The sequence below is a fragment of the Artibeus jamaicensis genome, unplaced genomic scaffold, assembly GCF_021234435.1.
Source record: "Artibeus jamaicensis isolate MK-2021 breed Jamaican fruit bat unplaced genomic scaffold, CSHL_Jam_final contig_475, whole genome shotgun sequence".
NCBI classification, from domain to species: Eukaryota; Metazoa; Chordata; class Mammalia; order Chiroptera; family Phyllostomidae; genus Artibeus; species Artibeus jamaicensis.
This window is the reverse complement of record NW_026521852.1, coordinates 5,320,716-5,392,804: the sequence shown is the minus strand read 5'-3', so window position 1 is coordinate 5,392,804 and position 72,089 is coordinate 5,320,716. Positions and strand designations below refer to the sequence as shown.

At 40.1% G+C, this 72,089-nt stretch overlaps 1 protein-coding gene across 1 annotated transcript; it reads right to left on the bottom strand.

Moving 5' to 3' along the window:
- Window positions 1-19,970: 19,970 nt before the first annotated feature.
- Window positions 19,971-69,537, bottom strand: CD48 (CD48 molecule). Its single transcript, XM_037134275.2, has 4 exons — window positions 69,323-69,537; window positions 53,932-54,240; window positions 23,079-23,348; window positions 19,971-21,045 (listed from the first exon to the last, which is right to left on the bottom strand). The coding sequence occupies exons 1-4, from the start codon at window positions 69,402-69,404 to the stop codon at window positions 20,966-20,968; spliced, it is 741 nt and encodes a 246-aa protein (XP_036990170.2). The 5' UTR covers window positions 69,405-69,537; the 3' UTR covers window positions 19,971-20,965.
- Window positions 69,538-72,089: the final 2,552 nt, after the last annotated feature.

Here is a 72,089-nt window from a genome sequence, read left to right as displayed (position 1 = left end):
TGAGATACCACTTTACACCAGTCAGGATGGCTATAATAGACAAAGCAACAAACAACAAATGTTGGAGAGGGTGTGGGGAAAAGGGGACCTTAGTTCACTGTTGGTGGGATTGCAGACTGGTACAACCATTATGGAAAACAGTATGGAATTTTCTCAGAAAAATAAAAATGGACCTGCCTTTTGACCCAGCAATTCCACTGCTAGGATTATATCCCAAGAATCCTAAAACATCAATTTCAAAGAACCTATGCACCACAATGTTCATAGCAGCACAGTTTACAATAGCCAAGAGTTGGAAGCAACCTAGGTGCCCATCAGTAAATGAATGGATCCAAAAATTGTGGTACATATACACCATGGAATTCTATGCAGCAGAGAGAAAGAAGGAGCTACTACCTTTTGCAACAACATGGATGGAACTGGAAAGCATTATGCTGAGTGAAATAGGCCAGGCATTGAAGGACAAATACCATATGATCTCACCTTTGACAGGAAGCTAAAGAATAAAACAAACAAGCAAACAGAATAAAAACAAAGACACAACAAGTGGGCAGCGACCAGAGGGGAGAGGAAAGGGAACTCAAGGGGAAAAAGGGGGAGGGATTTTGAGGAACAAGTATGAAAGACACAGAGATGAGGACTGGGGGGGGGGATGGGAGGGAGGGGGGAGACCGGGCGGGGGGGTACGGAGGGATGGGAGAAATAGATTAAAAAAATGTACTTGAAAAGTAACTAAATAAAATAATTTAAAAAAAATTAAAAAATAAAAAGAAATATTATATTGTATTTAAAAAAAAAGAATTTGAGACACGTGTTCATGAACTAAAGGGGGGAATGGTGGGGGAGGGGTATGCAGGGTGGAGGGAAATGGAGGGGGGGAATAGAACAAATGTAATGGCATAATCAATAAAAAAGTTAAAAAAAAAAGAAAGTCTGTTCAACTGAAGCAATGCCTAAAGGACACATGGACAAAACCAAGAAGGTTGAAAGCAAGGGAAGGAGGTAGATTTGGCTGGGGTGTGGGGGAGTGGTGGGGTATGAATGCAGACAACTGTAATTGAATGACAATAAAATATAAAAAAATAACTGGTAATTGGTGGGTTTGAAACTCAAACCCAAACCTGGCTCCAAAGGTCAATGCTCTTTCTCCTACACCATGAAATCTTCCAAAGGCTTTCACTGTGGCTCCAGCTGTTAGTTATAAGGCTTTAGATGGAAAATTTTTATCCCAGTGCTTTCTGTAGATGCCAACAAGCTTTTTAGCATTGCCATCTTAGCAGGCCCTGCAAAATTCAGTGATCTATAGTTTGAGAGAATCCAAGAGACCCATGTGAACATAAGAGGGTCATAGGTCAATTCCAGTGCTTATCAGCAGACCCCAAAGGAAGGGTATGGCATCTTTCACTCCAGCCTCAACTCTGCTGGTAATTTGTTATGTGGTCTTGAGCATGTCACTTCCCTCTCTTGGCCTTCAACACTGAAAAAAAACTACCAAGAAATGCAAATTTTGCGGATTACCCTGCCAGTGATTTCTCCATATTTTCTTTAATAATCATCTCTATCACATAGGGAATGGAAAGAGGTGATGTATGAGGGAGGAAGATAGTCTTGTCTCTAAGATTTTGAGGCTTTGGAGAAGTAACTATTGGTTTGAAGGAGTTCGTTAGGTAAAGTAGGAAGAGTGGGGAGATTCCAGGAGGTACAAAAGCTTCAGCAGAGGCCCTGGGTGAGTTTGGAGAACTGTGAGTAGTTTATGAAGGTTCCAGCATTTACTGAAAAGGAGGATCCAGACTAGAAATTAGGCAGGAGAAATCCACAAAAGCCAAGTCATGTAGGGATCAGTAGTAGCCTTTAGTCCTTCTAAAGAGCCTATCATATATGTCTTTTATCCACCTTGAATTTATTTTGGTGTATGGTGTAAGTTGGTGTTTGAGTTTCACTTTTTGCACATAGCTGTCCAGTTCTCCCAACACCATTTGTTGAAGAGGCTATTATTAGTCCATTTTATGTTGCTGCCCCATTTATTGAATATTAATTGCCCATAGAGATTTGGGTTTATTTCTGGGCTCTCTGTTCTGTTCCATCGGTCTATGTGCCTGTTTTTATGGCAGCCTGTTATCAGGCTGTTTTGATTACAATGGCCTTGTAATACAGTTTGGCAACAGGTATTGTGATCCGTTCTACTTTGTTCTTCTTTCTCAAAATTGCAGCTGCTATTCAGGGTCATTTATAGTTCCATATAAAGTTTTGAAGTGTTTGTTCTATGTCTGTGAAATATGCCATTGATACTTTAATAGGTATTGCATTGAATCTGTATATTGCTTTGGGTAGTATGGACATTTTGATGATGTTAATTCTTCCAATCCATGAACACGGTATATGTTTGCATTTGTTTGTGTCTTCCTTGATTTCTTTCTTCAGTGTTATGTAGTTTTCTGCATACAGGTCTTTTATGTCCTTGGCTAGGTTTATTCCTAGATATTTTATTTTTCCTTTTGCTATATAGAATGGGATTCATTTTATTTCTGCTTCTGCTATGTCATTGTTGGTATACAAAAATGCCTTTGATTTCTGGATATTGACTTTGTAACCTGCTGTTCTGCCAAATTTATTTATTAGGCTGAGCGGTTTTTGGGTAGAGCCTATATGATTTTCCATGTACACTATCATGTCACCTGCAAACAGTGACAGTTTTGTTGATGCACCAAAATAAATTCAAAGTGGATAAAAGACTTATATATAAGCCGTGACACCATTAAAGTCCTAGAGGAGAACATTGGCAAGAAAATCTCAGATATTTCAAGAAGCAACTTTTTTACTGATATGTCCCCCAAAGCAAAGGACATAAAGGAAAGAATAAACAAATGAGATCTCATCAAAATTAAAAGCTTTTGCATGGCTAAAGAAAACAGTATTAAAATAAAAAGAGATCCACTCTATCCAGCAAAGCTTTAATTTAGAATGGAAGGGCAGATAAAGTGCTTCTCAGATAAGATCAAATTCAAGGAGTTCATCATCAGCAAGCCCTTATTATATGAAATGTTAAAGGGACTTATCTAAGAAAAAGAAGATAGACTTCTGCCACCAAGGAGGCATAGGTGGAGATGCGGTGCCTTCTCACACAACCAAGTTTACAGACAACTAAATATTAGCAACAGAAAACACAGCCAAAACACAGAAAATTGAACTTTTCGGAAGTCTGTTAACAACAAATTCTTCAGCCTGACCAGTAAGGGGTGAAACCAGCAGCTGTTGGAGCGGGGTTGTACAGGAAAACTCAGTCAGATGGACTCAGGTGCTCGGAATCCAGGTTCAGGGTTGGACATAGTGAGAGACCGAGCAAGTGACCTAGCAAGCGACCGTGGGGAAACAGCGAGGGAGCAGGGCTGCAGTTGACCGTGGTGGTGCATTTGTGTGTGGATAGACAAGCGAGGGAGTGGGTGATTGGACCAGGACCCAGCCGGTCCCCGCTGCAAACGGCAGCGGAGGGCGCCACCATTTCCCTGCTCTGACCCCACCTCCACATACAGCGTCATAACCCAGTGACTCTGAGTGGCCCGGCCCTGGTGAACCACCCAAGGCTCTGCTCCTCACCCAGAGGCTCGGAGCAGCAGAGGGGGTCGCCATTACCCCGCTCTGACCACGCCCCCACATACAGTGTCACAAACCAGCCACCTGGGAGTACAAGGCTCTGCGCCTCACACTTAAAGGGTGCGAACAGACCAAACATGGCTCAAGAAGATCTCAAAGCCCCAGAGCCTATAAATCTAAGCGATGATGAAATAGCAAAACTCTCAGATGCACAGTTCAAAACACTGGTCATCAGGATCCTCACAGAACTGGTTGATTATAGCCACAAATTAGACAAACATATGAAGGTGAAACTAATTGAAATGAATGGAATTGCACAGGAAACCAATAGCGATGAAAAAGAAACTGGGACTCAAATCAATGGAGTGGACCAGAAGAAAGCAAATAATGGCCAAACAGAAAAGAGTCAAGAAGCAAGAATTCAAAAAAATGAGGAGAGTCTTAGGAACTTCCAGGGCATCTTTAAACACTCCAACATCCGAATTATAGGGATACCAGAAGGGGTAAAGGCACAGTGAAAAACTTATTTGAACAAATAATAAAGGAGAATTTCCCCAATCTGGCAAAGGAAATGGACTTCCAGGAAATCCAGGAAGCTCAGAGAGTCCCAAAGAAGTTGGACCCAAGAAGGAACACACCAAGGCACATCATCATTACATTAGCCAAGATTAAAAGGAAGGAGAGAATCCTAGAAGCAGCAAGAGCTAAGGGGACAGTCACCTACAAAGGAGTTCCCATCAGACTGTCAGCTGATTTCTCAAAAGAGACCTTACAGGCAAGAAGGGGCTGGAAAGAGGTATTCCAAGTCATGAAATCTAAAGACCTACAACCAAGATTGCTCTATCCAGCAAAACTTTCATTTAGAATGGAAGGACAGATAAAGTGCTTCTCAGATAAGATCAAATTCAAGGAGTTCATCATCACCAAGCCCTTATTATATGAAATGTTAAAGGGACTTACCTAAGAAAAAGAAGTTAAAAAAACATGAACAGTGAAAGGACAGCAAACTCATAGTTATTAACAACCACACCTAAAACAAAAGCAAACTAAAGGACAGCTAGATCAGGAGTGGAACATAGAAATGAAGATCTCAAGGAGGGTTAGCAACAGGGGAGTGGGAGGAGGAGAAGGGGGGAGAAGGTACAGAAAATAAGTAGCATAGACAGTAGATAGAAAATAGATGGGGGGCAATAATAGTATGGGAAATATAGAATCTAAAGAACTTGAGACACGTGGTCATAAACTAAAGGAGGGGTAATGGGGATGGAGAGGTAGGGTGGAGGGGAATGAAGGGGGGAATAGAACAACTGTAATGGCATAATCAGTAAAAAAAGTAAATTAAAAAAAGAAAGAAAAAGAAGATAAAAAAGATGAATGGTGAAAGGATGGCAAACTCACAGTTATTAAGAACCACACCTAAAACAAAAGCAAACTAAGAGGACAGCTAGATTAGCAGCGAACCATAGAAATGAAGATCACATAAAGGGTTAGCAACAGGGGAGTGGGAGAAGGAGAAGAGGGGAGAAGGTACAGAAAATAAGTTTATTAAAATCATTGCCATACATCTTTTCCATTTTATTCATTTTTTGAAGTGATTGATTTCCCCATTTTAATGTTCAATGTAATTAATTACATAAATAAATTTTAGAAGTTAAACCACCTTTGCATTCCTGTGGTAAACTCTATGGTATATCTTATTACATTAATGATTTCAATTTGGTAATATTTTATTTAGAATTTTTATTTGCAAGTGAGGTTGGCCTATAATATAGGGAACTAAAAGAAGATAGACATCATTTGGACAACTGAACTCAGAGGACTGTATCTATGTCATAATAATTTCTATGTGCAAGAATCAACTATAATTTGTAGATGGTTTCTGTTGGGAAGTAGGTAAGTCTATTTGAAGTTACACATGCTAAATCATTTATGATTAGAAATAGAATCAGTTTTTTAAAAATATTTTATTTATTTATCTTTAGAGGGGAAGGGAAGGAGAGAGGGAGAGAAACATCAATGTATGGTTGCCTTTTGTGCGTCCCCTGCTGGGAACTGGCCTGCAGGGAACTGGTCTGCAACCCAGGCATGTGCCCTGACTGGGAATTGAACCGTGATTGTCTGGTTCGCAGGCCCACGCTCAATCCACTGAGCTACACCAGCCAGGGCCCTAGAATCAGTTTAAGAAACCTGGAAAAGAGCACCTTAAACAAGACACATTTTCATTATTGTCTCAGCTAGTTTGATATGGTGATTTCTAAGCTGTCTTTAGAATATGGTGATTCTATCATCTTTAGTTTGTGGCCTTTGTTCTCATGGTCCAAATGGCTACTGATGCTCTACACATTCATTTTTTTTTGTTCCAGGCAGCAAGATAAAGGAAAAAATGGAAAATATCTTCCCATCCATTGCCAGAAATCTTACACAATTTCTGCTTATTAGTAATGGCTAAAACTTAACTGTAAAGGAGTTGAGAAATGCAGCCTTTAAATGAATTGCAACATGTCCAACTAGATATAAAGGTTTGTTAATCTGTGAAAAATAGAAGACAAATATTTATTGAATAAGCAATTAAGAATCTTTGCCACCTAGAGAGTGGTTTAATCATATAAGAGGGACATCTTTGCAGTCAGATGCATGGGATGAAGGTGAATATGTGTGTGTTTGTGTGCACATGTGCTTGGCAGTCAAGGAAGGTAAGGAGAACATCTACCATTGTATGTGCTCATCTCTGAGAACGTTGTCACAACAGACTTTATCCTTTATATTTATTAAAAGCTAAAATACATTTTTTTAATCTGAGGGCTAATTATAGAGGTATGTTTACTTTTAGAAATTTACCATATACACTTTTCAGTACGTATGTAATATTCCAATAAAGAAAGATAATGATGAAAGGTGACCTTGAGAAAAATACTAGATTTTAAGGTTTTTGTCTCAAAATCTTCCCTAGTTTTTTCATTTAGCCACAACACTTTGACCTATTTTCTCTCCCTTATATAAAAATATGTAATTACTTAATAGATAAGTATGTTTATATTTATCTTACTATCATATATAAACCCATAGTAGAAATTTATATAAGTATATACATTTACCAGGATTATTTCTGAGGTCTATGGGTCTGTATCTAAAGCCATGATATCACATTACATTAATTATTTCATATCTAGAAAAATAATTAAATAAAGGCAACTTAATATCTGGACTTATTCAAGGAGATATTTCAAATTTTATAATTTGCTAACTCACCTCTTCATCCTGCAGAAAGTTCACATAGAATCACTTGAAACTTCCTTGGGAATTTTCAAACATCAGTGAGAACAATCTTTCACAACACAAATCTAGCCATACCCCTTCCCTGCTAAAAGTCCATTAACAGCTTGCCAGTGTCCTTAGGATAAAATTCCCAGGATCCTGCATTACATGGTCCCTATGACCAGTGGTCTTGCCTTTTGCTATATTTTCTCTAGCTTTCCCAGACCACTGGTCTCAGTCTAAATCTCAAGAGTGGCAAACTTTTTCTTCTTTTTTAAAATTAAGGTATCCTGAATTCAGTTTTATGTCATTGGTGCTGGTGCAAGGCAGGAGAAGGTGGGAATGTACAGTGTCTCTGTAGGTGCTCACCTAGGGATCTGTCCAATTATATCAACAACTATCTTTGACTTTACTTAGAAATTTATAAAAGGCTGAGCTGATTTTCCTCCTGCCTCACTGGAGTCTCCAGAGCCCACACAAAGGACTAGAGAGGGGTTACTGGTCTGTTTTAGAATAACTCTTGCCTTTCAGTTTTTCTCAGAAAAAGAACCCCCAACTCTACCATGAATGTATATAAAGCTCTTTACTGCATTGTTTAGTAGACCTCAAAAGCCCAGGGAACTTTAGGAGGAAGAGGGGTTCCAGAAATTTGCATATGAAGCAGTGTCACAAGTCTGAAGAACAACTAAAGATGATTTATCTTGATGGGGTGGACCCTAACAATTTGTCTATGAAATCTTGCTATTTTGATGCCAATGTTCAGTTTTTCTCTTGATTCTTCCAGTTACTCCAAAATCCTTCAGTGAAATCGTCCCCCACATTTTTGGTTTGGGGATCTTGCATGCAATCAGATGACACAGGAGACAATTTCTGCCTTTCAATCCTTTCTCATGTTTTGCAAATATAAATGCCCTGGTTCTGCCCTGATGCTTATTTAAATTCTTCTTTGCTCAAAGTTGATTTTGGAGTCAGGAAAGCTAAACTCTAGTCTAAAGGGTGAGAGAGGAAATGGGTCCACTTTATTCTAATTGAATCACCCTACTAGTGAAATTTCCAGCTGAATTTCTCACTAGTTTTTCTAAGACATAAGCAGGCCTCGGTCAATTAGAACAAAACATATTTTTCTCATTGATCTGATCCTGACTCTTATGAAATTACAATCCCAGAATTATTATGCTAAGAATTATTATTATTTGATTCTTTGAGAGATTGTTGTTTTATTTTTCAAGCACCATTCCTCAAGATGCCTTTCTATTTGCCATCTAGAAATGTGACAGTAGCTTTCTTTAGGTACTTTTTTTTCACAGTTCTCCAGCAACCAGGGGTGCTCCCCTCATCCTCCTTTCCTCTTTCTTGAAAGCTTCTCCCCACACTCTCCATTCACATATTGTTTTTCAGTCTCTGATTCCAAAGGGAAGATCCTCAAAACTAGACCTGATGTTCCTAGTTTACATTTGTTTAGTCCTCACTGGCTCTTCTAATGCTATTCTAGCATTTGTCATATTTGATGACACCTGTTGCATTGTTATGATTGAAATTAAGCTATTAATTTTCCTGAGAGCAATATTCCAGACAAGAATATCATCTGCATGAAGGTAAGAACTATGCCTGTCATTCTCAGTGATAAATGTAGAATGTTGTTTAACTTATAGCAGTTGTTTACTAAGTTCATAAAAACAGTTTTTTTTTAATAGTCTAAACTTGGTTGGGAACTAATATTTTGCCCACATTCACATCAAGATTGTGTCAATTCTGCCTTTCATCACTTGAGGAATATTTTAGGAAAATCCCTCAAGTTTCATTTTTATCACTTCTAGTAATTGAACAGTACAGTTTAAAGTAAAACTCCCCTTTAACTTCTTCCTCTCATGTCAGCTCAACCTTGTCTCATGATCCAAAAATCTATACCAAGGAGGAAGGTATGGTCTAATCTTTTTCTCCTCCTGTTTTATGTCATCTAGGTCCAGCTTTTCCAGTGATGTGGGGTATGACAGAGAGGCCAAACTATTAGTCAGTTACCTGGCTGTTTCTGGTTTTCTCTGTTCCTCTAATACCCATCCACTGTGGATACCTTCTCTGACAGACATCTGAATGTCTGTGCTCCACTCATTCCTGGAGTACAGGTGTTAGTGTTTGGAGGGCCACAGTGAGGCTGGTGGGAATGAGAAGCTCTCCAATGAAGAGTGCTGATGTGGGAGATGTTCTTTGGCTTGGCATTTTCTGACCATCCTCTCACTCAGCTCTCACTGATGATGTATCATCCATACTGGCTCCTTGAATCTGCCTACCTGGTGGCTGGGTGGTAAGACAACTGAAGACAAGCTACCATCTGCAGTGTCCTCTGTGGAAACCCCAATATCCCTGCCATGCCAAACACTGAGTGTGCAAACTGCTCCCCATCTCATCCCAAACCAATGTTTCTATCTTCTAGAAGATCGACAATTCTACTGCCCAACTTAGGGAGAGAGACTTCACTTCTTTTGTCTTTCTTGAATCTTTCAAGTGGTGCTTTTGGATCCCCTTTCTTTGGCATTATGGAAAGGAACTTCATTCATGTGGAAGAGAGAAAAACCACAGGTTTCTCCCAGTTCCAACAATTTTGATCATGATAATTTTGTTCCCTCTCTTTAATCTTCTATTTATACAGAATGGGGGTGAAGACTGCTGAAATGATTGCTAGAGAAGCAAAATCCATTTGATCACCTCTTACTTAGCCTAGAGGTTGTTCTATTCCTGACTTATTTATAGCTGTTTTGGAATGTGAAGTCTCTTTGTCTTAGCTCTATAACTTTGAGGCACTGGTAAAAAGTCTCACCAGGAATCCCATTAAAGATATGCGTTGAGAGAATGAATTGATGTTTTCATTATGCTGTCTGCTCTATAGGGAATTTCTGCTCGAGCTGGGCTCCAAGGTGCACATGTCAGTGGGCTTGGAAACAGTTACTGAGGGGACCATCGCTCCTGTTACTTCCAATAAAGAAATAAAGAAACCAACCAAGGCACTGGGCCTATCAGGCTGTGAGACCTTTGTTGGCAGATGGAACATCAGAGGCAGAATAGAACACAGCAAGGGCTCCATAAAAAGCAGGAGTGATGGAAGAAATGTTGAATCAACAGGATGAGGTGGAACAGAGGGAAGGAAAAATAAGAGACAGGAAGATGATAGAAAATGAGGGTGACAAAAATTTGGGAAGAGAAAAGATGGTGGAAAAGAGAGGGGGAAAGACTGAGAGGCTTAGATCAAGGGGAAGAAACTGGTCAAAGAGGCCATGCTATAGCTTGCCCAGCTGGAATACAGGGGCATGGACAGAACAGCTGGTGAAAGAAAACAAGGATTTGTGGTTACCAGCTTGCAACTTGTGTAGATGGCTCTGGGCTAAATCTGTCTCATCTTCCACCATGCAGCCTTCTGAGAGGTAATACAGAAAAGAGAGAAGGAGGTGAGGGGAGAGAAGAGCACACCTCTCAGGTGCAGGGACTGCCACTTTAACAAATGCACTAGCCCAAAGTTACTGCAAGTGGTGGACCTATTATTCCTGGACAAGAAGTGAAAACAAAAGATGGAAACTTTCAAAGAATGTTCTGGTCTCAACAAGAGTTGTGTAGAATAAACACAATCAAGGAATCCACTTTATTTCTCTTATTTTTTATTTTTATTATTTTAATTTTTTTAAATTTTATTTTAACTGTTATTCAAGTACAGTTTTCTGTCTTTTACTCCCATCCCAGCCCACCCACCCAGTCCTCCCCACATCCCTACCATTTCCAACCCACCCTTGTTATTGTCCATGTGTCCTTCATACATGTTCCTGTAAAACCTTCCCCTTTTCCCCTGAAATTTCCTCCCCTCTCCCCATAGTCACTGTCAGCCTGTTCTCTCTTTCAGTGTCTTTGGTTATATTTTGCTTGTTTGTTTGCTTCCTTGTTTAAGTTCCTGTTAAAGGTGAGATCATATGGTATTTGTCTTTCACTGCCTGGCTAATTTCACTCAGCATAATGCTTTCCAGTTCCATCCATGCTGTCTCAAAGAGAAAGAGCTCCTTCTTTCTTTCTGCTGCATAGAATTCCATTGTGTAAATGTACCATAGTTTTTGGATCTGTTCATTTACTGCTGGGCACCTAGGTTGCTTCCAACTCTTGGCTATTGTAAATTGTGCTGCTATGAACATTTGGGGTGCATAGGTTCTTTTGGATTGGTGTTTCAGTGTTCTTAGGATATAATCCTAGTAGAGAAATTGATGGTCAAAAGGCATATTCATTTTTAGTTTTCTTAGAAAATTCCATACTGTTTTTTGTGGTGGTTGTACCAGTCTGCAATCCCACCAACAGTGAACTAGGGTCCCCTCTTCTCCACAACCTCTCCAACACTTGATGTTTGCTGCTTTGATGGCCATTCTGACCAGTGTGAAGTGGTATCTCATTGTGGTTTTAATTTGCATCTCTCTGATAGCTAGCGATACTGAATATCTTTTCATGGGTCTCTAGATCCTCTGTATGTCCTCCTTGAAGAAATGTCTGTTCAAGTTCTTTGCCCATTTTTTAATTGGGTTGCTTGTCTTCTTAGAGTGGAGTTGTGTAAGTTCTTTATATTTTTTGGAGATTAAACACTTTTCTGAGGTATCATTGGCAAATATGTTTTCCCATACAGTTGGATCTCTTTTTATTTTAATACTGTCTTCTTCGGCCATGCAGAAGCTTTTGATTTTAATGAGATCCATTTTTTAAATTATTTTCTTTATGTCCCTTGCTCTAGGGGACATATCAGTAAAAATGTTGCTGCATGAAATATCTGAGATTTTCCTGTCTATGTTCTCATCTAGGACTTTAATAGTGTCACAGCTTATATTTAGGTCTTTTATTCACCTTGAATTTATTTTTGTCTATGGTGTAAGTTGGTACTCAAGTTTCATTTTTTTTAGCACGTAGCTGTCCAGTTCTCCCAATACCATTTGTTGAAGAGGCTATTTTTACTCCATTTTATGTTGCTGTCCCCTTTGTTGAATATTAATTGACTGTGGAGACTTGGGTTTATTTCTGGGCTCTCTATTCTGTTGCACTGGTCCATGTGCTTGTTTTTATGCCAGTACCAGGCTGTTTTGATTACAGTGGCCTTGTAATACAGTTTGGTATCAGGTATTGTGATCCCTCCTACTTTGTTCTTCTTTCTCAAAATTGCAGCTGCTATTCGGGGTCATTTATGGTTCCATAGAAATTTTTGAAGTGTTTGTTCTAGGTCTGTGAAATATGCCATTGGCACTTTAATAGGTATTACATTGAATCTGCAAATTGCTTTAAGTAGTAAGGACATTTTGATGATGTTAATTCTTCCAATCCATGAACACCGTATATTTTTCCATTTGTTTGTGTCTTCCTTGATTTCTTTCTTCAGTGTTGTGTAGTTTTCTGAGTACACGTTTTTTAAATTCATTGGTTAGGTTTATTTCTAGATATTTTATTTTATTTTTTTGCTATATCAAATGAAATTTTATCTTGATTTCTGCTTCTGCTATGTCATTGTTGGTATACAAAAATGCCTTTGATTTTTGGATATTGACTTTGTATCCTGCTGTTTTGCCAAATCCATTTATTAGGTTGAATAGTTTTTTGGTAGAGTTTATAGGATTTCCTATGTACACTATCATATCATCTGCAAACAATGACAGCTTTGTTTCCTCCTTTTCAATTTGTATGCCTTTTATTTCTTCTTCTTTTCAGATTTCTGTGGCTAGGGATTCCAATACTATATTGAATAGAAGTGGCAAAAGTGGACAACCTTGTCTTTTTCCTGATCTTAGTGGAAAAGATTTTAGTTTTTGCTCATGGAGTATGATGTTGGCTGTAGGTCTGTCATATATGGCTTTTATTATGTTGAGGAATGCTCCCTTTATTCCCACTTTGCTGAGTGTTTTTTATCATAAATGGGTGATGTGCGGTATCAATTTTTTTATGCATCTATTGATATGATCATGTGATTTTTGTCTTTGCTTTTGTTTCTGTGATATATTATATTCACTGATTTGCAAATACTGAACCATCCTTGCCTCTCTGGGATGAATCCCACTTGGTCATGGTATATGATCTTTTTAATGTATTGTTGGATGTGATTTGCCAATATTATGTTGAGGATTTTAGCATCTATGTTAATCAGTCATATTGGCCTGAAGTTTTCTTTCTTTGTTGTATCTTTATCTGGTTTTTGGATTAGGATGCTGGTTTCATGAAAAGAGTTTGGGAGTCTTTCATCAGTTTGGATTTTTTTTTTAATAGTCTGTGAAGGATAGGGGTTAGCTCTTCTTTAAATGCTTTGTAGAATTCTCCTGTGAAACCATCTGGTCCAGGGCTTTTGTGTGTTGGGAGTTTTTTTTTTTATTACTGCTTTAATTTCATCTGCTGTTATTGGTCTGTTCAGGTTTTCTGCTTCTTCTTCATTGAGTTTTGGAAGATTATATTTTTCTAGCAATGTGTCCATTTTACCTAGGTTTTCAAATTTCTCGGCACACAGTTCTTCATAGTAATTTCTTACAATCCTTTGTATTTCTGTGGTGTCAGTTGTAATACTTCCTCTTTCATTTCTGATTGTGTTTATTTGGATCCTCTCTATTTTTTTCTTGATGAGCCTGCTTAAAGTCTTATTGATTTTGTTTATCTTTTCAAAGAGCCAGCTCCTGGATGCATTAATCCTTAGAATTTTGCTTTTAGTCTCTATGTCATTTAATTCTGCTCTGATCTTGGTTATTTCCTTTCTTCCACTTGCTCTGCGCTGTCTTTGTTGTCCCTCGAGTTTTTGTAGGTATAGGGTTAGGTTGTTTGTTTGAAATGTTTCTATCTTTTTTAGATAGGCCTGTATTGCTATGAACTTCCCTCTCAGGACTGCCTTCACTGTGTCCCAGAAGTTTTGGGTTGTTGTGAGATCGTTTTCATTTATTTCCAGAAACTTTTTGATTTCTTCCCTGATTTCATTCTTCATCCATTCATTGTTTAATAGCATGCTGTTCAATCTCCATGATTTTGAATGTTTTGGGTCTTTTCTCTTGGGGTTGGTTTCCAGTTTCAGTCTCTTGTGGTCAGAGAAAATGCTCGGGATGATTTCAATTTTCTTAAATTTGTTGAGGCTCATTTTGTGTCCTATCATATGATCTTTGAAAACGTTCCATGTGCATTTGAAAAGAATGTGTATTTAGCTTCTTTGGGGTGAAGGGTTCTATATATATCAGTTAAGTCCATTTCATCTAGGATGTTGTTCAATTCCACAATATCTTTGTTGATTTTTTGTTTGGAAGATCTGTCCATTTTTGACAGTGGGGTGTTAAAATCACCTACTATAATTGTGTTGTTGTCAATATCTTTCTTGAAGTCCTCTAAGATTTTCTTTATATATTTGGGTGCTCCTATGCTGGGTGCATATATATTTACAATGTTAATGCCTTCTTGGTGGATTTTTCTCTTGAGTATTATGAATTGGCCTTCTGGGTCTCTCTTTATGGCCCTTTTTTTAAAGTCTATTTTGTCTGATATGAGAATTGCTACCCTGGTTTTCTTTTCTTGTCCATTTGCTTGGGAAATTTGTTTCCAGCCCTTCACTTTTAGTCTGTGATGGTCTTTTGTTCTGAGGTGGGTCTCCTGTAGGCAGCATATGTGTGGGTCATGTTTTCTTATCCATTCACCTATTCTATGTCTTTTGATTGGGGCATTTAATCTATTTACATTTAAGATTATTATTGATAGGTAGTTTTCATTACCATTTTTCTGTACCTCTCTCTCTCTCTCTCTCTCTCTCTGTTTTCCTTTCTCTCCTTAAAGCAGTCCCTTCAGCATCTCTTGCAGAGCTGGTCTGGTGGAGCTGTATTCTTTTAAACTCCTTTTGTCTGGCAAGCTCCTTATTTGGCCTTCTATCTTGATTGAAAGCCTTGCTAGGTAAAGTAGCCTCAGTTGCAGGCCTCTGGTTCTCATTACTTGGAATATTTCTCACCATTCTCTTTTTGCTTGGAGCATTTCCATCAAGAAGTCAGCTGCTAACCTTATTGGGGCTCCCTTGGATGTTACTGATTGTTTCTCCCTTTCTGTCTTTAAGATTCTCTTTTTGTCTTAGAATTTTTCCATTTTAATGATGATGTGTCTTGAAGAGGGCCTCTTTGGGTTCCTCTTGATTGAGACTCTCTGTGTTTTCTAGATTTGTGTGAGTTTTCCTCTCATCAAATTAGGGAATTTTTCCATCATTACTTCTTCAAATAGGTTTTCTATCCCTTGCTCTTCTTCTTCTCCTTCTGGTATCCCTGTTATACAGATATCATTATGTTTCATATTGTTTTGCATTTCTCTTAATTCCTCTTCATTCTTCCTGAGCCTCTTTTATTTTAATGCATATATTGGGTGTTTTTTCTACTTTATCCTCCAGCTCACTGATCCAATCTTCTGCTTCATCAATCCTGCTTTTGATTTCTTCTACCATGTTTTTCAGTTCAGAAATTATATTCCTCATTTCCTCTTGGCCCTTGTTGATGGTTTCTATTTTCTTTTTCATGTTGATATAGTTTTCAGTGAGTTCATTGTAGTTTCCCTGTAGTTTTTGGTAATTCTCTGTGAGCTCATTGAGCTTCCTTATGACCGTTGCTTTGAACTCGATATCTGATAGTTGGCTGTATTTCATCTAGCATTTTCTGAGGCTTCCTCCTTTTCTTTTATTTGGGGATTATTTCTTTGTCTTCCCATTGTTTGTGAGATAGAGTACCTGTGAGATTCAGTGGTGCAGTCTCCTTGATCTCCCAAGCTTACTCATCTTGGGCTGTCATTTAAGTTGGCTCTGTGTTTGTCTTTGGGTTTTGATTATTGTTTGATCTTTCTTTGGTGGGTCCATCCCACCAGCTGGTTACCTGAGGGTCACCTCTTGTATTTTGTTGTGCTGGTGAAGGCAGGTTGTGTTGAAGCTGATTCTTCCCTGTGTGCAAGGTGTTGAGGATTCTCTCTTGCTCTTGTTCAGATGTTTGTACTGGGTAGTTTCTCCACTATTTAATTATATTTACACATAGGTCCTGGATTGAGATTTGTGTGGTTTCCACTCCCTTCTTCACCTTTTTCTGTTGTTATCTGCTGGTGGTTCCTTTGTGGTTGGGTCTCCTCTTCCAGTGGGTATCCTGGCTTTCACTGCTTCCACCCACTCTCTTTTTGTGTTCAATTGGAGGGGGAAGGCAAAATGGTTTATGATAGCAGGAGAGTATTCTATGATATTTACAGTAGCAGCCAGTAGAGAAGAGATAGGAGATCCTTTGGCTGTGTATAGTGTTAAATGTGACCTTCCACCCAAATAGCCACTTTTAAGAAAGGATGGAAAGAAGATAAGTCTCTTGGGGAGGGAAGGATTGTGAGTTGGATCTAAGAAAGCAGTGAGGTTGTGAGAGGTCAGATTCTAAGATAAGGTGAGAACAAAGAATAGTAAATAGGTGTAGTGTTTGAGAGAACAGAGTTAACCACTACAATAATAGAGTTCAGGAAATCATGAAGTGGGCTAAGATCTGGGAGAGGTGTTGTGAAGTATTTACAATTGTATAGAACAGCTGTTATTTACAATAATAGTAGAGCAACAATCATATGACAGAATCTATGTGATCTGGATAACAAGAAGAGGGCGTATAGGACCTTGAATAACGTGCTAATTGAACACCAGTGAAGTGAGGGACAGTAAATTAGCAATACACTATGAAAGAGAGAAGAGGGGAAACCTGTCAAATGATACAATATAAGCAGCCAAGCAAAAGAAGACTGAACAGAAAAAAGAGGAATACAAAGACACTATTAAAATAAAAGATGTAAGAATAATAAAAAAATAATACCAATATGCAATAACTTGCAGGTTCTTTGTAATAGCAAAGTGAAATTTGTCACAGTGTCTCAGCTCTTGGGATGCCCCCTCTTTGGGTCCAACTTTGGTCTTTTCACAGTTCCAGGTTTTTTTTGTTCACTTTTGGGTATTTTTAAAAGAAAAAAAAAGCAGAATAAGGAAGAAACAAGAGTTAAAACTGGAAAGCAAAGAAGAAGGAATAAAAGAAGGAAGAAGAAAAGAGAGGAAAAAGGAATTGAAAAATAAAAATATTATAAAAGTTTAAAAGTTACTTAAAAAAAGAGAGAAAAGGCTCTGGTTGCTTTCAAACTGGGCAAACTGGTTTTTCTGGTGTTGCTGGCTGCACCAGGCTGAGGGGCCATTTGTATGGCTTTTCTTTCTTCCTGATTTGAACTTGCTCTCCCCAAAGCTAGTCTGGCACCTCTCCCAGGCCCCTTGGGTGTAGGATTCAGGCCTTCCTGAGACAGCTCTTTCCCTGGGGTTACTGCTATTGGCTGGGATATGGGCACATGCATGCTCAGCCAGGTTGCCTAGGTCCTATGGGTTTGGGTGCATACCCTTCCCAGTGCTAAGGGGGTGCACAGGGCCTTCCTTGTGACCTTCTGCTCAACTTCAGGATCTCTGCTCAGCTGAGTGGGGAGGAGGCCAGAGCAATTGCTGCAGGAGAATTCCCCAGTGTCTCTTTTTACTTTTTCTTTTTGAGAAATTCCTCCTACTCAAGCCTGCCACTCTGTACAGTGGTCTGGATTCTTGCACAGCCAATTCTCCAGACACACTGGGGACTATTGGATCAGGGCCCATCACTGTGCAACTCTCCCCAACCTGTGACCACAGACTCCGTGGGTGCTCATAGCCCCTGTGTGTTTGCCACTTAGTCCTTATTCCCCTTTCTGTGACTTCAAGCAACCAGGTCTCTCCCAGTGCTGCTTAAACCTTGTTTGGCCAGGGAGGGAGCAGTTGACCCAGCTCTCTCCCAAGGACACTATGGCAGGCCCTGTGGGTGCCAGGCCTAAGGCTGCAGTTTCCCCACGCTAGTCCCTGGGACCTTATTGTCCCGGATCACTCTCCTTACACTCTGGTTTCTCAATGTCCACTACAATTTTTGGTCTCCTATTTTCATATATGCTAGGGTACTGTTGGTTGTTTGCTCTGTTCCTCCATAGATCAGCTAGGGTTTTCTCCTGTGTGTAGGGGGAAGTGGAATCTGCTCCCTCCTACCTCATCGCCATCTTCCTCCCCGAGGCTGAGTTTTATATTCAGGAAGCCACTCTAAATTGAAACCACAATAAAGAATTTTTGAAAGACTTCCTCTCCCAATAAACATCCCTATTCCTTAGAGGGATGCTGTTAGGTAAAGAACATGACACAGAGCTGGACACATAGATGGGCACTGTGGATGCTGGCTATCATTGAGCAGGTCCCAGTACTGGCCTCAGTTCTCTCAGCATGTCCAGGACTTGGTAAATATGGGTGGGGAATGAATGAACTCATTGATTTGAGGATCCAGGTCTGATTTATGTGTTTCCTTTACTTGGCCCCACACTAGGGCCCAATCCAAGGTTTTTCTTTGTGCAGAGTTACCAATAAAGGCTGAATAATCTCTGTTTCTGTCCTTGTAAACCTTCTATGTGTCACCTGGTGCTACCTGTTAGAATAAGTCGGTCCATGGCAGCATAGCCAATGAGCCTAGGGAACTCAGAAACCTTTAAAGGACCACTGGAAAATTTAACTTGAGAAGGGAATGAGTGTGATATTCAGGAGCTGAACAAGGTAGGAAGTGGAGGAGAGAACCAAGTCCCATGGAGAGGCCTAGAACCACAAAGCTTAATGGTCAGAACAGCATTGTGCCTGGATACATCTTGTGCCTTGCTGCTCAAACAATGATGTCTGAACAGAAGCATCTGCATCTCCTGGTAACTCATTACAACTGCAGAATCTCAGTTCTCATCCCAGACCTACTGGCTTAGATTCTGCATTTTAACAAGACCACCGGGTGATTTCGTGCACTTAAAGAGAAAGTTTGAGAGGCACTGATCTAATCCAAGGCTTTAAGTTTTACCAAAACCCTCTACAGTAGAGCCAGCAGAGGGCAGTGCCATAGGACATCCAGAGCATACTGACCAACTACATTGAAAAACTTGTCCTCGGACTTCATTCAGTTGATGATGAGAACTTCAGGCAAATGTTGGTATATCTTCCTTGCACAAAGACAAATGGCTTGAGTTCATGAAATCATCCCCTTAAGTTTTATGTATAAGAAAACAAATGAGGGGCTTGTCATGGATGTTCAAGATTTTAGTGGGCAAGTGGGAGACCCAGGGGAGCCAAGACATAGATCTAGTTCAAGTCTGAAGGCAGGAGAAACCAAATGTCCCAGCTTGAAGACAGTCAGGCAGGAAGAGTTGCCCCACACTTTCTGGAGGGTGAGGCTTTTTTGTTCTGCTCAAGCCTACAACAGATTGGATGAGGGTAATCTGCTTTATTCAGTCTACTGATTTAAATGTTAACCTCAAAGAGAAATGCCCTCACAGACATACCCAGAATAATGTTTGGCCAAATATTTGGGCATCTCCATGGTCTAGTAAAGTTGACACTTAAAGTTAACCATCACAGTCCAGGAGGAAAATGAAAAGCTTGCACAGCATTTGCCTCTGCCACAGGGACTGGATATGGGGAAGGATAGTTTGGTGTCAAAGGAGCCTACCCTTTAGTGGCCTTCTTTAGTTAAAGGCCTATGGGGAGCCTCAGAGGAGAAAAACCTATGGCAAAAAAAATCCAACTATTATGTCAATGCTGGGCTGGACATAATATAGTGGGAGACTCTGGTGAGAATATTCAGTCAATTTAATGGTTTTATTGGATCACCCAACACAGCTACAACTTAAAGAGTTACACAGCAACAATGATGAAAGAGGGTGGGGAGCTCTGCTACCCAAGAAAGGTTTGGGAGGGATCATTTCATGTGGTAAAGCTGTATACCCAGTTCTGGAGGAGTAAGCCTGATCCCATATTCCCAGGAAACCTGATAATGTTCCTCAGAGGAGCCAGAGAAAGCAAACCACAAGAAAGGAAGCCAGAACTTGGTGAAGGGGAAGTTTGGGAGTGTTGGATCACAAGGAGGTCTATCATAGGTATGGGAGCAAGACTCAGAGACAGCACAAATTAACCTTCAGCCACATAGGAGCTAAAGGCTATGGTCCCAGGCTCTTCCCCTACTTACCTTGATATTCCAAATTTTCCAGGCTGATGGAGTTGGCATTGTCTGACAGATTTGAGGTAATTTCAGGAATCCACTTTGATAATAATATTAAATATTTATTTAATCATTGCATACAACATGGCATAGTATGATCGTGGGTTTTTTTTAGATTTTATTTATTTTTACAGAGAGAGGAAGGGAGGGAGAAAGAGATGGAGAGAAACATCAATGTGTGGTTGCCTTTCACATACTCCCTACTGGGGACCTGGACTGGGAATCGAACGGGCATCCCTTTAGTTCTCAGAACAGCACTCAATCCACTAAGCAACACCAGCCAGGGTTGATCACAATTTTTGATGGAAAAAAGTGCATGTGTATCTATATATCCATGTTGGAAAACAACTAAGGGATATAAAATAAAATGTTAGCCATGATTTTTATTTTTATTTTTATGCTTAGGAGTTTTATTTTTGCCAAGTGATTTATAATATTTTTAATAGTTATTCTAAATTGAGATTTAGAATGGCATGTCATAAAGAAAATCTTTCGTATTTGAGAAAAGAGATTATCCCCACTCAGCATTTGTCTAAATAGCATATTATGGTTACATTATTGATGATTTGTTAATAATTTATTATTTAATCTACAGATGTAAATATACCATTTCAACTCAGTTGTGGAAGATCCGCAAACCTGAAATGTGACATTCAACTTATTTTTTTTCTTTTACTTATTATTTATTTTTAATTGAATTTATTTGGGTGATATTAGTTAATAAAATTATATAGGTTTCAAGTGTACAATTCTATATTATATCATCTGTACATTGTATTGTATGTTCACCACCCCCAGTGAAGTCTATCATTTATCTTCTTTTACACTCTTCTCTCTCCCCTCCCCCATTTTCCTGTGATGATCACCATACATAGCCATGATTTTTAAAAGTTAATTTGAAAATCTTTATGCATGACTTAACACTCTTTCTCTATCCAATAGAACCAGAGCTTCTTCCAGGTTAAGAGCATAGTTGCTGATAGAAGCAAGACCTTTCAAGTCTTCAAATTTCAGGATTGGGAAAACTTGTTTCAGGTCAACAGGAGGCCAAGAACAGTGCATATCATGACCACTAGCCATGCTGAAATCCAAGCTACTCCAGAAGATCGTGCTGAAAAGACAAGAGAACCCCAAATACTTAGGTGTCTTCATTACTACATTGATAAAGGGTGGGGATACGGGAATTGTTATTGGGGCAGGACAGTGTTATCTCCTTGAATCCAGTCCTAGTGTGCCTGAGACATCCTCTTCAATCTCCCCAGATGTAAAGTGTAAAAAATGTAGAATCCCCTTACCTACCACTGGCTCAGGTGAGTTCTCATCATGTAGGTCACTTTGTATGTCTGTGGGCCTGGGAAAGAATAACTCTCCTCCACTGGACATCATTAGGTAGGGCAAAGCTCCAAATGTAAACAGATGATCATAAATGCTATGCACAGCTGACCCTGGGGAGGCAAGGATTTCTTCTCCTTCTTGTTTCTCCACCCCATTAACTACCTACATCAACTAGAAAGGAGATAGAGATGGAAGGGAATAAAAACAGAGGGGGAGAGAAGAGGAGACAGATGGGAAGAGAGGGGAGGAAGTACAAATAGTGGGAAAAAGAATGAGTGATAAAATAGGGAAGGGAGGTTAGGGATGCTTTTGTAGGATAATTTGAACAGCTAAAAAGTGACAAGATAGGCTTAGCCATTTCAAAAATTGATGTATTATTATTTTCATCTTCTCTGCAAATGAGCAGTCCCCTTAATTTTATGAAGGACAGGGACTACATGTCTTTATTTTTCTGGATCTTGGGATATGGTTTTGATATGAAGGTGGTGCTAGAACTGCCCAGTCAACTTGTGGTCTCAAAGTCAGACACCAAACTTCATATTGAGTCTGAGGTGACAGAAAAGAAGAAAATATGAGGCAACTAGAAGAGACATGAGCAGTTAATTGGGAAGAATAAAGAAGAGAATACAAGTTCCACAGTCTACCTGTGTCTGCAGAGGTATAGAAATCAGCACAGGTGGGAGAGTATACTAGATCCAAGAGGACCATGAAAGAGCAGTGTCCTTAAAGGCTATGGTGCCTGACAGGGCTTGACAGGGATCTCAGGTTAATGTTGCCATCACTGGTATGAGTTATTTGAGAAGGATATGTATACCAGAGCTCAAACATGTAACTTCAGGGGTGTGAAGAGTAAGAGACCTGAATGCTGGTTATAATGATCCATATTTACTAATTGAGTCCCCAAACCCTTAGTGTTTCCCAAAGTGATGGGAATGAGCATAATTTAGCTACCACTCACTGAAAACCTGTCAGACACTGTACTGACTCATTTGTATTGTCTCATTCAATCCTTATAACAGCATGAAATAAAAACTATTATTTTGTCAGCTATTTAATAGGACATGACTTAGAGAAACTAAGTAACTTGCTTAGCTAATAAGTGACATTCCTAGAGTTAATCCCAGGTATCTGACTCCAAAGCCTATGAACTTACTACTTGATCTAAGCTACCTTACTATAGGATCTGTGTAGGCTTCATAGAGAGATAGGAGTGATGCTCAAGTGAGTGAGTAGATCCTCCCAGGAGACAGAGAAGTGTGAAACATAAAACCAAGAATTTGCTTTCCTAAATTCATCAAGAAGCACACAGTTGGGGAGAGCAGAGTGTCTCTACCTTAGGATAAGGCTCTCACTCCTGTTCACTACTTGTTTTTACTCATGCTCATCTCCTTGGCCTTTATTTGCTGATTTAGGCTATCTACCAGAAACCCCTTGGTACACTTGCTCAACAATATGTGGCCTGCTCTCCCATTTGTCCTTTTTCTGTTTGCTCTTCATGATATCTCAAATTTTCCTACAATTACCCTGACTGCAGATTCAAGGACCATGCATTGTTAGAGCAAGTGAGGAAAGGGGACATCCTATGCAATCATCCTTTGCAGATAAGGACACTGAGCTCCATAAAGATAAAGCGAGTTTACTAGGAGGTTTTAGTGGAGCCATGAGTAGAACCCAAGTCTTCCAGATGCCTCTGAGGTTCTCCACCAAATTCTGTGTCAGGAGGCTGAATAGGAACCCCACACCTTTCTTCACTCACATGAAAACTAATGGCTCTGAACTCACAACAGCTCCCTTAGGAATATTTCTTACCTGGTGTACAGGCTGAAGTAAAGTTGATTGTGTCATTGTTACTGCTCACGGAGTTGCTGACTTGGCATGTGTAAAACTTGGAGTAGTCTTGTGGCTTAATGGAGATGTTAAGCACATCACTCTGGAGCTCTTTTGGGAAGGGACCTGAGTCCCTAAACCAGAAGTATTGAACAGATATATTATCCGGGATCACACATGACAGGATCAGAAAACAGCTGTTGTTCACTTCCTGTATTTTCTCAATTTTTATGACAGGCTTAGGTACAGGATCTGAAGATGAGAAAGAGGTTATAAGATGAAACAATGGATTTATGCATTTATGAAGCATTTTTATGCTGTCAGGTAAATTTAGCCAACAACATACAAAGGAAGCTAGGAGGGGACAAATGCTGTGGAAATTAGAATTAGAGAGGAAGCCCCTATAGAAGAAAGAGAAGAACTTCTCCTTGGGTGGAAGTGAAGCTGGATTCAGAAGGGGAAGCCATGCACCCAGAAACAAAATGGGTCTATGACCATCTGTGGTCCAGAAAGAACAGCAGAATGCTTGCAGAGAGATCTTTGAATTGCTCAGGGCCTCTTCTCTAGCAATGGCCCTCAGTTGGCACCGTGGCCTATCTGTTCTTCAAAGACTTTTGGACTCAGCTTCAGCAAGAGTCTAGGTTAAGACATACTGCTCTGCACATGGTGAAGCCCTTTTCTGGACTCTGGCAGAGCTACAAAAAAGAACCTCATGTAACCCCAGCACCTGTCAACAATGACCAACAGCACTGTGCTTGTTAACTTTTATATCTCAGTACCTAGTGCAGTACCTGCCACAGAACAGGTATTCTATAAATATCTAATGAACAGATGGATGGATGGATGGGTAGATGGTGGGATGGGTAATAGTTATGAGATAGAAAGGACAAAACACTAGCTTTGGATGGAGACCAGCCTGGATCTTGGACCTGGCTCTGGTGGAGTGATATTAGGCAAGATAAGTGACATCCTGAATTTCTTTCTCACTTATAAAATAATATTGTCCACGAGAAGATGCTTTCTGTAGACTGTAAGTGTTATGTGTAAACTGAAGGTCACATCATCATCACTGCTGTTGTTATGCTGGCAGACAGGAAGAAAGGTAAATCCAGTTTCTGCTTTATCTTTTGCTAGGGTCACTTTACTTGAAATCCTCTAGGGTCTTTTCATTCTGGTCAAGGGTAAACCATCTGCCATATCAGTGTAGTTCAAATGTCACAGGATTAAAACATGGAATAGAATTAACCAGATCACTTCCGCCAAGATGGAGGCATAGGTGGATGTGCCGTGCCTTCTCCCACAACCAAGATTAGAGAAAACTAAATATTAGCAACAGAAAACACAGCCAGAACACGGAAAATTGAACTTTTCGGAAGTCCGTTAACAACAAATTCTTCAGCCTGACCGGTAAGGGGCGAAACCAGCGGCTGGTGAAACGGGATTGCACAGGAGGTCTCGGTCAGCCGGACTCAGGTGCGGAATCCAGATGCGGAATCCAGGCGCAGGGTTGGACCTAGTGAGCGACCCAGCGAGCAACCAGGCGAGCGACCTCGGGGGAGACAGCCGGGCCCGGGGCTGCGTGTTGACTGAGGTCGCGCATTTGTGCGAGGGTGGACAGGCGAGGGAGTGGGCGGTTGGACCGGGCCGGCAGGTCCCCACGGCTAGCGGCAGTGGAAGGCGCCGCTATTTCCCTGCTCTGACCCCACCTCCACATACAGCGTCATAACCCAGCAACTCTGAGTGGCCCGGCCCAGGTGAACCACCTAAGGCACTGCTCCTCCGCACCCAGCTGTGAGAAGCGGCAAAGGGGGTCGCCATTTCCCCACTCTGGCCACGCCCCCACATACAGCGTCACAACCAAGCGACCTGGGAATCCAAGCCGCCGCTTCTCACACTTAAAGGGCCCCGAACAGACCAAGAATGGCGCAAGAGGATCTCAGAGCCCCAGAAATAAATCTAAGCGATGAAGAAATAGCAAAACTCACAGATGCACAGTTTAAAAAATTGGTGATCAGGATCCTCACAGAACTGGTTGATTATACGGACAAATTAGACAAATATATGAAGGCGAAACTAATTGAAATGAATGGAATTGCACAGGACACCAATAGCAATGAAAAGGAAACTGGGACTCAAATCAATGGAGTGGACCAGAAGAAAGCAAATAATGGCCAAACAGAAAAGAGTCAAGAAGCAAGAATTCAAAGAAATGAGGAGAGTCTTAGGAACCTCCAGGACATCTTTAAACGCTCCAACATCCGAATTATAGGGGTACCAGAAGGGGGAAAGGCACAGCCACCAGTGGAAAACTTATTGGAACAAATAATAAAGGAGAATTTCCCCAATATGGCAAAGGAAATAGACTTCCAGGAAATCCAGGAAGCTCAGAGAGTACCAAAGAAGTTGGACCCAAGAAGGAACACACCAAGGCACATCGTAATTACATTAGCCAAGATTAAAATGAAGGAGAGAATCCTAGAAGCAGCAAGAGCTAAGGGGACAGTCACCTACAAAGGAGTTCCCATCAGACTGTCAGCGGATTTCTCAAAAGAGACCTTACAGGCAAGAAGGGGCTGGAAAGAGGTATTCCAAGTCATGAAATCTAAAGACCTACAACCAAGATTGCTCTATCCAGCAAAACTTTCATTTAAAATGGAAGGACAGATAAGGTGCTTCTCAGATAAGATCAAATTCAAGGAGTTCATCATCACCAAGCCCTTATTATATGAAACGTTAAAGGGACTTATCTAAGAAAAAGAAGTTAAAGAAACATGAACAGTGAAAGGACAACAAACTCAGTTATTAACAACCACACCTAAAATGAAAGCAAACTAAAAGGACAGCTAGATCAGGAGTGGAAACATAGAAATGAAGATCTCAAGGAGAGTTAGCAACAGGAGAGTGGGAGGAGGAGAAGGGGGGAGAAGGTACAGAAAATAAGTAGCATAGACAGTAGATAGAAAATAGATGGGGGGGGCAAGAATAGCATGGAAAATATAGAATCTAAAGGACTTGAGACACATGGTCATAAACTAAAGGGGGGGTGATGGTGGGGATGGGGGGTAGGGTGGAGGGGAATAAAGGGGGACTAGAACAACTGTAACAGCATAATCAATAAAAAAAATAAAAAAAAAAAGAATTAACCAGATCAGATCTTGCCTCTGTTGTATGTGTGTGGAGGGGCAAAGGGAGCTCTACCAAGGCAGAGTAGAACTCCAGACTTATCTTCTCCATGTAACTCTCTCAGATGCTCAGCTTACCTTGCATGCTTTAACTGAGCAATTTTTATACCATTTTTTTTTGCCAATTCATGTGGACTAGCCTTATGTCTTATATACCTTCCATATTTCTCATGGTGAGCAGCACAACACTGAGGACTTGTGGATGGGATTTACTATATCAGTTGGGGTAATTTGATTCCAAAATACCCCGTATGAGCTGTCCAAAATTCCTGGGTTAGACTAAAGGATGTTTGTTTTTCTAAACATATCCTGAAGGTATTATCCTCAGGCAGATGTACTGAAGCCAATTAGCTTGTGGGTTTTAACATATTCAGAAAATTTGCAAGCTGGTTGGTAAACCATTAGTAACTTACAAAATGATAGCAAATGGGAGTACCTGACACAGCAAAAGTCCCCAGCAATGGTGGTCACCAGAGCCCAAGGAGGCTCACTCTGCTGCGGTTCAGAAATGAGGGAAAGGGATCAGGGAAAGTATAGGCAGGTGCATGCTTTTTTACCTTCCATCTCTACAAATTCAAGATTTCACACAAAGCTTTGGTTTCTATCAGTAAAGATGGAGTCACACTAATTTGTTTCCTATTAGACAATCTTGTGGCTACTTTGACATAAGGTTCTTGCATGAGAGTTCCTGAGTGACTTGGACATAAATTCATCTTCCCTTTCTTGGTATTCTGACCTTATTTTCAAAGTAGAAGGCTTCCTCATTGCTTCTAAGATTAAATATTAAAATATGCTTGATCCATTTACATACAACAATCTAAGTGTTTGGCATTAATCGCATATCAAGGAATGGTGTTGATTCAGGAGGTTGGGAGCAAGTTATGGAGTAGTCTTAGCTTCTCCAGGCATTTTGAATACATCATTTAAAAACTGGGGGGAAACAATGACTCTGAATAGCAGCTGCAATTTTGAGAAAGAACAAAGTAGGAGGGATCACAATATCTGATATCAAACTGTATTAAAGGCCATTGTAATCAAAACAGCCTGGTAGTGGCATAACAACAGGCACATAGACCAATAAAACAGAACAGAGAGCCCAGAAATAAACCCAAGTCTCTACAGCCAATTAATATTTGACAAATAGGGCAGCAACATAAAATGGACTAATAATAGCCTCTTCAACAAATGGTATTGGGAGAACTGGACAGCTATGTGCAAAAAAAATGAAAGTCGAGCACCAACTTACACCATATACCAAAATAATTTTAAGGTGGATAAAAGACCTAAATATAAGCTGTGACACCATTAAAGTCCTAGAGGAGAACATTGGCAAGAAAATCTCAGATATTTCACGCAGCAACTTTTTTTAAAAAAATTTTATTTATTTATCTTTAGAGGGGAAGGGAAGGAGAGAGCCAGAGAAATATCAATGTATGGTTGCCTTTCATGCATCCCCTGCTGGGAATTGGCCTGCAGGGAACTGGCCTGCAACCCAGGAATGTGCCCTGACTGGGAATTGAACCGCGATTGTCTGGTTTGCAGGCCCGCGCTCAATCCACTGAACTACACCAGCCAGGGCTTCACGCAGCAACTTTTTTACTGATGTGTCCCCTCAGAGCAAGGGACATAAAGAAAAGAATAAACAAATGGGATCTCATCAAAATTAAAAGCTTTTATACTGCTAAAGAAAACAGTATTTAAATAAAAAGAGAACCAACTCTATGGGAAAACATATTTGCCGATGATACCTCAGACAAGGATTTAATCTCCAAAATATACAAAGAACTTACACGACTTACACGACTACTTGTCTAAGAAGACAAGCAACCCAATTAAAAAGTGGGCAAAGGACTTGAACAGACATTTCTTCAAGGAGGACATACAGAAGATCCAGAGACACATAAATAGATGCTCAATATCACTAGCTATCAGAGAGATGCAAATTAAAACCACAATGAGATACCACTTCACACCAATCAGAATGGCCATCATAAACAAAGCAACAAACAAGTGTTGGAGAGGTTGTGGAGAAGAGGGGACCCTAAATCCGTTGTTGGTGGGAATGCATACTGGTACAACCACTGTGGAAAACAGTATGGAATTGTCTCAGAAAACTAAAAATGAAACTGCCTTTTGACCCAGCAATTCCACTGCTGGGATTATATCCTAAAAACCCTGAAACATCAATGCAAAAGAACCTATGCACCCCAATGTTCACAGCAGCACAATTTACAATAGCCAAGAGCTGGAAACAACCTAGGTGTCCGTCAGTAAGTGAATGGATCAAAAATTATGGTACATATACACAATGGAATTCTATGCAGCAGAAAGAAAGAAGGAACTCCTACCCTTTGCAACAGCATGGATGGTACTGGAAAGCATTATGCTGAGTGAAATAAGCTAGGTGTTGAAAGACAAATACCATATAATCTCATCTTTAGCAGGAAGCTAAATAATGAAACAAACAGGACTTCCCCCAAGATGGAGGCATAGGTGGACGTGCCGTGCCTTCTCACACAACCAAGTTTAGAGACAACTAAATATTAGCAACAGAAAACATAGCCTAAACACAGAAAATTGAACTTTTCGGAAGTCTGTTAACAACAAATTCTTCAGCCTGACCAGTAAGGGGCGAAACCAGCAGCTGGTGGAGCAGGGTTGCACAGGAAAACTCAGTCAGACGGACTCAGGTGCGCGGAATTCAGGCGCAGGGTTGGACCTAGTGAGCAACCGAGCAAGCAACCAAGCAAGCGACCGCGGGGGAAACAGCGAGAGAGCAGGGCTGCATGTTGACTGTGGTCGCACATTTGTGCGTGGGTAGACAAGCGAGGGAGTGGGCGACTCGACCGGGACCCAGCGGGTCCCCAAGGCAAGCGGCAGCGGAGGGTGCCACCATTTCCCCACTCTGACCCCAACTCCACATACAGCGTTATAACCCAGCAACTCTGAGTGGCCCAGCCCTGGTGAACCACCTAAGGCTCTGCTCCTCACCCAGCTGCGAGAAACAGCAGAAGGGACCGCCATTTCCCCGCTCTGACTATGCCTCCACATACAGCATCACAACCCAGCGGCCTGAGAGTCCAGGGCTCCCCTCCTCACACTTAATGGGCGCAAACAGACCAAAAATGGCTCAAGAAGATCTCAAAGTCCCAGAGCCTATAAATCTAAGCGATGAAGAAATAGCAAAACTCTCAGATGCACAGTTTAAAACACTGGTGATCAGGATCCTCACAGAACTGGTTGATTATAGCCACAAATTAGACAAATATATGAAGGTGAAACTAATTGAAATGAATGGAATTGCACAGGACACCAATAGCAATGAAAAGGAAACTGGGACTCAAATCAATGGAGTGGACCAGAAGAAAGCAAATAATGGCCAAACAGAAAAGAGTCAAGAAGCAAGAATTCAAAGAAATGAGGAGAGTCTTAGGAACCTCCAGGACATCTTTAAACGCTCCAACATCCGAATTATAGGGGTACCAGAAGGGGGAAAGGCACAGCCACCAGTGGAAAACTTATTGGAACAAATAATAAAGGAGAATTTCCCCAATCTGGCAAAGGAAATAGACTTCCAGGAAATCCAGGAAGCTCAGAGAGTCCCAAAGAAGTTGGACCCAAGAAGAAACACACCAAGGCACATCATAATTACATTAGCCAAGATTAAAATGAAGGAGAGAATCCTAGAAGCAGCAAGAGCTAAGGGGACAGTCACCTACAAAGGAGTTCCCATCAGACTGTCAGCGGATTTCTCAAAAGAGACCTTACAGGCAAGAAGGGGCTGGAAAGAGGTATTCCAAGTCATGAAATCTAAAGACCTACAACCAAGATTGCTCTATCCAGCAAAACTTTCATTTAAAATGGAAGGACAGATAAGGTGCTTCTCAGATAAAATCAAATTCAAGGAGTTCATCATCACCAAGCCCTTATTATATGAAATGTTAAAGGGACTTATCTAAGAAAAAGAAGTTAAAGAAACATGAACAGTGAAAGGACAGCAAACTCACAGTTATTAACAACCACACCTAAAACAAAAGCAAACTAACAGGACAGCTAGATCAGGAGTGGAAACATAGAAATGAAGATCTCAAGGAGGGTTAGCAACAGGGGGAGTGGGAGGAGGAGAAGGGGGAAGAAGGTACAGAAAATAAGTAGCATAGACAGTAGATAGAAAATAGATGGGGGTGCAAGAATAGTATGGGAAATATAGAATCTAAAGGACTTGAGACACATGGTCATAAACTAAAGGGGGGGTAATGGTGGGGATGGGGGGTAGTGTGGAGGGGAATGAAGGGGGGAATAGAACAACTGCAACAGCATAATCAATAAAAAAATTTAAAAGAAATAATGAAAGAAGCAAGCAAAATAAAAACAAATACACTGAAATAGAGAACAAGGGTACAGTGGCCAAAGGGGAGAGGTGAGGGAATTTCAGGGGGAAAAGGGGAAGGATTTACAGGAACCAGTATAAAGGACACATGGACAACAACTAAGGGGGGTGGAAATGGGAGGGAGGTGGGGAGCACTGGTGGGGTGGGCTGGGATGGGAGTAAAAGACAGAAAACTGTACTTGAACAATAATTAAATACAGAAAAGAACTGGGAGAGACAGCCTACAAATTAAATGTGGGGGTAAGCTTTTTGTAGGCAGTGCATAGAAGAGGAGATAGGGCGGGAGAGAAGTCTTTAGGACAGAAGATCTGATCCAAAAGATGAAATAAGAAAAGGAGAAACAAACAAGCAAAAAAAAAAAAAAAACGGGATGATTCAAGACTTCATGTCAAGAAGAGGGATTTCCAAGATTATGTTTCGGATCATTTTGCCTGGTACAAAATCTTTTGTCAAAGATGCTTTAGCTACTTTTCTCAATATAAAAAGAATCTTTTAAACAATAAAACCCCTAAAGAACATGGAGACAGACCCAGATATTACATTTACACAAACTAGACCACCTAACAATCACTAAGTTATGCAAATACGATAACTAGAGAGTGGTGTCATTTGGGGAAGACAAGAACCTAGGATCAGAAAGACATCACCCAATGTGTGCTATTGCATTTGCCCCCTTTCAGTACAGTTTGTGGTGATTTAATAGCATACAAACAACTCCCCCCTTCTCCTTTAGCTACCGCAACACTCTGCTGTAGAAAGGAAGAACACTGGCTCAGTGTACCAAAAAGAAGCTATTGCTTATGGTCTCTCTGAAAGCCAAAGAAGAAAAGCCCAGAATTTTTAAAGGTTAAACAATTTACTCCTTGATTTATATATCTATCCCTGGACAGCTCAAGATGGGTACAAAGGTGTTTTTCTTAAAACTTATCTTTACCAACTCATATTTTTTTACAAATACACACACATACACCTTGATGTGTGGGGTAGGCCTAATCCACCAGTGAAGGATGGATCTGTTATGTAAAACAAGTCTTAAACCCTGGGTTTAGAGGCCTGGAACAGGAATTCTTTATTGCACATATATAGACAACCTTCACTTAATATTGATTTTCCCTCTGTGTCTTTTACCTGGCCCAGCCTCTCCAAACCTCTGTACCACCTATTCCTATTCAGACCAATTTCCAACCTTTCAGTAGGATATCAAGTAATAGGGCCATCCAGTTAAAATTTAGTCTTCCATTAAGTTTTGAAGGCAAAGGTGTTTCAAGAGGACACTATGGCAAATAAATTCTAATTAGCAGAAATTAAATAATTCAATAGGCTCTGCACTCCAAATAGTTGTTCTCCATGGTGAAAGAACAACAAAAAATATTATTGCTGTGTAGACAAGAGCTGTGGTCTACTTATCCTTGAGGCTGCTCATGTACCTGAGAACACAGAACAAGAATGAGAACCTTAGATTAAAATAAACAGAAGGAAATTTCCAGTCAAGATAGAGGAATAGGTAAACATAACTTGACTCCTCACACAACCACAGCAAAAATTACAACTATCACCCAGAATCATTAGAAAACTGAGCTATATAGAAATATGACAACCAAGGAATTAAAGAAGTCACATGCTTTCAGACAAGGAGGAGGAACGGAGACATGGAATGGGTGGTCACATACACACATATGTTTTGGGTAAGAATTGAGAAGAATATTTCAAAAGTAAGTGATCATAGCTCCACACCAGATGCCCCCAGAATAGGGTTCCAGTGCCAGGAAGGTAAGTCCTCATGGACTTATGGCTGTAAAAACCAGTGGGGTGGGGTGGGGGAAGAAACAGAGGGATTATCTGGCATCTCTTACTTAAAGGGCCCACAATGGACTTAGGCAGACTCACTCCCTCTGGGGTCCAGCACTGAGGCAGAAGCTCAAGGGGCGCCAGTGGCATGCTGGGAGAGACTGAAGTGTCTGGTGTCAGGGCTAGTGCCAGGGGACAGCTTCCTTCCAGATAAAACTCCAGAGACCAGACAGCAGCCATTGTCCCTTCTCTGAACCCTCCTCCACACAGATCCATGGAGCAGCAACACCATATCTGAGATTCCATCAACCTATTTCACATGGGTGGCTCTGTCCAAGTGATTACCCAAGGCTCCACCCCATCCAGCTTAAAGGTGTACTTTTCTACATTAGGCCACACTACTAGGACAGAGAGTCAAAGCAGCTCTTTCTAATACACAGAAACAAATACAGGGAGGCTAACAAAATAAGACAAAGAAACATGGCCCAAATGAAAGAACAGAACAAAACTCTAGAAAAAGAACTAAACAAAATGGGCATAAGCAACCTATTAGATGAAATTAAAAAGACTGGTTATTAGGATGTTCAAGAAACTCACTGGCTACTTCAACCGCATAAAAAAGACCCAGGTAGAAATAAAGGTAACACTAAGTTAAATAAAGAAAAGTTTACATGAAATCAACAGTGGAGGGGATGAAATAGAGAATCAAGTCAATGATTTGAACACAAGGAAGAAAAAACAATTCAATCAGAACAGCAAGAAGAAAAAATATATATCTTTTAAAAAGTGAGGATAGGGGTAAGGAGCCTCTTGGAAAACTTCAAACATAACAATTGAATCATAGGCGCACTGGAAGGGGAAGAGAAAGAGCAAGAAATTAGAAACTTATGTGCAATTCTGGAAAGATGGAGGCATAGGTAGATACACTGCCTCCTTGAACAACCAAAAGAAGGACAACAACAAATTTAAAAACAAGAAACAACCAGAACTGACAGAAAATCAAAGTGTGTAGAAGCCTGATAACCAAGGAGTTAAAGAAGAAACATTATCCAGACCTGTAGGAGGGGTGGAGGCAGGCAACCAGGTGGAGAGAACTCATGGCAAGGCAGTGGCTGGAGGACCAGATAGTCCTACATTTGCATGCAGATAAAACAGGAGGAACAACTGAGGAGCAATAGAGACTGCACAACCCAGGGTTCCAGTGCAGGGAGGTAAAGCCTCAAAACCTCTGACTGAAAAAACCTGTGGGGGTTGAGGCAGTGGGAGAAACCCCCAGCCTCACAGGAGAGTTCATTGGAGAGACCAACAGGTCTAAGCTACCATTTAGAACAGAAGGGTAGATATGGTGCTTCCCAGATAAGGCCAAGTTAAAGGAGTTCATGATCACCAAGCCCTTATTATAGGAAATGTTAAAGAAACTTACCTAAGAAAAAGAAGATTAAAACTATGAATAGTAAAATGACAACAAACTCACAACTATCAACAACTGAACCTAAAACAAAAATAAACTAAGCAAACAACTAGAACAGGAACAGAATCACAGAAATGGAGATCACATGGAACGTTATCAGCAAGGAGGAGGAGGGAAGAAAGGGTACAGGGAATAAGTAGCATAAATGCTTGATTCAAAATGGACAGGGGGAGGTTAAGAATAGTATAGAAAAAGTAGAAGCCAAAAAATTTATATGTATGACCCATGGCCATTAACTAAGGTGGGGAGTGGGAGAATGCAAGTGGGAGGGGGTGTGTAGGATGGAGAGGAATAAAGGGGGGAAATGGGACAACTGTAATAGCATAATCAATAAAATATATTTTAAAATAAAAAATAATATGTACAAGAAAAAACTTATGTGAAAAAATAATGAAAGCAAACTTCCCTAATTTGGTGAAGGAAATAGACATACAAGTCCAGGAAGTACAGAGTCTCAAACAAGTTGGGCTCAAAGAGGACCACACCAAGACATATCATAATTAAAATGTCTAAGGTTAAAGATAAAGAGGAAATCTTAAAAGCAGCAAGAGAAAATCAGATAGTTACCTACAAAGGACCAATGAAGTTTCCATAAAAGTACCAGATGATTTCTTAAAAGAAACTTTGCAGGCTACAAGGGACTGGCAAGAAGTATTCAAAGTGATAAAGAGCAAGGACCTACAACACAGATCACTCTATCCAACAAAGCTATCATTTAGAATTGAAGGGCAGAAAAAGTGCTTCCCAGACAGGTAAAGCTAAAGGAGTTCATCATTGCCAAACCATTATTGTATAAAATGTTAGAAACTTATTTAAGAAAAAAGGATCGTAACTATGAACATTAAAATGACAATAAATTTACAGCTATCAAAAATTAAATTAAAAACAAACAAACAACTGAGCCCTGACTGGTGTAGCTCAGTGGCTTGAGTGTGGGCCTACAAACCAAAGGATTGCAGTTCAATTCCCAGTCTGGGCACACGCTTGGGTTGCAAGCCAGTTCTCAGCAGGGGATGTACGAGAGGCAACCATACATTGATATTTCTCTCCTCTCTCCTTCCCTTCCTCTCTAAAAAGAAATAAATAAAATATTTTTTAAAAATTAAAAATTATTTAAAAAAAACAACTGAGAAAACAACCAGAAGATGAATAGAATCATAGACAGGTCGATCATTTGGATGGTTACCAGTTGGGAGGGAAAGAGGGGAGAGTGGGAGGAAAGGTGTAAGAAATAAAAAGTACAAATTGGTAGGGAGAGAATAGGCAGGGGGGTGTTAAGAACAGTATAGGAAATGGAGAAGTCAAAGAACTTGTATGCATGATCCATGGACATGAATTAAGGTGGAGGATTGCTAGAGGAAATGGGAGTTAATGTGTGGAGGGGGCAAGGGGAGAAAATTGGGAAAAGTGTAATAGCATAATCAATAATTATATTAATTACTGATTAATAATTATTTTAATAATTATATTAAAAATAAAATACACAAAAGTACAAAATGAGAATATTTATATTAAGAAAAATTAATCAGATGGAGATTGGCAAGATGGTGCCACAGTAAGTGGAATTTGCACTCACTTCCTCCCACCATATCAGATTAGTGGCCAAAGTACAGAACAATCAACCTGTATATCTAATGACTAGCTGAACAAAAGTCTTACAAGGAAAGATTTACAGAAAAACCTACATCAAGATGAGTAGGAAAGTTAGAGACATGAAAGGAGCTGGCTCTGCCCCACTTACAACATGAGAGAATCCAGAGATGTATCTTGGATGAAGAAGTTCCCCCTAAAAAAGTGAGAGGCCTGGGCCCCATTCCAGGCTCTCTAGCCTGGATCACTTAAGATGGAAAGAAGGACCCACACAATATCTAGCTGTGAAAATCAGCCAGGATTCCACTCACCCTTGTGAGAAGAGGAACAGGTCTCTTGAAGGGCCAGTGCAGAGAATCTCAGTGACAACACTTATTCTGGGCTTTAGCAAGGAGATGACAGTGAAGTCATAAAGAGAGATACTGAGTGGCATTGCCCCAGGGAAAAGGCTGGAGTGACAGTATCAAGTGTCCTGTGCTGGGTCCCTCTCTCACATCTTTTTTTCCCCTTTAAATTATATTTTACTGATCATGCCATTACAGTTGGCCCAATTTTCCCTCTTTTCCACCCTCACCCAGCACCTCACACCCCCTCAATCAATCCCCACCCTTTTGTTCATGTCTATGGGTCATGAGTATAACTTCTTTGGCTACTCCATTGCCTGTACTATACTTTACATACCCATAGCTATTGCTGTGACTACCTATTTGTATTTCTTAATCCCTTCACTTTTTCACCCATTCCCCCAAACTCTTTCTCCCATTTGGCTACCATCAAAACATTCTCCATATCCATGATTCTGTTTCTGTTCTTGTTTGCTTAGTGTTTTTTAAATATATGTTATTGATTATGCCATCACGGTTGTCCCATTTCCCCCCCTTTATTCCCCTCCACCCTGCACACCCCCTCCCCCACCATTTCCCCCCCTTTAGTTTATGACCACGTGTCTCAAGTTCTTTAGATTCTATATTTCCCATATTGTTCTTGCCCTCCTCCTATCTATTTTCTACCTACCGTCTATGCTACTTATTCTCTGTACCTTCTCCCCCCTTCTCCTCCTCCCATTCCCCTGTTACTAACCCTCCATGTGATCTTCATTTCTATGGTTCTGCTCCTGATCTAGCTGTCCTCTTAGTTTGCTTTTGTTTTAGGTGTGGTTGTTAATAACTGAGTTGCTGTCCTTTCACTGTTCATATTTTTTGTCTTCTTTTTCTTGGATAAGTCCCTTTAATATTTCATATAATAGGGGCTTGGTGATGATGAACTCCTTAAATTTGATTTTATCTGAGAAGCACTTTATCTGTCCTTTCATTCTAAATGAAAGCTTTGCTGGATAGAGCAATCTTGGATGTAGGTCTTTGGATTTCATGACTTGGAGTACTTCTTTCCAGCCCCTTCTTGCCTGTAAGGTCTCTTTTGAGAAATCTGTTGTCAGTCTGATGGGAACTCCTTTGTAGGTGACTGTCCCCTTATCCTTCATTTGAATCTTGGCTAATGTAATGATGATGTGCCTTGGTGTGTTCCTTCTTGGGTCCAACTTCTTTGGGACTCTCTGAGCTTCCTGGATTTCCTGGAAGTCTATTTCCTTTGCCAGAATGGGGAAGTTCTCTTTTATTATTTGTTCAAATAAGGTTTCCACTCATGGCTGTTCCTCTTCCCCTTCTGGTACCCTTATAATTCAAATGTTGGAATGTTTAAAGATGTCCTGAAGGTACCTAAGCCTCTCCTCATTTTTCTGAATTCTTGTTTCTTCATATTTTTCTGTTTGGTCATTTTTTCCTTCCTTCTTGTCCACTCCCTTGATTTGAGTCCTAGTTTTCTTTCCATCACTATTGGTTTCCTGTGCATTTCCCTTCATTTCAATTGATTTAGCCTTCATTTGTTCCTGTAATTTGTGACTAAAATCAACTGGTTTTGTGAGCATCCTGATCACCAGTGTTTTGAACTGTGCATCTGATAGGTTGGCTATTTCTTGGTTGCTTAGAGTTATTGACTCTGGAGCTTTGAGTTCTTCTTGAGCCATGTTTTGGTCTGTTCCTGCCTGTTATGTATGAGGAGCAGAGCCCTAGGTTTTCCAAAGGGGGGGGCAACTCAGTTGCTGGGTTGTGACACTGTATGTGGGGGCGGGGTCAAAGATGGGCAATAGCGGTTCCCTCTTCTGCTTCCCACCTCTGGGGCCTGCCCGGTCTGTTTCACTGCTTGTTCCTTTGACTGGTTTATTTGCATGCAAATGTGTGACCGTGGTCAGCCTGCCGCCTTGCACCCTCACTGGGTCTGCCGGGTCTGCTGGTCGCAAACCCACACCTGGGATCTGCCAACCACTGCCCGTGGTCCTGGGTCTGACCAAGTTTTCCTGCACAACCCCGCTCCGCCAGTTGCTGGCTCTGCCCCTCTTATCAGTCTGGCTGAATGGTTAGTTGTTGTTGGACTTCCGTACAGTACAGTTCAATTTTCTGTGCTTTGGTTGCATTTTTTTTTTACTAAAACTTTGTTGTCTTTCAACTTGGTGTGCAAGGAGGCACAATGTTTCCACCTACACCTCCATCTTGGCCGGAAGTTTCACTTAGTGTGTTTTTTTTAGATTCAATCATTGATGGGTGTATATTTATTGCCATTTTATTATTAGTTTTTATTTTCTAATTTTAAAAATAAGTCCCTTTAACATTTCATATAATAATGGTTTGGTGATGATGAACTCCTTTAGGTTTTTCCTGTCTGGAAAGCTCTTTATCTGCCCTTTGATTCTAAATGATAGCTTTGTTGGTAGAGCAATTTTGGCTATAGGTTTCTGCTTTTCATGACTTTGAATGTTTCTTGTGAATCCCTCTTAGCCTGAAAAGTTTCTTTTGAGAAATTAGCTGAAAGTCTTAAAGGACCTCCCCTGTTTTTTTCTTGCTGCTTTTGAGATTCTCTTTTCATCTTTAACTTTTGCATTATAATTATGATATGTCTTGGTGTGGAACCCACCCTCTAGATGGCCAAATCTTGGTTTGTTTTAGCCTGATGAACACTGCTACCTTCATCATGATGACTCCCTGTGACCTCACCCCACCACAAAGTCTGTAGGTCCCAGGTTGGTAGTATCTGGCCTTGGTGTACTCTGAGACTTTTGCTGAGTGGCCTCAGACCCTGTACTGCCACTGAGTTTGCATCTCTGTCAACCTCATGATCACCACTCACCCCTACCTGGTGACTCCCTAAGAATCTCTCTCATAGAACACATACCACCAGAGTCCTTTCCAGTGACTAATCTAACAGACAGCTAGAAGTTGGAGGTAGATCTCTGGGTTCCTTGGGATTTTTCTGACCTCCTTCTGGGCTTGAAGCTGGTAGAAGCAGGACAGGGTATGCATCTTGGATCCTCCTACACACACCCAGGCCCAGCAGAGGCAAGCACAAACTTCAGATCACTTTGGTAAATGCAGAAAGGTAGCCCCAAACCTGCTACAGGCATTATCTGACATCCTTCTGCACCAGAGTTCCTCCTAAGGGGCCCCAGAACCAACAAACCCAGGGAGGGGCTTCAGACCACGCAAGAGCATGACCCAATTAGATCCACAAGCAGCATACTTAGAGTTTCCAGCAGGCACCAGAGCCTATTGGGGCAAATTCCAATTCCATACAATAGCCCATAAACTGTAGTCTTTGTAAATCTTCATACTCAGCCAGCCTTAGTGTCAGCCCAACCCACAGACTAACCAACAGTAATCAAGACTGAACTGCAATAGGTGGGCTCACATAACCCAAACAAAGGACACTACTGGAGCACCTAGCTCAGGTGATCAGGTATACTGAATCACTGAGCCCCAAGACACCATTATATCAAGACTGAGAGACTTGGCAGATCTACCTAATTCACAGAAACAAATACAGAGATGCTGCCAAAATAGGGAGACAAATAAACATGCTTCAAATGAAATGAGGAAAAGTCCCTAGGAAAAGAACTAAATAAAAAGGAGGAGAGCAAGCTACCAGATGCAGAATTCAAAGCAGTGGAAGAATGAATGAACTTAGTTACAATTTAAAGCAAGAGATAGTAAGCATTAAAAAATGATGTAGAAACCAAAAGTAACCAGTCATAAAAAATAAAATATTTTAAATGAAGAATACAGTAGAAGGAATCAACAGCAGGTTAGATGAACCACAAAACTGAATCAGTGATTTTTAGGATATGGTAGCAGCAAACACTCAAGCAGAGCAGCAAAAAGAAAAAAAGAATTTTAAAATGAATATAGTCTAAGGGACTTCTGGGACAACATCAAACCTAACAGCATCCACATAATAAGGGTAGCAAAATAAGAGAGTGAGCAAGGTGTTGAGAACCTATTTGAAGATATATTGACTGAAAACATTCCTATCCTGGGGAAGGAAAAAGATACACAAGTCAAGTAAGTGCAGAGATCCCTGAATATGATGCATCCAATATGAGCACTACAGCAAGGCATGTAATAATTAAAATGGCAAATATTAAAGACACAGAATCTTATAAACCAGTAAGAGAAAAACATTTAACTACAAGGGAGCTCCCATAAGTCTGACAGCTGATTTCTCAGCAGAAATACTTCAGGCCAGAAGGATTGGCAAGAAACAAAAAAATCTCAAATTAATAATCTAACTTATACCTAATGTAACTAGAAAAAGAATAATAAGCAAAGCCCACAGTGAGGATAAGGAAAGAAATAATTAACATTAGAGCAAAGATAAATAAAATAAAATCATTTATTTTAATTATTTTACATTTATTTAATTATTGTTTGAGTACAATAGTCTCCATTTTCACCCCACTATGCCACCCCACCCCACCCATCACCACCTCCCGCCCTCAAACCTATCCTTTTTGGCTTTGGCCATGTGTCCTTTATACATGTTCCTTGATAGACCTTCTCCTATTTTCCCTAATTATCCCTCTTTGCCCCCCCTCTGGTTACTGTCAGTTTGTTCTTTATTTCAATATTTCTGGTTATATTTTGATTGTTTATTTGTTTTGTTAATTAGGTTCCACTTATAGATGAGATCATATGGTATCTGTCTTTCCCCACCTGGCTTATTTCACTTAGCATAATGTTCTTCAGTGCCACCCATGCTGTTGCAAAGGGAATAAGCTCCTTCTTTCTTTCTGTTGCATAGTAGTATTCTGTTGTGTAAATGTACCCCAGTTTTATGATCCACTCATTTATTGGTGGGCATTTAGATTACTTCCAAAACTTGTCTATTGTAAATTGTGTTGCTATGAACATTGCAGAGAACAGGTTCTTTTGGATTGGAGTTTCAGGGCACTTAGGGTATAATCCCAGCAGTGGAATTGCTGGGTCAAAAGGGAGTTCTATTTTTAGTTTTCTGAGGAAATTCCATAGTTTTCCACAGTGGTTGCACCAGTCTACATTCCCACCAACAATGCACTATGATTCCCTTTTCTCCACAACCTCTCCAACATTTGTGGTTTGTTGATTTGTTTATGATGGCCATTATCACTGGTGTGAAGTGGTATCTCACTGTGGTTTTAATTTTCATCTCTCTGGTGGCTAGTGATGCTGAGCATCCCTTCATATGTCTCTGAGCCCTCTGTATGTCCTCCTTGGAGAAGTGCCTGTTCAGGTCCTATGCTCATTTTTAAATTGGATTGTCTTCCTGGTGTGCAGTCATGTGAGTTATTTATATATTTTGGAACTCAAACCCTTGTCTGAGATATCATTCACAAATATATTTTCCCATACAGTTGATTCCTTTTTTATTTTACTGCTATTTTCTTTAGCTTTGCAGAAGGTTTTTATTTTGATGAGGTCCCATTTATTCATTCTTTCCTTTATGTCCCTTGCTCTAGGGGACATATCAGTGAAAATATTGGTTCATGGAATATCTTAGATTTTCCTGCCTATGTTCTCCTCTAGAACTTTTATGGTGTCACAGCTTATATTTAAGTATCACAGCTTATATTTAAGTCTTTAACCAACCTTGAGTTTATTTTTGCATGTGATAGAAGTTGGTGATCAAGCAAACAAATGCAAGCACATATCATGCTCATGTTATTGGAATAATTAACATCAACAAAATGTCCATACTACTCAAAGCAATTTATAGATTCAATGCAATCCCTGTTAAAAATTCCAGTGATACATCTCACAGATATAGAAAAAACATTTCAAACATTTATATGGAAGCATTAATGACCCCAAATAGCTGCAGCAATTTTGAGAAAGAAGAATAAAGTTGGAGGGATCACAATACCTGATATGAAACTATATTAGAAGTCCACAGTAATCAAAACAGTCTGATGCTGGCATAAGAACAGACACATAGATGAATGGAATAGAACAGAGAACTCCAAAATAAACACAAGTCTCTATGGTCAATTAATATTCAACAAAGGGGACGAAAGCATAAAATGAGTAAAAAATCCTCTTCAACAAATGGTATGGGAGATCTGGACAGCTGCATGCAAAAATAAAATATAATAAAATATTTTTAAAAATGTAAAAAATTAATGAAACCAAGAACTGGTACTTTGAAAAAATAAGCAGGGTTTATAAACCTTTAATGAAATTCATCAAGAAAAAGAGAGAGAGAACCCTCATTTCAAATAAATGAAATCAGAAATGAAAGAGAAGAAAAAACATCTGACACTAGAGAAATACAAAGCATTGTATAAAAATACTGTGGACAATTACATGTCAACAAATTGGACAACCTGGAAGAAATGAACAAATTTCTAAAAACATACAAGCTCCCAACCCTGAATCAAGAGAAAACAGAAAAACTGAACAGAAAAATTACCACCAACAAAATCAAAGCAGTAATCAAAATACTTCCAACAAACAAAAGTCTTGGACTGAATGGTTTTGCAGGTGGATTTTACTAAACATCCAAAGAATTAAACCTATCCTATTTAAGCTATTTTTTTAAAAAAATTCAAGAGGAGGGAAGACTCCCAAGCTCATTCTACTAGGCCAGCTTTATTCTAATGCCAAAACCAGAAAAAACAGAATAGAAAAAAAAGAAAATCATAGGCCAATATCCCTAGTTAAGATAGATGCAAAAATCCTCATCAAAATATTAGCAAACTGGTTCAAGCAATACATTAAGAAGGTCATACATTATGATCAAGTAAAATTTACTCCTGCGTTGCAAGGTTGGTGCAATATCTACAAATCAATTAACATCATACACCACATTAACAAAATAAAGGATGAAAATCACATGATTGTATCAATCAGTAAAAAAGCATTTGATAAAATCCTGCACTCACTTATGATAAAACTCTCAACAAAATGACAATAAAGGAAGCATTCCTCAATAAATAAAGTTTATATAAGACACACCCATAGCTATCATTTCACTTAATGGGGAAAAACTAAAAGTGTTTCTCTTAAGATAGGAAAAAGAGAAGTATTTCTGCTTTCATCATTCTTATTCAACATAGTACTACAAGTCATAGCCACATCATTTAGACAAGAAGGAATAAAAGCTATATACCCAAAAATAAAAGCTTTCAATCCAAGTCAAAAAGAAGTAAAGCTCTTATGATTTGCCAATGACGTGAATCTATTTACAGAGAAGTTTAAGTACTTTAACAAATAACTACTAGAACTAAAGAATGAATTCAGTAAAGTAGCAGGACACAATATTAACATTCAAAAATAGGTTGAATTTTTACATATCAATAATGAACTATCAGAAAGAGAAACTAAGAAAACAATCCCACTTACAGTTGCATCAAAATAATGCTTAGGAGTAAATTTATTTTTATTTTTTAAAATGTATTTGATTGATTATGCTATTACAGTTGTCACATTTTTTCCTCCCCTGTATTCCCCTCTGCCCTGCACACCTCCTCCCTTCATCATTCCCTTAACTCAGTTCATGTCCATGGGTCATGCATATTAATAGTTTGGCTTCTCCATTTCCCATACTATTCTTGACCTCCCCCTCTTTATTTTGTACCGAGCATTTATGCTTCTTCCTTGTACCTTTTCCCCCATTCTTTCTCTCCCCATCCCCACTGATAATCCTCCATGTGATTTCCATTCCTGTGATTCTGTTCCTGTTCTAATTGTTTGCTTAGTTTTTTTGTTTCGTTTTGTTTTATGTTTTATATTTGTTGTTGATAGTTGTGAGTTTGTTGGCATTTTACTCTTCATATTTTTTTATCATCCTCATTTTCTTAGATAAGCCCCTTTAGCATTACATACAGTAAGGGCTTGGTGATGATAAACTCCTTTAACTTGACCTTATCTGAGAAGCACTTTATGGGCCCTTCAATTCTAAATGATAGCTTTACTGGATAATCTTGGATATAGGTCCTTGCCTTTCATGACTTAGAATACTTCTTTCCAGCCCCTTCTTGTCTGCAAGGTTTCTTTTGAGAAATCAGCTGACAGCCCTTTTTGTAGGTACTCCTTTGAAGGTAAGTGTCTCCTTTTCTCTTTTGGCTTTTAAGATTCTCTCCTTCTCTTTAATCTTGGCTAATGTAATTATGACATGTCTTGGTGTGTGCTTCCTCAGATCCAACTTCTTTGGGACTCTCTGGGCTTCCTGGACTTACTGGAAGTCTATTTCCTTTGCCAGATTAGGGAAGTTCTTCATTATCTTTTCAAATAAGTTTTCCATTTCTTGCTCTTCCTCTTCTCTTTCTGCCCCCCCCCCCCATGATTTGGATGTTGGAACACTTAAAGTTGTCCCAGATGTTCCTAGACCTCTCCTCATTTTTTTGAATTCTTGTTTCTTCAGTCTGTTCTGATTGAATGTTTATTTCTTCCTTCTGCTCCAAAGTGTTGAATCCCACTTTTCTTCTGGTCACTGTTGGTTCCCTGTACATTTTTCTTTATTTCACTCTGCATAGCCTTCACTTCTTTCTCTATTTTGTGACCATACTTCACCATTTCTGTGAGCACCCTGTTTACAAGTGTTTTGAACTCTGCATCTGATAATGTGGCTATCTCTTCATTGCTTAGTTCTATTTTTGGAACTTTGATATGTTCTTTCATTTGGGCCATATATATATTTGTCTTGGGGCACCTGTTACTTGTAAGGGGCAGAGCAACCCAAGTTGCTGCATTGTAGCACTGTATGTAGGGGAGTGGCCAGAGGGGGAACAATGCTACCTGCTTGGGTCTTGGCTGGTTTTCAGTCTCTTTCTCCACTACCCAGAAGCAAATTTGGCCTTTCTGGTGCTGATTACTGGGTGAGTGGGTTTATGTATGTTCTAGGACCCTGTGGGTCTTTCCAACAAACTCTCCTGTGAGGCTGGGAGTTTTTCCCACTGCTGCAACCCCTACAGGTTTTTATCACCAGAGGCTTTCTTTTCCTGTGATGGAATCGTGGGTTGTGTGGTCTCTTTTGCTCCTTAGTTATTCCTCCCAGTTTATCCACACACAAATGTGGGACCACCCAATCTGCTAACCATGGCTTCACTCACCCTGGTCCCACAGCCTCTGCCTTGCTGGGAGTTCTCTCTGCCCCCACTCCCTATCTCCACCCCTCCTATCAGTCTGAATTAATGTTTCTTCTTTAATTCCTTGGTTGTTGGACCACCATAAAGTTTGATACTCTGGCAGTTCTGGTCATTTTTTACTATTAAATTTCTTGTTGTCCTTATTTTGGTTGTGTGAGGAGGCAAAGTGTATCTACCTATGCCTCCATCTTGGCCAGAAGTCCCAGTTAGGAATAAATTTAATAAAGAAAATAAAGGCCTATAGTTGAAAAACTGTAAGGAATTGAAGAAAAAAATTTAAAAAATAGAAATAAATGGAAGCTTATACCATTTTCATTTATAGAAAGAATTAACATCATTAAAATGTCCATACCTCAAAACAATCTATACATTCAACATGATCTCTGTCAAAACACTGATGGCATACTAAAAAGAACTAGAACAATAATCCAATTATATGGAACCACACACATAAAAAACTCAAATAGCCTCAGCAATATAGAGAAAGAAGAATAAAGTTGGAGGTGTCATGCTACCAGATATCAAACTATACTACAAGGCTATAATACTCAAAATGGCATTATACTGGCATAAAAACAGACATACAGATCAATGAAAGGGAATAGAGAGCCCAGAAATAAACCCACATCTGTATGGTCAATTAATATTTGGCAAAGGAGGCAAGAACATACAGTAGGGTAAAGACATTCTAGTCAATAAATGATGCAAGAAATCTTGCACAGATATGCGCAAAAAATAAAAGTAGTTCACCTTTTTACACTTTATATAAGAATAAACTCAAAATGGGTTAAAGACTTAAATGTAAAACTTGAAATTATAAAAATCTTAGAAGAAAACATAGACAGTAAAATTTCAAACATTTCTTGTAGTGACATTTTTTTCTGATATGTCTCCTCAGGCAAAAGGAATGAAAGAAAAAGAAATGTAGAATTACATCAAATTAAAACTTTTTTAATAAAAATGGAAACCACCAAAAAACCCCAAAATAGCATAGTAAATGGGGAAACATATCCAATGATACATCCAATATGGGATTAATATCTAAAATTTATAAAAACTTATACTACTCAGTACCAAATAAATAAATACATAAATAAGCAGAGGACTTGAATAGATATTTATTTAAAGAAAACAGACAGATGGCCAGCAGACATATGAAAAGATGGTCAACATCACTAATCATGAGAGAGATGCAAATTAAAACCACAGTGAGATATCATCTCACATCTGTTTGAATGGATCTCTTAAATAAATCAACAAACAACAAGTGTAAGCAAGGACATAGAGAAAAGGAAACCCTTGTGCATTGTTGGTGGGAATGCAGATTAGTGCAGCCACTGTGGAAAACAAATGGAGTTTCCTTAAAAAACAAACAAAAAGTCTACCTTTTGACCCGGTTATTTCACTTTTAGTGATTTATCCAAAGAAACCCACTTTTAGTAATTTGAAAGAATATATGTACCTGTGTGTTCATTGTAATGTTACTTATAATACCCAAGGTATAGAAGCAACCCAATAGATGAATGAATTTAAAAAGCCATCGTACTTATATACAGAATGGGGCAAAAGTAGGTTTATAGTTCTTTGTATAGGAAATAATATAATAATTAGCAGAAATAATCCAAGAATAAACTCTGTTTCATGTACTCATTTTCCCCCCACCTGCACAATAGAATATTACTCAGCCATAAAAAGCATAAAATCACTTCTGCCAAGATGGAGGCATAGGTGGAAGCACTGTGTCTCCTCACACAACCAAATTTAAAAACAACAGAGTTTTAGCAACAAAAACGCAGCCAAAACCACAGAAAATTGAACTACACAGAAGTCTGACAACAATGGACCCTTCAGCCTAACCGGTAAGAGGGGCAGAGCCAGCAGCAGAGTGGGGTCGGGGAGGACCGACCCAGGTGTACAACCCAGGCATGCCGGCAGCTGGGGGCAGATCCCAGGTGTGGAGTAGTGGGCGGACCCACTGAGGACACAAGGCGGTGGACTCACTGAGGGCTGATCACGGTCACACATTCGAGCGCAGATAAACCAGTGAAGGAGCAAGCAGTGAGACAGATGTGCAAGCTCCAGTGGTGGGAACTGGCAGAGGGCACCACTATTGTCCCTCTCTGACCTGCCGCACATGCAGTGTCACAAACCAGCCACCTGGGTGGCCTCTCTCTGACTCGCCCCCACATACAGCGTCACAAACCAGCAACCAGGGTAGCCCCACCCTGGTGAACACTTAAGGTCGGCTCCTCATAGGTAACAGGCATGAACAGATCAAAACATGGCTCAGGAACAACTCAGAGCCCCAGAGCCAATAAATCTAAGAGATGAAGAAATAGCTAAACTTTCAGATGCACAGTTCAAAACACTAGTGATCAGGATCCTCACAGACTGGTTGATTTTAGTCACAAATTAGAGGAACACATGAAGGCTAAACTAATTGAAATGAAGGGAAATACACAGGAAACCAATAGTGATGGAAAGGATACAGGACTCAAATCAAAGGAGTGGAGCAGAAGGAAGGAAAAAGACCAAACAGAAAAGAATGAAGAAACAAGAATTTTAAAAAATGAGGAGAGGCTTAGGAACCTCCAGGACATCTTTAAACACTCCAACATCCGAATTATAGGGGTACCAGAAGGATAAGAGGAACAGCCATGAGTGGAAACCTTATTTGAACAAATAATAAAAGAGAACTTCCCCATTCTGGTGAAGGAAATAGACCTCCAGGAAATCCAGGAAGCTCAGAGAGTCCCAAAGAAGTTGGATCCAAAAAGAAACACACCAAGGCACATCATCATTACATTAGCCAAGATTAAAATGAAGGAGAGAATCCTAGGAGCAGCAAGAGATAAGGGGACAGTCACCTACAAAGGAGTTCCCATCAAACTGTCAGCTGATTTCTCAAAAGAGACCTTACAGGCAAGAAGGGGCTGGAAAGAAATATTCCTAGTCATGAAAACCAAAGACCTACAACCAAGATTGCTCTATCCAGCAAAGCTTTCATTTAGAATGGAAGGACAGATAAAGTGCTTCTCAGATAAAGTCAAATTCAAGGAGTTCATCATCACCAAGTCCTTATTATATGAAATGTTAAAGGGGCTTATCTAAGAAAAAGAAGATAAAAACGATGAACAGTGAAAGGACAGCAAACTCACAGTTATTAAGAACCACAACTAAAACAAAAGCAAACTGAGGACAGCTAGATCAGGAGTGAACCATAGAAATGAAGATCGCATGGAGGGTTAGCAACAGGGGAGTGGGAGGAGGAGAAGGGGGGAGAAGGTACAGAAAATATGTAGCATAGATGGTAGGCAGAAAATAGATAGGGGGGAGGGCAAGAATACTAGGGGAAATATAGAATCTAAAGAACTTGAAACACGTGGTCATAAACTAAAGGGGGGATTGGTGGGAGAGGGGTGTGCAGGGTGGAGAGGAATGAAGGGGGGAAATAGAACACCTGTAATGGCATAATCAATTAAATATATTTTTAAAAAAAGCATAAAATGATACCATTTGTGATGGTATGGATGGACCTAAAGGGTACTATGCTCAGTGAAAGAACTCATTCACAGAAAGACAAATACCATATGATTTCACTTACATGTGTGATCTAAAGAACAAAATAAATGAACAAAGAAAGATGAAACAGACTCATAGATACAGAGAGAAAACGGGTGGCTGCCAGAGGGGAAGGAGTATTGGGACACTGAGTGAAAGAGGTGAGGAAACTAAGAAGCACAAATTGGTAGTTACAAAATAGTCATGGGGAAGTAAGTAAAGCATGGGAAATATAGTCAATAGTATGGTGATAATTATGTACGGTGCCATTTGGGATACTGAAGATATCACAGGGAACAATATGTAAAGTATATGATTGTCTGGTTGTTAAGCTATACACACAAAAAAATAAATAATAATGATAACAACAGCAACAAAAACAATTGCCAGAACCCATTTCTCTGGTATGAATGAGAAAGATACAAAAGATAAAGAAGAGGAAAATATTGACAAGAGAAAATCTTAAAAAGTTTTATTTTTAAACATTGACCGGAAGCAAAAGTAAAACATGACAAGCTGTTTGTATACAAAAATGGGTGGAGGTGTAGAGGGGAAGGGGGGGAAAGCTTTCAGGAACAACTATAAAGGACACATGGACAAAACCAAGACAGGGTGGAAGCAGAGGAGGCAGGTGGGGATGGCTGGGGTGGAGCAGGGGAGTGGTGGGGGGTAAATGCAGACAACTGTACTTGAACAACGATAAAATAATTTTTTACAAAAGATACTCAATAAAGAAAATCCCAAGGAATCACAAAAATGGAACAAAAAAAAGAAAAAATCTCCTGGAACAGATAAGCAGTTATAGCAAGATTGAACAATACATGGTTAATATGCAAAAGTTGGTTTCTTTTGGCTCTGTCTTTGAATTTCCTGTGAATATGTAATTATTTCAAAATACAACATTCTTTTTTAATATATATTTTTATTTTATTGATTATGCCATTACAGTTGTTCTATTTCACCCCCTCCGTTCCCCTCCACCCTGCACACCCCTCCCCCACCATCCCCTCCTTTAGTTCATGACCACGTGTCTCAAGTTCTTTAGATTCTATATTTCCCCTACTATTCTTACCCTCCCCTGTCTATTTTCTATCCACCGTCTATGCTACTTATTTTCTGTACCTTCTCCCCACTTCTCCTTCTCCCATTCCCCTGTTGCTAACCCTCCATGTGATCTTCATTTCTATGGTTCTGCTCCTGATCTAGCTGTCCTCTTAGTTTGCTTTTGTTTTAGTTGTGGTTCTTAATAACTGTGAGTTTGCTGTCCTTTCACTGTTCATCATTTTTATCTTCTTTTTCTTAGGTAAGTCCCTTTAACATTTCATATAATAAGGGCTTGGTGATGATGAACTCCTTGAATTTGACTTTATCTGAGAAGCACTTTATCTGTCCTTCCATTCTAAATGAAAGCTTTGCTGGATAGAGCAATCTTGGTTGTAGGTCTTTGGTTTTCATGACTTGGAATACTTCTTTCCAGCCCCTTCTTGCCTGTAAGGTCTCTTTTGAGAAATCAGCTGACAGTCTGATGGGAACTCCTTTGTAGGTGACTGTCCCCTTAGCTCTTGCTGCTTCTCAGATTCTCTCCTTCATTTGAATCTTGGCTAATGTAATGATGATGTGCCTTGGTGTGTTTCTTCTTGGGTCCAACTTCTTTGGGACTCTCTGAGCTTCCTAGATTTCCTGGAAGTCCATTTCCTTCACCAGAATGGGGAAGTTCTATTTTATTATTTGTTCAAATAAGATTTCCATTCATGACTGCTCCTCTTCCCCTTCTGGTACCCCTATAATTCGGATGTTGGAGTGTTTAAAGATGTCCTGGAGGTTCCTAAGCCTCTACTCATTTTTTTTTGAATTCTTGTTTCTTCATATTTTTCTGTTTGCTCATTTTTTCCTTCCTTCTGGTCCACTCCTTTGATTTGAGTCCCAGTTTTCTTTCCATCACTATTGGTTTCCTGTGCATTTCCCTTCATTTCAATTAGTTTAGCCTTCATATGTTCCTCTAACTTGTGACTAAAATCAACCAGTGCTGTGAGGATTCTGATCACCAGTGTTTTGAACTGTGCATCTGAAAGTTTGGCTATTTCTTCATCTCTTAGATTTATTGGCTCTGGGGCTCTGAGTTGTTCTTAAGCCATGTTTTGATCTATTTGTGCCTGTTATGTATGAGGACAGGCGCCTTAGGTGTTCACCAGGGTGGGGCCACCCAGGTTGCTGATTTGTGATGCTGTATGTGGGGACGGGGTCAGAGAGGGAGCAATGGGGGTCCTTTCCGCTTGCCCAGTCTGCCTCACCGCTTGCCCTCGCCTATTTATCTGAGCGCAACTGTGGGAGCCCGCTGCCCTGCACTGTGCGGTCTTAATGCTCTCCTCTTCACTGGTTCATCTGCGTGCAAATGCGTGACCGACCACAGACAGCCAACTGCGCCTCTTCCCTTTGTCCGCCTGTAGCTAGCCCGCACCTGGGATCTGCACCCTCGGCTGCCTGTGTACTGCCTGAGTCAGGATATCTATTTTGCCCAACCTGCTCTGCTGCTGGCTTTGACCCTCTCACTGGTTTAGCTGAGCAGTTCGTTATTTTTGGACTCTATATTGTTGATTTTCTGTGTGGTTCGGTTGCATTTATCATTGTTAAAACTTTGCTGTTTTTAGATTTGGTTGTGGAACAACTCAAAGTGTTTCCACCTATGCCTCCATCTTGGTGGAAGTCCTCAAAATAAAACATTCTTAAATGGATAAAAAGGCTGGGATGTCCACTTTCACCGCTCTTATTCAACATAGTACTGGAATTCCTAGTCACAATAATCAGACAAGAAGAATAAAAGATATCCAAATTGGGAAGAAATAAGTAAATTGTCCTTATTTGCGGATGTCATGATAGAGAGAACCCTAAAGATTCCACAAAAACCACTACAACTGATAAATGAATTCAATAAAGTTACAGGATACAAAATAAATATTCAGAAATCAGTGCATTTTTTATATGCCAATGATGAACTATCAGGAAAGGAAAACAATCCTATTTACAATTGCATAAAATATTAAATACCTAGGACTAAATTTAACAAATGAGTTGAAAGACCTGCACTTGAAAAATTATAAGATATTGAAGAAAGAAATAGAAAAAAAAACTAATGCATGGGAGCATATATCATGCTCATGAACAGAAGGAATTAAAATCATTAAAATGTCTATTACCACCCAAAGCCCTCTATAGATTAAGTGCAATTCCTAACAAAATACGAATGCCCTTTTTTACAGAGCTAAAACAAATAATTCAAACATTTGTAGCAAAACATAAAATACCTTAAATAGCTATAGAAACCCTGAAAAGAAGGAACAAAGTGGGTGGTATCACACCTCCCGTTATCAAATTATACTACAAGGATGTAGTAATAAAAACAGTATAGTGCAGTTTTCCAGTATAAATAAAATTCTATTGGCTCAGAATGGGATGGAAGTGAGGTTAGGAGTAGTAACTGACCCCCAATCACCACCTTTGTCTATCATCACAACCCATTGCTCTGAATGGTTCTCAGCACCGTATCCCAAGAGTGGGTAATAAGGAGAAAGGATGTGGAAAAACCTGTGTTATCTGAGATCTCCTCCCACAGAATGCAGTGTTTTGTGACTTGGGTCCATCAGTCTGGTCTCATGATTAATCTTTCTTTACTCTGGCGTAGGAAACATTATTTCATATCCTTCTTTAAAAGAAAAACTACTTCCCTATCTAGGTCACTTTCAAAAGCTGGAGATTCTGGGGGACAGAGACTCAGATACAGCATACCAAGAGGGATTTCTTCTAAAGCCCTTAAGTGCATTTGGATAGAGTGTAGTTGGATTTACTTTGCCTCACCCTTCCCTTCTCCCCTACCAAGAGGGAATAGCGGTTAATGCTGTGGACCCCAGCCAGACATGCAAGGCATTGCCAGCTGTCCCCTACCCATGCTGTTCCCATGCTCCCCATTCTGCTGATTGATGCCTGCTCCTTGAAAATTCCTGTTGACAAAAGGAGACATGTCCCCCACCACACCTACACATACACTGTGGCTCAATTCTGGGCCTCTGAGAACAAATCAGAGCTGTGGATCTCTTCTTCCTCCTGAAAGTAGGCTGGCCTTCCCAGTGAGCTGGGTGCCTGCTGGGCCTTCAGTAAACATGAAGCCACCACAGGCTGATGGTCTGGGAGAGGTGGCACGTCTTGGGCTGGAGAAGCAGCTGTATTCCTTGGTATGATGATCTAGACCTCCAGAGGTGTTATTGTTACACCTGTCCTCTTTGATCTGCCTTTCTTCAAGTTCTTCCCTTTTGGCTGCCTTTTTCTCCTAATACAGGACATCCCACCAGGGTTGGTGACTCAGATAGATTCCAGGCCCATAGCGTACTTCTTAAGGGTCACTGCCTCACCTTTATTCAAGCTCCAGAAGCCCTCTGAGTGCAGCTTGCTCTGCAAACTGCTGGTTTGACACAGAGCTCATGATAGTCAGCTAAGCCCACAGCCCTGGGCCTCATGTCAGCCATGTGCTGGCCTCAGAGAAGTACAAAGACAAAAGGACTGTTTGGAAAAGAGGCTGCTACATCTTCTCCCACACAACCAGTTTTTTTTTTTCTTGAGAATTTAAACCGAGAGATACAATAGTCTAGAATTTGATAGATAAGTCATGTAAAAGGCAGGAATCCATAGGATTAGTCCACAGATTCCTGAGGTTAGGGATTCTGGACTGGTCTCAGTTCTCGATATTCCTCCCCTTCATCCTTCTTGAATTTTCTAAACTCCTTCAATTCTTTTAAATAGTCCCAGTTTCTTAGATAAATTCTCTTTTTTTGCTAAAGGTACATGGACTTGGTTTTTGTTTTTTGCCATCAAAAGAAACTTACCTAATATGTGAGCATAGAGATATTAAAATCTTTCTCCAAGGTCACATAGCTTGTAAGTGACCAGAGTTTTTAATCAAGGACTGTCACATTCCAAGTATATGTTCTAGTGCTTATTCCATATATACTGCTTAGGCTGGAGCTATGATGAAAAGTTCTTATCTCACACATTGTGAAAGATTAAAAACCCTCCTTAGTATTCGGCCCAGTCCTTTATCTCTTCTATCTTTTTTCTTAAGTCTGATAGTCTCTGTTCAGATATATTATTAAGATGACCTCAGAACAGATCAGGATTGATCACAGGAGAACGTAGAGATAATAGAGAGGAAACCATCCCTACTGTTTTTCTTCTCTTCAAATCTTAGACTCACTAACATCAGAAGAAGGGTTAAATATCCCAAGGAGAAATGAATCAAGCCTGTCTTGAGGTTTTCTCCTCCTCCCAGGAGAGCTCCCTTGATCACCAAAAAACCTCCCACTGCTCCATCCAGGACCCCAAAGTGGGGGCTTGCCCTTGGGTTCCTCAAACTCACCAAACACTTCCAGTGGGATCTTCCATTCCTTTTCAGTCCAATTCTCCATCACCACCTTCAAGATGTAGGTGCTTGTATCATTTTTCTGGACCTTACAAATGTAGAGTGTGCCATTTTCACGATCAAGTGTGACCCTGTCCTTAAATGTAGTTTTGAAGAAGTGAGGATTAGGCTTGTCAAACTCCCATTCTAAAATCTTCTTGTTGGAATTGTAAAACAAGGTGAGACTTTGGTGGTTGTGAGGCCAGTCGGGGATTGGAAGAGTCACATTGCTGCCAGAGACTGCAGATTCCGGATGTTCTGAATAACCTGCCAATGAGATTCAGAGTGAGACCTGTTTTAGAGAAGGCAGAGATGCCCTGTGGCTCAGGCTTTGGCTTGGGATGGTGATCAGGGAAGAAGGAAGGGATTTCTTTCTGCAGCCATGAATATGGTCTATATCAGAGGGTCTGGACCTCTGGTCAGGAATTTAATGAAAGTTGGAGATTGAGAAGTGGGCTCGGGGGCAGGGGATGTTGCTTATAATACATCTAGTTCTGCCTAAGATGACCAAGAAAAAGGACACTGAGGCTGACCCTGTAGATTTTGAGATAAAGTAATGACAAGTCATTTCCTCTCTAGGCTTTTGTTTCATATGGTTCAATTTAGATTTCCAGCAGTAAGTGGGGAATAGAGGAGAAACAAGGTTTGAAGTGAATGGGAGACAGAGCAATTCAGTGGCAAAGTATTATAAAAGCATGAAGACATTTCATTAACAAAAATATTGTACTATTTTTCTGGCCTTAGTGATATTGATAGTATTCATCAGCTTTTTAAAGCTTGTGATACATAGGAATCTCTTATGCTGACTAAATTAACTTTTGTTCTTATTTGTATATATAGTTTTGTTCTTTCTTTAGTGAGAGTACCCCAAATTGCATAAGCCTCAGCTCTAAAAAAACAAGTTTGATTAAGTTGGAGAAAGAAAAGATGATAGCTACAAGATGCAAGATGAAAGGAGGTCTGTTGATTCTTTTTGTTGATGGAGAGAAATTATATTCATATAATGTACTACATAACAATGCTTCATTTAATGATGGACTGCATACAACAGTGGTCTCATAAAATAATAATGGAAAAATTCCTATCAAGTAGTACATCACAGCCATTTTAATGTTGTAGTTCAACCCACTAGCCATGTGTTTTGGTGATGCTAGAGTAAACAAACCTACTGAACTTCTAGTCATCTAAAGGTATAGCACAGAACAATTAAAGTACAGACTTCTGACCAAGATGGAGGGATAGGTAGAGACACTTTGCCTCTTCACACAACCAAAAGAAAAAAACAACCAATTTAAAAATAAAAAACAACCAGAACTGCCGGAAAATCAAACTGTATGGAACTCAGACAACCAAGGAGTTAAAGAAGAAACATTTATCCAGACTAGTAGGAGGGGCAGAGATTGGCAGCCAGGGTAGAACTCCCAGCAAGGCAGCAGCTGGAGGACCAGGGTGGGCAAGGCAGGGGTGGGTAGACCAAACAAAGCGGTGACTGGCAGAGTGGATGGTCCTGCATTTGCGTGTGAATAAACCAGGGGTAACAACTCAGGAGCAAGAAAGACTGTGTAACCCAGGATTCCAGCATGGGAAATGAAGGCCTCAACATATCTAACTGAAAAAACCTGTGGGGGTTGCAGTGGTGGAAAGAAATCCCAGACTCACAAGGCAGTTAATTGGAGAGACCCACAGGGTCCTAGAATGTACACAAACCTACCCACCCAGGAATCAGCACCAGAAGAGTCCAATTTTTTTGTGGATAGCAGAGGAACTGACTGAAAGCAGGCAGGGAGCCAAGTAAGTGGCATTGTTTTCTCCTGGGCACCTCCTCTACATAGAGTACCTCAACACAGTGCCATGGGTTGCCTTGCTCTGGCAAATACCTAAGGCTCTGCTCCTTACTACAAAACAGGTATGCAAAGACAAAAATAGATGTCCCAAATGAAAGAACAGATCAAAGCTACAGAAAAAAATATAACTAAGTGATGAAGAGATAGCCAGACTATCAGATGCAGAGTTCAAAACACTGGTAATCAGGATGCTTACAGAAATGGTGAAGTATGGTTGCAAAATAGAGGAAAAAGTGAAGGCTATGAAAAGTGAGAGAAAGGAAAATGCACAGGGAAGACCAGAAGGAAACTGGGGCTCAAGTGAACAGTTTGGAGCAGAAATATTCACCCAAAACAGAATGAAGAAGTGAGAATCCAAAAAAATTAGGAGAAGTTTAGGAACCTCTGGGACAACTTTAAATGTTCCAACATCCAAATCACAGGGATGGCAGGAAGAGAAGAGGAAGAGCAAGAAATGGAAAACTTATTTGAAAAGATAATGAAGAACTTCCCTAATCTGGCAAAGGAAATAGACTTCCAGTAAGTCCAGGAAGCCCAGAGAGTACCAAAGAAGTTGGATCCAAGGAAGCACACACCAAGACATGTCATAATTACATTAGCCAAGATTAAAGAGGAGAGAATCTTAAAAGCCACGAGAGAAAAGGGAGACACTTACCTACAAAGGAGTACCTACAAAAAGGGCTGTCAGCTGATTTCTCAAAAGAAACCTTGCAGGCAAGAAGGAGTTGGAAAGAAATATTCCAACTCATGAAAGGCAAGGACCTATATCCAAGATTATCCAGCAAAGCTATCGTTTAGAATTGAAGGGCCCATAAAGTGCTTCTCAGATAAGGTCAAGTTAAAGGAGTTTATCATCACCAAGCCCTTACTGTATGAAATATCAAAGGGGCTTATTTAAGAAAATGAGGATGATAAAAAAATATGAAGAGTAAAATGACAACAAACTCACAACTATCAATAACTGAACCTAAAAATGCAAAAACAAAAATGAAGTAAGCACACAACTAGAACAGGAACAGATTCATAGAAATGGAGATCACATGGAAGGTTATCAGTAGGGAGGCAGAAAATGGGGGAAAAGGTACATGGAATAAGAAACATAAATGATAGGTATAAAATAGATAGAAGGAGGTTAAGAATAGTATGAGAAATGAAGAAGCTGAAGAACTTATATGTATGACCCATGGATATGAACTAAGGTGGGGAGCTGCTGGTGGGAGGCAGAGTACAGGATGGAGGGGAATAAAGGGGAGAAAAAATATGATAACTGTAATAGCATAACTAATAAAATACATTAAAAAATTTAAAGTATATAATTCTTGGTGAACATAAGATATGTGTATTACTGATTTATGTATTTATTATACTATATTTTATCATTTTTGCATGTTCTCTCCACTTACAAAAAAAAGCTTTCTGCAAAACAGTATGTTGTGTCACACTTGCAGCAGCCTCATATCCTGTCTTTTGATGCCTCACATCCTCTTATGTTTAATTCAATCTCATGGTGTTTTACAAATTTAGTGTAGCCTACATATACAGTGTTTATAAGTGTAAAATAGTGTGCAGCAATGTCCTAGTCTTTCACATTTACTGAAAACTAACACACTGGCTCACCCAGAACAGCTTACAGTCCTGCAAGCTTCATTTATGATAAGCACTTTATAGAGATGAAACATTGTCTATCTTTTACATTATATTTTTACTTTACCTTTTCTACATTTAGATATGTTTCAGTAGAGTAACATGTTGTATAGGTTTGTAGCCTAGAAGCAATAGGCTATATCACCTAGGTTTGTATAAGTGCACTCTATGATCACACAATGATGAAATTACCTAATAACATATTTCTCAACATGTATCACTGTTGTTGAGAAAGAGCAGTAGAAAGAAACTAATGGTAGAGAAAAGGAGGAATATAACTTATGTCACACTGTCACATAAAAACTGAATCATATTGTTCAACATGATATATATACCTGGCTGTTGATTCTTTACTTATCTATAATTTCCAAAATCATTCTCCTCAATGGCTAAAAGACAATAATGCCTGTGTCCCAGGGCTTTAAATTCTATTCATCCTTCCAACCATCCATCTATTCCTTCAACATTTATTAAGCACATTGTTCCTGGGGCATATACAGACACACCTCCACATTTGTTTTACAGTGCTTCTGATTGGTCCATTTCAGACTTTATAATCTCTGTGACACAATAAATTCAGCCCAAGGAACAGCATTTGAACAGCCATTATGTTACTGGCACTGTGCAGTGCAGACAGAATCTGTGGTTTCTTGGAGCAGGATGTTCTCTTCAAGTTTTTAAAATAATTAGACATACTAGGTCTGTGCAGAAGGTATCCAGACATATAATATGAAACATAGAGATCTTTATTGAAGAAGATACAAGAAACATTGTCCTGTACATAGGACAATGATACCTCAGTCCCCTTCAAAGTAGGCACCTTGAGACCTCACACAGTTCTCCCAGTTGTTATCAGCTGCTGGTCACATTTTCCTGAATCTCATACACAGTCTGAAATCTCTTCCATTTCAAAGGTGATTTTAGCTTTGGGAAAAGCCAGAAGTTGCAGAGCACCAAATCTAGGCTGTAAGAAGTCTGAATCACCTGCGTGGGTGGCTTGATGTTTCACAAAAAAAAATTCTGCATGTGACATGATGTGTGAGCAGGTACGCTGTCATGGTGAAGCCACCAACCACTAGTTGCACAAAGCTGCAGCTTTCTGAATCATCCAAATAGTTTCCAAGGAGGAATGTTCAAGATTAACACAAAATTTGATGCAGAGTTGTGACTCTGCTTGCTGTCATTTTGTATGACAGCCACACAGTACACATGCTCACCAACAGCATCTACCACCCCTACTGACTAGTACAGTGAAGTCGTCATTGTTCACACATTTACATTCCAGTCCACTCTCCTTGGTTGCCAGGTTATAGTGCAAATTGTTCTCATTGTATTAATGATAGCTGGACTTTTTCCAGACAGACTTCAGATATTCTACACTCATTCTTTTTCTCTTCATTGTTTCCATGTGGATTAATAGAAGTGGTGACAATAAACAGGCTACATCAGTGGTTTTTTTTCAACCTTGGCACTATTGACATTTTGGTCCAGATAATTTTTTGATGTAGGGGGCTGTTCATATGTATTGCAGGATGTTTAGCAGCACCCCTGACCTGTGCCCATTAGATGCCACCTCTCCAGTTGTAACAATGAAGTGTTTTCAGACACTGCCAAATGTCCCCTGGAGGTGGCAGGGGACAACATCATCTATCCACCACCATTCTGGTTAAGAACTACTGTCCAACAAGTGTTAGACATATGCTCAGAAAGAGCACAACCCACTCAGAAGTAGCAGTAACTACTTCTTTATTTCTCAGTAAAGGGTCACAGATAGCTACCAAGATGTCCTTTTTGGAATCATTACACATAAGTGATGAAGGAAAGAAGGGATGATACAACATCCTGTGTATGTCTTTATCTTAGCATTTATTATATTGGAATAATCTGTTTAATGTATACTACCTGCCTCTGTGACCAGACTGTAAGCATCGTAAGAATAAAAAATGAGTCCTATGAGTCTAGTTCATTTTTCATTATAATATGATGGTTAAGAGCATAGGTCCTGGAATCAGACTATCTTGGTTCAATTCCTGGCTTCACCAGTCACTATTGTGTAACCTTGAACATGTTACCTATTCTTTCTGCTTTTGTTTTAGTATTTATGGTTCTCAGTTCTGTGGATTTGGACTGAAACTACACCACCAGTTTTCCTGAGCCTCCATCTTGCAGATGGCATATCATTCGACTTCTCTCTATATAGAGAGAAGTACATAATGAGTTATGCTTTATGTACACCATACTATGGTATACCATAATTGCATGAGCCAATCCCTCACAATAAATCTCTTTCTGTATATTTATATATATCCTGTTGGTTCTGTTTCTCTGAAGAAGCCTAATTAATATAGAGTTACACAAATAAAATGCTTAGAATCTAATTTAATTAATACCAATAAAGTACTTATATTAATATTTGAAAGATTAGTAAGAATTCCAATTAGCACAATTTCCTATATTATTTTTATATCCATAACACCAAGTACTATGCCTGTTATTGAGATGTTTAACAATTGCTTGTTAAACTTATTTTATTGTACCAAAACAGCAGTAAAATAAGGATTGGACTTGTGACATAATTTTTGGAAATGAAATCCTATTTATAAATATGAAAGAGTAAAGAATATTGAAGGAAGCCCTGGCTGGTATAGCTCAGTGGATTGAGTGTGGGCCTGCGAACCAAAGGATTGAGGTTTGATTTCCAGTCAGGGAACATGCCTGGGTTGCAGGCTAGTTCCCAGCAGGGGACACATGAGAGATAACCATACATTGATATTTCTCTCCCTCTCTCCTTACCTTCCCCTCTAAAGAAAAATAAATAAAATCTTTAAAAAAAAAGAATATTGAAGGAGCCTAATATCCCCCCATCAAAAAAAAAAAAAAGAAGTTCCAGAAGAAGATTTTACTTGTAGCCTAACGTTTTAAAAGTAGAAGATATCAGTGTGCTCAAGAGAAAACACAAAACTACATCTCTGGCCTAGTTTTTAAGAAATGTTATTTTAAGAAAAACAGGTACCTACACCACTGTAAGACAAGAGAACTTCCCTGAAGATTTCTTGAGGAAGGAGAAATAAATATGAGTCCAATGAGAAACGAAGAATACAGAGATAAAAACTCAAGCCAAGTTATAATTTACATTCTTTCTTCTTGTGAAAATGGGGTCTACTTTATAAACACAACGAGATACTGTTTGGTAAGAATGTTCTCAACTTGCTCAAAAGGAGAAGGACATCTATAACAGACACACAGTTACTAAGATGGCGAGTTTCTCTCTTTTTTTTCCAGCCAAGATGGAGGCATAGGCGGAAATGCTGTGCCTCCTTGCACAACCAAATTTAAGGACAACAAAGATTTAGAAACAAAAATACAACCAGAACAGACAGAAAATTGAACTGTACAAAAGTCTGATAATGAACCATTCATCCAGACTGGTAAGAGGGGTGGAGTTGGCGACTGGCGGAGATGGGTCCAGGCAGAAAAAAGTAGTGGTTGGCAGACCCTGTCATGGAGAGGAAAGGAGCAAACCCAGTGAGGAGTGCAAAGAAGTTAGCTGACCATGGACACACATTTGCATGTAGATAAACCAGGCAAAAAAAATGGGCAGTGAGACAGACCATGCAACCCAGGGCCCCAGAGACAGGAAATAAAATCTAAAAGCACCAACTGGAAAAATTTTAGGGGGTTGAGGTGCCAGGAGAGGCTCCCAGCCTCACAGGAGAGTTTGTTGGGGAGACCCACAGGGTCCTAGAATGTACACAAGTTCACACACCCAAGAACCAGCACTAGAAGGGCCCAATTTGCTTGTAGAAAGTGGCAGAGGGGACCGAAATCCAAGAGAGAGAGGAACAAGTGCCATTGCTCCCTTTCTGACCCCGCCCCCACATACAGCATCACAACCCAGTGACTTGGGTTGCCACACCCTGGTGAGCACCTAGGCTCCACTCCTCATATGTACCATGTGCGAGCACACAAAAACATATGGCTCAAGCAGAGAAACAGCTCAAAGCCCCAGAGCCAATACTTCTAAGCAACAAAGAGATAGCCAACCTATCAGATGCACAGTTCAAAACACTAGTGATCAGGATGCTCACAGAATTGGTTGATTTTAGTCACAAATTAGATGAAAAAAATGAAGGCTACACTAAGTGAAGTGAAGAAAAATGCATGGGGAACCAATATGATGGAAAGAAAACTGGGACTCAAATCAATGGAGTGGACCAGAAAGAAGAAACAACCAAATAGAAAAGAAGGAAGAAACAAGAATTCAAAAAAAAATGAAGAGAGGCTTAGGAACCTCCAGAATATCTTTAAATGTTCCAACATCCTAATTATAGGGGTACCAGAAGGGGAAGAGGAAGAGCAACAAGTGGAAAACTTACTTGAACAAATAATACAGGAGAACTTCCCTAATCTGACAAAGAAAATAGACTTCCAGGAAGTCCAGGAAGCTCAGAGAGTCCCAAAGAAAGTGGGCCCAAGAAGGAACACACAAAGGCACATCATCATTACATTAACCAAGATAAAAATGTAGGAGAGAATTCTAGAAACAGCAAGAGATAAGGGGACCATCAACTTCAAAGAAGTCCCCATCAGACTGTCAGCAGATTTCTCAAAAGAGACCTTACAGGCAAGAAGGGGCTGGAAAGAGGTATTCCAAGTCATGAAATCCAAAGACCTACAACCAAGATTGCTCTATCCAGCAAAACTTTCATTTAGAATGGAAGGACAGATAAAGTGCTTCTCAGATAGGATCAAATTCAAGGAGTTCATCATCACCAAGCCCTTATTATATGAAATGTTAAAGGGACTTATCTAAGAAAAAGAAGTTAAAGAAACATGAACAGTGAAAGGACAGCAAAGTCACAGTTATTAACAACCACACCTAAAACAAAAGCAAACTAAAAGGACAGCTAGATCAGGAGTGGAAACATAGAAATGAAGATCTCAAGGAGGGTTAGCAACAGGTAAGTGAGAGAAGGAGAAGGGGGGAGAAGGTACAGAAAATAAGTAGCATAGATGGTAGGTAGAAAATAGGGGGGAGGGCAAGAATAGCATGGGAAATATAGAATCTAAAGGACTTGAGACACATGGTCATAAACTAAAGGGGGGTAATGGTGGGGAATGGGGGTAGGGTGGAGGGGAATGAAGGGGGGAATAGAACAAGAACAACTGCAACAGCATAATCAATAAAAAAAATTAAAAATAAATAAAAATAAAAATAGCAAAAGAGGAGTAAACTTTGTTACAAAATACCTAACAAATAAATGGCCTGGGAAGCAATGTAAACCTGAAGATAGAAACACTAGAAAGAATGGTTGATTGACCATACAAGAAGAAAAGAAAGGTATTCTAGTTTTCTGAAAGAATTCTATAATTTATTCACAAATCGAAGAAGAAAGATGGATTGATTTTACTCATAGAGATTGCAAAATTAATGCAGAAATGTAATGCAATTTGAGGTAGTAAGATGGTAACTTGTCAGCTAACAGAATTGTTTAATAAGTTCAGACTGACTGATATTTTACTTATGTAAAGTACACTTATGTGTTTTTTTATTTTAAAAATAAGTTGACAAAATCTTCATTTGCCTTCTTTCCAACTTCTTATTGAAAAGGTAGGAGAAGCAGCCTTAAGGGAAGCAACTATTTTGATTTAATTCTAACAGGAAGAAGTAGCTAGGTACATGTCTGAGTGCTTAAAGTAACAGTGTTTACCTGTAGTTTACAATAAAAAATAAAACACATATTTTCTGTGTTTACCCATTTTTTTTGTCTGTAAAAAAAACCAAAATTAAAATAGAGAAACAATAATCAGATTAAAGGAAGTCATGCCCTGGCTGGTGTAGCTCAGTGGATTGAGCGTGGGCTGAGAATCAAAGGGTTACTAGTTAGATTCCTAGTCTGGGCACATGCCTGGGTTGCAGGCTGGGCCCCCAGTAAAAGCCATGTGAGAGGCAACCACACATTGATGTCTCTCTTCCTCTCTTTCTCTTCCCTTCTCCTCTCTCTAAAAATAAATAAATAAAACATTTAAAAAATAAAAATAAAGGAAGTCATAATTTTATACCAAAGAGTTGATAGGTTCTAAAGAGGAAGTTCTGTTTATTCTAAAAACAAGTCACATGGTTTCTAGTAAAACTCTTAAGGATGGAAAAAGGTAAATTTAAAAAATATTGATATGGACTTACCTGGAACTTTCTGATGAGATCGACTATATTCAAACCTCTACAAATATTTTTAGGAACTTATTTGGCAATAAATATCAATACTGAAGATTTGTGTCATGACTGACAAGATAAACAGAGTACCATTTCCTGGGATGGAAAGTCTAGTAAATTCAATAAATCAGATTATAGTGGGTCAAGGCCTAAAATGAAGGTGAGGAAGAAGAGAATAATGTAAACTACTCTTTTAATACATGTTAATATGAATGGGAAGGAGACTGGTAAAGGGCTATGAAAGGTAAAGACAGTTTTTGGTTATTAGTTTTTAGTTTCATTTCAAGAGAAAAAAAAGCAAGCTATGGTAGATCAAGGAAAGGAGCCAGTGGCCAGGGACACGTGGGTTAGAAAGAATATGCCTGATGGACCTGGACTATAGAGGGTTCAAAGCAGAGTTAAATGCACAGGTCATGGCTGGGAGAGAAGATACCTCATCCTCTGAGGGAAAAGAGAAGGAGGATAAGAGTAGATCGTAGTTTGGAGGTGGCAGACAAGAGGTTGAGCACATTCTTGCTTAGTGATTTCTAGTCTCCATCTCTCAGTGAAGTAGGAAGAAAGTGCTTTGCTGAGAGAACAGAGGACAGAAGTAAAGGTCCTGAAAGATAAGAGTGAAAGTTTCAAATCACCACTGTGGAAAATGAGAGATTTTATTAGGGTCAATAAGATTACTCCAAGATCCTAACTTGACTAAAACAATGATTAATAATTTCTTTCCTCCCTCTCCTCCCTCTATTCATCTATTTATACATACAAATGTACATCAATTTATTCATTTATTTACTCATCTAATAAAGGTAAATACCATGTGCTTGGCTCTATGCAAGACACTATGAATATGATAAGATATAGCTCCTTCCCTCAAGGTACTTCCATTCCAGTGGATAAAAATAATTAGTAAGATGATTTTACTATTGATGATAAGTGTTAAGAAAAGAAAATATGGAAACCTAAGGGGGGCACATAAAAGGGAGTACATACTTGAATTTGGGGGTCAGGAATGGATTCCATGGAAAGTGTGAGTAGGAGTCATTATAAGAAGAAATTAGCCAGGGAAAGATGAAAAGTGGGAGTAATGGAGAAAAAAATAGCACCGTGTCCACAAAAAAAACCCCAACACAACATTCATTTGAGAAAGTGAAATTAGCTCAGCTGATTAGAGTAAGACTAGGGGAGTGTAGCATTAAAGAGAAAAGAATAGGTGCCCAATTGTGTAAGTGCGCTAAAGCCCTTAATACCAAGCCTAGATTTAATATGTGACCTAATTGCTATTTCAACCTCTCCCAGATACATAACCTTTTTTATTATTCTCTCTTGAGTACATGCTTATTGATTTAGAGAGAGGAAAGAAGAGAGAGAAGGAGAGAAACATTGATGTGAGAGAGAAACATTGATCAGTTGCCTCCCACATGCACCCAAACCAGGAATCGAACCAGCAACTTAGGCAAGTGTCTTGTCAGGGAATCAAACCCACGACCTTTTGGTTTATGAGATGAAGCTCCAATCAAGTGAACCACACCAGCTAGGGATCCCAGAAACATAACCTTAATCACCAGGCTGGAATTCTCTGGTCAATACCAATGAGGTAATCTGAATGGAAACCTGAGAGGGAACTTTCTCTATAAAAGACAGCCCTTCTTTTTCTTGGTGGACTACAGTTTGGGTTGCTGCCTGAATCGGTGGCTCTCAAGTGGTAATCTTTTGTTCAAATAAATGCTGTTTATCCTTTATCACAGCCTAAAATTACTTTTGGTTGACAGAGACTTATACTCAGAGTTTCTGCTGTACTCTCTCATTTGCCATGGTGGTTATTGAAGACTTTTTCAAAGGAGAGTAATATAAGCAGATAGCAGTGTGGAGAATAGAATAAAAAGAGCAGTTGGGATAGGAGGGTATTGTAATAATTGGATAAGAAAAATGGTGTGCCCTGGCTGGTGTGGTTCACTTGGCTGGAGTGACCAAAAGAGTGACCAAAAGTTACTTTGTTCAGTAACCAAAAGATTGCAAGTTATATTCTGGGTCAGGGCACATGCCTTGGTTGCAGGTCTGAGCATGACAGTCCTGAGTCTGGGTGCATACGATCCCTGGTACAGGAACATATAGGAGGCAACCAACTGATGCTTCTCTCTTGTACCAAATGTTTGTCTTTCTCCCTCACTCTCTCCCTTCCTCCTTCTCTAAAAAGCAATGAAAAAGATGTCCTTGGGTGAGGATAAAAAAGAAGGAGAGAAAGAGAGAAAACGGTGTATTGATCTAGCATAGGTGGTTTACTCTGTCAGTGGAGATGGACAAAATGAGATATATTTGAGAGATATTTTTGAATAGAGAATTAATAGGACTTATTTATTGAATGTATCAAGAGAGAGAAAGAAAGAAGTTGGGAATGACTCCTGGAATTCTTGCTTGAGTAACTGAACATAGAGATGCCATTTTTTGAAATAGGGGAGGAACAGCAGATTATAATATTTTTTAAAGTCTGCACATTTTTGACACTACTCCAATCAAGAGGTAGAGTCTAAGTCCTCTTCCTTTGATGACTGCCTCAATAAAACAGAATGCCTCAGAACAGTCACTTTCAAAGCTAGATTTAAAAATATCAGGGAGCATTTGCCTATTTTTCTTGGGTTTAGTCTTACTCAGCCTAGGTACCAGCTATGTGAACGATGAAGGCTTAGAGATGATCTCAGGCTCCACCATGCTCTGGTGACTAGGACAAGACACCTCAAGGTGCTGAGCACATCCTACCTCCACATTTGTGGGCAGAACAAATGATTGTTACTAATTTAAGTAAAAGTACTGTGGTAGCTCATAATACAGCAACAGGTATCTGGAACAAGATGATGAGTTAGATTTTGGATATGTATTTAGATAGTCTGGGGGAGTTGTCTAAGAAGCAGCTAGAAATTCAGGTATGGGACTCAGGAAAGAACTTTGGGCTTGGAAATTTAAAATATTCTTCTCAGGCTTGACTCAGGTTGTGTGTGTCATAATTGCAAGGCAATTTCACATTCTTTGTTTTGATTTGATGTTAATAATAACCCCTTGAAAAATTGCAGGGCATATTATTATACTGTTATAAAGTTGAAAAAGCTGAGGCTCAGAAAACTTTTGTGACTTATAGAAAATCCCCTGTCATTGAACTTAGAGACAACACAGGTCTCATTCCTATTACATGTTGTTTGCACTGAATTTTGCTTAGTGTTGTAGGGATATGGGGAAGATGCCTAATAGTGGAGGGTACCCTGAAATCAGAGAACTGAGAAACTCAAGTTTGAGAAGGGATAAAACAGGAAATTTAAAAGTGTTTCTTAAATTTTTCCACAAAAGCATTTCTTACCAGGGAGAAGAGAGCTACTGTACTCTCAGGAAATCTGCATGTACCATCAAAAGGAAGTTTCCTAAAGTCATCAATTCATATAATTAACAATTATTTGTTGGTGCCAGCTATGTTCCAGGCACTGTGCTAAGGTCAGCACTAGACATGGTCCCTGTCCTCATTGAGCTCAAGGAAACAATGGAACAAAAAAATCACCAATAATCTAGGGGCTGAGATTTCTGGGAGGCAGTCACATGAAAATGGGAAGCTAAGAAAGGGTCAGGAAGAGAGGATGGTGCAGGAAATCCTAGGCAGAAGGAAAAACATTTACTGCACAGGCCTAGCAGCAAGAGAAAGCATCTCCTTCAAGGCAAAAAAAAGTTTAATTTAGATGGAATGTGGTTAATGGAAAGGAACACATACATTGGGGATAAGATGACCATCTGTATGCATAGTCTATACGCAAAGAAATTCGGGTACCTTGAATTTGTCTCTAGAGATAGTCCTGAAATATTCCAGTTCTCTTGGCAGCTCTGTCTTTCTAAAAGTTGAATTAATACTTCATTCACATATGCCCCACTACCAAGGTCAGGTCAGTGTCCTATGAATTCAATCAACCCTAAGGAACCCATGGAGACACATCATGTCTCTATCCTTAAGTAGTCATGAACCAAATCTAAAGTATTGCCACCCCAAGAAGCCTTTTCTGTCAGCATTTCTTCCTCATCTCCCTAAAAGTTACACTGTGGGGGCGACTTTCCTCACAAGTCCCCTGGTGTGCCATGGATAGAGTAAACCTGACTGAGACATGATGTGGTCTGCTTGCGGAGGAGAGGTGGCCAGTTTTCCAGAGGAAAAAGGCCTTGAGCAGTGGCCAGTTTCTCAGGGGAAAAAGGCATTGAGCCCCTTTCTCCAAAGGCTTTCATTGGGTTGTAATACACAGGAATACAGGCCAGCAAGGATCAAACAGTAGATAACATTTCAAAGAAATCTGAGGGCTTAGTGTGAGTCAGAGTCTGTCAGAAAGAAAGTTTTTAGGGTTTCCTGCTCCAACCCTTAATATATGAATGAAAGCACTCTTAGGAGAGCAGATCTCATGGGTTTATCAGGAAGTCTTTGTGATTCCAGATTTTTCCCTGGGACACACTCTAGCAAGACAAGGAGCTGCACCTCTCCCCATCAGGTATTCAGGCTTAAGGGGATTAGAGCCAGGAAGCGCTTCTCCCAGGGGACGTGGGGACTCGGGCTTTGTCAAAGCTGGTGGGGGGCAAGAGTCCATTGCTTTTTGTTGCAGCCCCCTGAATCCTTCCATGATGGCCTCCCAAGTGATCGAGTCTGGCCTAGGTTGCCCCTTTTCTGAGGGGTCTTATCCATCAAGGACTTCCGACCATGCTTTGGGGGCAGGGAGGAAACTGAGGCAGCATTTGCTACCAGAGACAAGCTTTGCCTCGTGTGGCTCGAATTCCAAAGGTCACTGACTTACCCTTAGCCACAGGGGGTAGAGTTACAATTCCTAGAACCAGGCAGAGTGGTCCACAACATTACATACTGTCATTAAATTTATGATGCTGTGTTTTTTTCCATGTTTGTTCACTTTTACCCATTTTTTCTTACAGTGGTAAGCATTAAAACCTTTTAGATGAAAAACAAAACAAAACAAAACAAAACCCTGAGCATTTATTAAGCAGGGAACAGTGAGAAAGGCAATAGCTGAGCTCTTGCTTCTCAGCTGGCCTGGGAAGAAAGGTACTAACGGGTTCAGCAACTGTAACAGGAAAAGTAGTTATCTCATAAGAAGGCCAGAACCAGCCCATGGCTGGAGAATGCACCTTAACTCTTAACAACCAGGTGCTTCGGAGTTCAGAGTGCCTTTTATGCTGAAAGCTCTACTCAGCCCCTCATTTAGAGACCCTTCACGCAGCAATTCTTTCCAACTTATCTTTCCTACAATTTGATTTCCTACAGTGACATCATTTATCTAGGCTTAGGACAGAACACCTTGCAAAGACAAAAGTTTCATGGAGCAGCAAAGTGTACCTGAGCATAAAAATGTGGCATCTATCAGTGTGGAGATTCCTGTTATTCAAAATGCAAAAACTACTTCACAGACCACAGGCCATGAGACTAAATATGACGGGCCTACTTCCTCATCTCCCGGTGGTTCAGTTTTTGCCATGTCCCACTGAGAAAAGGCATAGAACCTGATAATCCAAGGTTCAGAAAAGCCCCCCAACTCATCACTTCCCTGCTTCCAAAATGGAAGTGCCTATGGCCTGGACCACAATTGTGTCTTTGGTGCACAATCACAGACAAACAGTTTATAGAAAATACCTTGAATGTTGGTTTCCAAGAAACAAAGAGGCAGCAGTAGAAGTTCCAGAGCCAGACACAACTTCAGCCCTTTGGAGCACATTACAGAGCTTCCCAGGAACTCTGATGGCAGGCAAGAACCAGACTGAAAACAGTGGGGGCTTCAGTGCTCTTTATCTTATGGCCGTGGGTGAGCCACAGATCTTTCTTTCTGTCTGCCCAGCAGCTTGTGGGTGGGGCCTGGAGGCCAGAAACAGGAAGCCACATAGATTTTTAAAATTAGACTTTATTTCTTAGAGCAGTTTTTAGGTTCACAGAAAAACTAAGAAGAAAGTACAGAGATTTCCCTTATATTTCCTAACCCCAACATGCATAGCCTCCCCCATTATCTACATCTCTAACCAGAGTGGTACATTTGTTACAATTGATGAACCTACATTGACACATCATTATTACTAAAAGTCCATAGTTTACTTTAGGTTTCACATTTGGCTTTGTACATTCTATAGATCTGAACAAATATATAATGACTGTATCCACTTGCTCTGGCCAGCAGAGCAGTCAACTGGAGCTCGACCACCTTCCTGGAACAAATGGGTTGAGGGGACAAGAGGCACGAAGAATGGCAGCAAGACAATAAATTCTGATCAAGCTGCAAATTTTATTTTTCCGTACTGGGTATATATATAGGGAAGAAGGGAGGGGAAGAAGATTAGGCTGCTTGCTATTGGCTAGCTTAAGACAAAGGAGGGCCCGCTTATTGGTTACTTGGGTGTAACTTGTTCTCTTGGACACCTCATGTGCCTGTAGCCAATTGGCTTGTGGAGCGCATGCACACGGGGGGCTAGCCAGAGGTTATTCGGAGAGTCCTTGTTGATTAGAGGTTCCGATAGTCAAGGGACTGTGCTTTGTGGCTAACCGCAATGTTCTTAGCTAAAAGCCAGGTGCTCATTTCTGGGAAGTACGAGACCTGGGCAAGGTTCCCAACATCTCCTACCTTTTTATTACTTTGAGGGCGAGGAGAATGTAGGTAGGGTAGACTTTAACCAGCTGGGGGTGGTAGAGGCCTGACTCCTCCTGGGCTTATTCTGAGCTTTAGGGTACCTTTTGGGAGGAGAGGAGTTGGGTACCAACCTCTTTGCAAGTCAGCTTACCTCTCAGGAGACTCGAAGTGGCCATATGTGTGGGCCCCTCCTTGCAGTGCTTTGCCTTGCACCCAGCAGTGTCTATCACAGCTACTTGGCTGTGAAGCATACCTTCAAGGGTTATGCTGCTCCCGCAGGAGGGGAACCTGGCAGGAATCGTGGGCTAGCACCCCAGTGGCTGTACGGCTCAGAGTCCGCTCCATGTTCCAGCATTTCTAATTGATGATAGTGCACCTGAATAGGTCTTCCTAGCACACTATTAAGTTGGTCTTTTACTAAGTTGGTTACACGTCTAAGAATCCAGGGGGCAAAGGAAATTATGAGGGTGACAGAAACTAAAGGTCCTAAGAGGGGAAGGAGGTAGGGGAGAATTCCGTTGAGTCCACCCCAAAGGGGGTGTTTGGAAAGTTCTTTTCTCTAGGTCTTCTTGTAATTTTCTTATCTTGTCTCGGACGATGCCTGATTTGTTGGCATAGAAGCAGCAGTGTTCCTGTAAAGCCAAACAGATACCTCCCTGTTCTGCAGTAAGTAAATCTAGACCTCGTCTGTTTTGGAGGACAACTTCTGCTAGGGAGTCTACTTGGTCTTGGATGTCACTAATGGTACTGGACAGAGTCTGGACATCATAAATTAGTTGTTTAGAGAGCTTTGTGTATGAATGGACTGCAACTCCCAATCCTGCAGTCCCTGTGGCAACTGCTCCAGAGACGCCTAATCCAACTAATAGGGGTATGAATGTTAATGCTCTTTTTTGTCGCCCCGCAATATGGTCTAAGCTGGGAACGGGGACAGGCTCGTCTCTGGGGAGAACATCTATATCTGGTAGTAAGGTAGCCAAGGCACATAGCCTGGTCCAGTTAGCGGGCAAGGCTGAAAAGGCCAGGTTGTTTCCACAAACGAATATTTGTCCATGACCTGGGCAAAGGGGGTTACTATAATTGGTTATGCTGCTACAACTAGTAAATTCTATAAAGCCGACGGGAATGTCGAAGCTATTATTTTGAGCTATGCCTTGTAAGCACGGGGAGGGTGGGAATATTGTAGGTTGGACTCTAAAAGGTAAACTAGGGTTACATTGTAGCTGTGATTCACTAAGGGTGGATATATTGACAGGAATAGCTAAAGGCATGGGGGTGCCTAGGCTCATACATAACCAGCAATCCTCGGCTAGGTGAGGGTTAGATATGTTAAGAGCTTGATGTGTGGCTATTAAAATGTCAGCAGTCTGGGTATCTAGGTCTACTCCCCACGGTTTGGGGAAAGCTAGTGGGTGGTAGGCGAGATGTTTTACAAAGGCACTTTCACTTTCTCCTGTGCCGAATAGGCGCTCTGCTAGCTCTTGTAAGCGGCTAATAAAGTTGCTATAGGGTTCATCAGGACCTTGTCTAATTTTTTCTAGGGAAGTGGTAGTGGCCCCTTTTTGGGGAAGGTGCTTCCAGGCTTTCAACCCAGCGGACTGGATTTGTGTTAAAAGTCCGGGGGGATATTGAGCCTGTTTTTCATTGTGTTGATATGGGCTAGTGCCTAGGAATTTCTTTAATGTCCACCTTTTGGAAGAGGTTTTATGGGCATTACGTTCAGCAAATTGTTTGGAGGTCTCTTCATAATCACTTTTCCAAAGTATGAAATCGCCTCTGCTTAGG

Bases quoted from the DNA above. Each gene is read 5' to 3' on its own strand.
- CD48 (XM_037134275.2), bottom strand. From the start codon at position 69,404: ATGTGCTCCAAAGGGCTGAAGTTGTGTCTGGCTCTGGAACTTCTACTG. The intron at 54,241-69,322 runs GTATTTTCTATA...TCTCATTGGCAG, and splicing joins CTTGGAAACCAACATTCAAG to GTTATTCAGAACATCCGGAA. The intron at 21,046-23,078 runs GTAAGAAATATT...TTGTCTTTTCAG, and splicing joins TACTTCAGCCTGTACACCAG to CACGATCTTCTGGAGTAGCT.